The 60948-nt window shown below is 42.8% G+C and overlaps 1 protein-coding gene across 1 annotated transcript; it reads right to left on the bottom strand.

The window, feature by feature from the left end:
• Positions 1 to 4598: 4598 nt before the first annotated feature.
• Positions 4599 to 55804, bottom strand: pax4 (paired box 4). Its single transcript, XM_059988470.1, has 7 exons — positions 55784 to 55804; positions 53848 to 54033; positions 52711 to 52926; positions 51168 to 51258; positions 41682 to 41813; positions 38796 to 38878; positions 4599 to 4721 (listed from the first exon to the last, which is right to left on the bottom strand). The coding sequence occupies exons 1-7, from the start codon at positions 55802 to 55804 to the stop codon at positions 4599 to 4601; spliced, it is 852 nt and encodes a 283-aa protein (XP_059844453.1).
• Between the last annotated feature and the right edge of the window lie 5144 nt (positions 55805 to 60948).

The raw sequence follows: 60948 nt of genomic DNA, 5'->3' as shown, positions 1-60948 counted from the left end.
AGAGAAATGGGGGTCATCTAAAAGTGAAGTTTTGAGGGTACAGGATCTTTATGTTCCTGTTAGGTTGAAAGGAAAGGTTAAAAGTTTGAGAGAGCCATGGTTTTCAAGGGATATTGGAAACTTAGTTAGGAAAAAGAGAGAGATCTACAATAAATATAGGCAGCATGGAGTAAATGAGGTGCTCAAGGAATATAAAGAATGTAAGAAGAATCTAAGAAAGAAATTAGTAAAGCTAAAAGAAGATACGAGGTTGCTTTGGCAAGTAAGGTGAAAATAAATCCGAAGGGTTTCTACAGTTATATTCATAGAAAAAAGATAGTGAGGGATAATATTGGTCCCTTAGAGAATCAGAGTGGACAGCTATGTGTGGAGCCAAAAGAGATGGGGGAGATTTTGAACAATTTCTTTTCTTCGGTATTCATTGAGGAGAAGGAAATTGAATTGTGTAAGGTAAGGGAAATGAGTAGGGAAGTCATGGAAACTATGACAATTAAAGAGAAGAAAGTACTGGCGCTTTTAAGGAACATAAAAGTGGATAAAACTCCGGATCCTGACAGGATATTTCCTAGGACATTGAGGGAAGTTGGTGTAGAAATAGCAGGGGCTCTGACAGAAATATTTCAAATGTCATTAGAAATGGAGATGGTGCTGGAGGATTGGCATATTGCTCATGTGGTTCCATTGTTTAAAAAAGGTTCTAAGAGTAAACCTAGCAATTATAGGCCTGTCAGCTTGACGTCAGTGGTGGGTAAATTAATGGAAAGTATTCTTAGAGATGTATATATAATTATCTGGATAGACAGGGTCTGATTAGGAACAGTTAACATGGATTTGTATGTAGAAGATCACGTTTGACAAATCTTATTGAATTTTTTGAAGAAGTTACGAGGAAAGTTGACGAGGGTAAAACAGTGGATGTTGTCTATATGGACTTCAGTAAGGCCTTTGGCAAGGTTCCACATGGAAGGTTAGTTAGGAAGGTTCAATCGTTAGGTATTAATATTGAAGTAGTAAAATGGATTCAACAGTGGCTGAATGGGAAATACCAGAGAGTAGTGGTGGATAACTGTTTGTCAGGTTGGAGGCTGGTGACTAGTGGTGTGCCTCAGGGATCTGTACTGGGTCCAATGTTGTTTGTCATATACATTAATGATCTGGATGATGGGGTGATAAATTGGATTAGTAAGTATGCAGATGATACTAAGGTAGGTGGCGTAGTGGATAATGAAGTAGGTTTTCAAAGCTTGCAGAGAGATTTAGGCCAGTTAGAAGAGTGGACTGAATGATGGCAGATGGAGTTTAATGCTGATAGGTGTGAGGTGCTACATTTTGGTAGGGATAATCCAAATAGGACATACATGGTAAATGGTAGGGCTTTGAAGAATGCAGTAGAACAGAGTGATCTAGGAATAATGCAGCATAGTTCCCTGAAGGTGGAATCTCATGTGGATAGGGTGGTGAAGAAATCTTTTGGTATGCTGGCCTTTATAAATCAGAGCATTGAGTATAGGAGTGGGGATGTAATGTTAAAATTGTACAAGGTATTGGTAAGGCCGAATTTGGAGTATTGTGTACAGTTCTGGTCACCAAATTATAGGAAAGATATCAATAAAATAGAGAGAGTACAGAGAAGATTTACTAGAATGTTACCTAGGTTTCAGCACCTAAGTTACAGGGAAAGGCTGAACAAGTTAGGTCTTTATTCTTTGGAGAATAGAAGGTTGAGGGGGGACTTGATAGAGGTATTTAAAATTATGAGGGGGATAGATAGAGTTGACGTAGATAGGCTTTTTCCATTGAGAGGAGGGGAGATTCAAACAAGAGGACATGAGTTGAGACTTAGGGGGCAAAAGTTTAAGGGTAACATGAGGGGGAATTTCTTTACTCAGAGAGTGGTAGCTCTGTGGAATGAGCTTCCAGTAGAAGTGGTAGAAGCAGGTTCGGTATTGTCATTTAAAGTAAAATTGGATAGGTATATGGACAGGAAAGGAATGGAGGGTTATGGGCCGAGTGCAAGTCAGTGGGACTAGGTGAGAGTAAGCATCAGCACGGACTAGAAGGGCCGAGATGGCCTGTTCCCATGCTGTAATTGTTATATGGCTATACATGGTTAAACTAATTAACCAATTAAATTAATCAGGGGAGAAAACATACTCTTGTCTAATGCCTCTCCTGATTTTTGTAAAATGACTCACTTCCCCATCTATTCTTACAGCAGCAGTTTGTTCCCAGTACAGATTTCTGATTAGGCGGAGGTCTTTCAAATCTAGATCTAGAGTTTCCTGTAATATTTCAAATAACTTACTGTGCTTCACTTTATCAAATGCTTTTGTATAGTCGATAAAACAAACAAATCTTTTTGCACTTGAATACCTCATTCTAATAGTATCCTTAACATCAGTATCGCATTTCTTGTACCTTTGTCTTTCACAAAAAAAGCGTTGTTCTTTACCAATTTCAGCTTGTATCTTACTTTTAGCTCTTGTCATCAAAATTCTTAGAAGCATCTTGGTGAGATGACTCATTAAGCTTACGGTCCTATGTAATTCACATTCTATTGCTCCAGGTTTCTTAGGATATTGATTTTTTTCATCTCTTCTGTTATTATTCCAGTCTCATAAATGTAATTGATTAAATCAGTAAGTTTTTCAATTCCATAATCTTCAAAGGTGATAATTGGTTCTATTACTAATTCATCAGGACCTGCTGCCTTTCCTTTCTTCATCTTATTTATTTATTGCATTACGAAAAGGGGAGACTCCACTTTCCCCAAAGCTCTGTAAGTCCCCAGTCAGAGCCTCCTCACCGGTTGCAGTTTAGAGTCATACCCAGGACCCCAGATAACAACACTGAGCTGGATTGAAGATGCCTGGATTCTTTCCATTTTGTGTTTCTCAGGGATTTTTTGGTTGCTGTTTATGTGATTCTTTTTTACGCATCAGGGGGTTGATGTTTTCCTTTGAACGGGTTCCATGGTGTTTCTTTGTTTCGTGGCTGTCTATGGGAAGAAGAATCTCATAGTTGCATACTGCCTACATACTTTGATAATAAATGTACTTTCAATCTTGAAGCAATAGGTATTGAGAACATGAGATGAGGAGTTCTTGAAAGTGAGTCCGTAAGTTATGGTAACAGTTCAGTGATGGGGCAAGTGAAGTTATCCCTTCTGACTCAAGAGCCTGATGGATGAGGGGTAATAACTGTTCCTGAACCTGGTGGTGCTTGTCCTGAGGCTCCCGTACCTCCTTCCTGATGACAACAGCAAGAAGAGAGTATGGGCTGGATGCTAGGGGTCCTTGATGATGGATGCTGCTTTCTGCGACAGCATTCCTTGTAGATGTGCTCAAAGGAGGAGAGGACATTGTCCGTGATAGACTGGGCTGTACTCACTATATTTCGTTGGCCTCTCCATTCAGGGGTTTTGCTGTTTCCGTACCAGGCTGTGATGCAACCAATTAGGATACACTCCACCACACATCTGTAGACGTTTGTCAACGTTTTAGATGACATGCCGAACCTTTGCAAACTTTAAAGGAAGTCGAGGCACTGCTGTGCTTTGCAGTTCTGTTCTGGGCTGAGGACGGGTCCACTGAAACAATAACAATGAGGAATTTAAAGTTGCTGACTCTCTCCACCTCTGATCCGTGATCTGGGCAGCAGTGAAGCAATTTTGAAGCAGTCGTCGCCATGGAGATACACTTCAGAAGAGAGCTGAGACTCCAGGTACAACCTCTGCTTTTCTGTGAAATAATGCAATGACATATTTTGTATCTACTAGCTAGAGCAGAAGGTCCAAAATAAGTATTTTTCATTCTGGGGCTGGGAGTGTCAGTCTGCATTGCTGGAGTCGGGGCTGGAAATATACCCACTGAAAATCCAGTTTTGATTTTTGACGAGCAGCTTTGATCAAATAGTTTTCTACAGTGGTACAGATTTAAAGAAAATAAGTATGAATTACCTCGAAACGATTAGAAAGAATATATATTCTTTATAATCTTACTGACTTCAAAAGAATACTTTATTCATGATTAAAAAAATACAAAGGAAGAAACAATGCAAAAAAAACTTGTAAAAAATCACCAATTCCCATAGCTATCTTGATTATACCTGTTCCCACACTGTCTCCTGTAAAAATGCTATTCCTTCACTGAGTACACGTCCTTCCTGCAGAACCTGATGCACAAGCCGTAGATCAGAGAGTACTGTACCTTGGTGTGCAGCCGCTGGGGGTGAACCGAGACATGGACACTTGCATCTGTCTCCACGTCCTCCTCTCTGCAAAGAGGTGGATGACTGTACAGACCCACCACAGCCATTCTGAACACGTACACTGGGGTGATAGGTCGTCTGTCATGGAAAGCTCTGACCCTAAGGATACATTTCACTGCCAGCCAAGAGATGTCTTCGTGCTAGTTAGTCAGACCTGGCGATGAGGCGATCAGCTATATGGTTTAGATAATTTGTTCACAGACTCCATAGTATCTCTGTTCCACAAAGCAGACCTGTGGTCTGAAGATGATCTTGGTAGATCCAGAGGCACAGAGCACAGCTTGCCAGCTCTTCTCCTCTCAGAGTTCCTCTCTTGCATCTACACCCCTTCACTGCAGAAGGAGAACTTGCTGCAAGTCCGTCTGGAATTGATGCAATTCCCCATGACTCTCTTTGGATTTCTGAACCCCTTTGAAGATGAAGAACTTCCTGATACTTGTCTTCATTGCTTCCTACAAGTATACCAAAGAGTCAAAGAGAGATTTCACAGTTTCCTTTCATTCTGCCTTTAGTAATCTCTCTTTGGGGTCCTTGATATTCTCTGGAGTCGGCAGTGTTACGTAACTGTGGGCATCTTGTATTTGTCACATGACAGTGGTGTTGAAGCTATACTGGACTTAAGGTAGTTGTCTTGTGATGGTGGAGTGACGTCATCTTCCCGCCAGTAGAAGTCATGTGACAGGTTTTTTTACAGGGTATAAAAGGAGGACCCCTCCCTGTGAGGAGGGGCAGTTCGTGGCTGGATTTGCCATTTTGACTCCATGCTACTGCGTGGTCCAATGTTATGATGCAGTTTGGTTGAAAGGTGGAGTTTTATTTAATGTCTAAAGTTTAAAAGGTCATGGCCGGCAGTTTCTTTATAATACTGCCGGTTAAAAATCGGTGGAGAGTGAAGATCGGAGTTCGGGAGTTAAAAGATCGAGGAAATTCGATTTCGACGGTGAAGCAGGTTTGACCTTGTTTGATCTTCATTCGGAAGGAATTCATTGGCTATGCCCGTGGTAACCCCTGCAAATAATAGCAGAAAGGGTTGGGTACAGTTTTGTCAAGGAAAGGTCTGTGCCTTTAAGCTATTTCATTATCATCTTCGTAAATTCTCCGGGAAAAGTATAGCTGGACTGGGAACCGCAACAACACAACATGAAAGAGAATTTAAATCGTCTAAAAAGTCTCTCCTTTAATGGACTGTAAGCATTTTGAACTTTTGCAGTACTACTTTGAAGAACTGCTTTCACAACATCGCTTTAAGAACTGTTTTCGCTTTATTCCTTTAAGTACTGTTTAAGCTGCCGCACAGCAGCTGATTTCCGGTTGCGTTAGTTGTTTGTTTACTTTTGGGGGTTTGTTTTTCATTGTTTAATAAATGTTTTATTTGTTATAAAAAACCCTGCCTCACTTATATATTTATTATTGCTGAATCCGTAACATAAATATGGGGGCTGTATCCGGGATGAACCATTTTTGCATTGAAATGCTTGTTAAATTTTGAATCGGTGTTTTGGAAAAGGGGAATACTCGATTATTTTGTTTGATTGGCTTGTGAGTGGCATTCAGCAACAATGAATATTGATGAGTTTCTGGCTTCGCCAGATGCAGAGTTGTTAGCGAAGGTGAAAAATAACTGAGGTGCCTGAGATAGCTAGTAGATTGGAACTTAAAGGTATTTTGAAGTCTACATCAAAGGCTGTAATACCGAGAAAAATCATGTCACACTATGTAGATTCGGGTGATTTTGATGAATCGATTTTAGAGTCATTTCCAATAAGTAATCTAGGGATGCAGTTGCAAATCGAACAAATGAAGTTGGAACAAAGTAAAGCAGATTTGGAGCGTTGTAGGTTAGAAGCTGATAATAAAAAGAGGGAATTTGAATATGCGATGGCGGAATTAACGTCTGAGAATCAGTCTTCTGGTTCTAGGAAACCGTTTGTTGCTAGTCAAGAAATTAAATTGGTCCCTCCATTTAGTGAATCAGAAGTAGAAAGATATTTCCAACATTTTGAAACGATTGCCCAGATTTCAGAGTGGCTGAAAGTTAAATGGTCAGTGTTGTTACAGAGTGTAATTAAAGGCAAAGCACAAGTTTATACAGCTTTAACTGCTGCGCAAGCACTAGTTTATGATATTGTGAAACAGCAGATTTTGAAACCATACGAATTGGTCCCAGAAGCGTATAGAGAAAGATATAGAAGTTTGAAGAAGTCTGTGGAAAAAACTTATGTGGAATTTGCCTATGATAAAGCTGTGTGTTTTGAGAGATGGGTTTCTTCTAAAAATGTAAATACGACTATAATACATTGAAAGAGCTGATTTTAATGGAGGAATTTAAAAGAAGCATCCCTGATGAAGTAAGGACCTACTTAAATGAGGGGGATACTGATAGATTGCAGGACTCTGCTAAATTAGCTGATGAGTATGCTTTAATCCATAAGAATAAATTTCCTCAGGGCAGAATTTTTAAGAGGAAAAATAACACAGAGACTCAAGGTAAATCAGAAGTTAATGAGAAAGGTAAGGAGGAAGGAAAACCTGTGAAGGAAAGACAGTTTGGTCCTATTTGTAACTATTGTAAGAAACCTGGCCATGTAATAGCTAACTGTTTCCGAATGAAAAAGAAAAAGAAGGAAGCAGTCCCAGATGCTTGTGTGCAACAGACTGAAACACCTGTAAAATTACAGGGTTTGATAAACACAAATGAAGTTTTGTTAGAGTCTGACCAAGTTAAAAAGGGATATGATCATTTTATAACTGAAGGGTTTGTATCCTTGAAAGAAGGATCTACTCTGGTGCCAATAAAAATCCTTAGGGATACTGAAGCTTCTCAATCACTGATGTTAGGCAGTGTATTGAAGTTTAATGAAGAGTCTAATACTGGTGAGATAAATTATATACCAGGTGTTGGGAGTGCCTTTATGCCTGTACATTTGCATAAAGTAAATTTAAAGTCAGGGTTAGTTACAGGATTTGTTAAAGTAGGATTACAGCATAGCTTACCTGTGAAGGATATTTCTTTATTGTTAGGTAATGACTTAGCAGGTGGACAAGTTTTTCTTGAAGTGCATTTGACAATGGAGTCAGAGGAACCACAGATGAATTCTAACACAGATTCTTCCTGTGTTGTGACTAGAGCTATGGCTAAAAAGACTGATGCGCAGAATGAGGTTGTTACTCATGACTGTTCAACTCAGATTTGAGTTTTGAGGATGTGTCAGAGACTTTTTAACCTCATTGTTTGAACAAGATTCTTGGAGTAAGTCTGGCTATGAAGATTTATCTCTGTCTCGGAAGGAGATGATAGCAGAGCAGAATAAAGACCCTGAGATTATAAAATTAGAAGAACAAGCTCAACCAAATAGTGAAATTGAGAAGGTGCCAGTAGGATGTTACTTTGAAAAAGGAGTGTTGATGAGGAAGTGGAGATCACCTACAATTCCTGCAAGTGATGAACGGAATGTTGTTTACCAGGTAGTTGTCCCTAAAGTTTATCGAAATAAGATTTTGACTTTAGCTTAGGTGGACATCAAGGGGTAAGGAAAACTGTGGACAAGATTTTAAAACATTTTTACTGACCTGGTCTAAGAAAAGATGTGGCGATATTTTGTAAAACGTGCCATACTTGTCAAATTGTGGGTAAACCAAATCAAGTTACACCAGTGGCTCCATTACAACCTATTCCAGCATTTGGTGAACCATTTTCTAAAGTTATTATAGATTGTGTCGGTCCATTACCAAAAACAAAAACTGGTTATCAGTACTTGTTGACTATCATGTGTACTTCATCTAGATTTCCAGAGGAGGTACCACTTAGGAATATAACAGATAAAACTGTGACAAAGGCTTTTATAAAATTACCTAAGGATTACCTAAGGAAATACATACTGATCAAGGCAGTAATTTTATGTCTGGATTGTTTCAACAGATAGTTTATAAATTGGGAGCTAAGCAAATCACTTCATCTGCATACCATCCGGAATCGCAAGGTGCCTTGGAGAGGTTTCATTCTACCCTCAAGAATATGATTAGGACGCATTGGGTGGAAAATAAAAGTGATTGGGTTGAGGGTATAAACTTACTTTTATTTGCAGTAAGGGAATCGGTACAGGAATCTTTAGGTTTCAGTCCATTTAAGCTTGTATTTGGGCATAGAGTTAGAGGACCTTTAGCTTTATTAAAAGAACAGTGAATTAGTAAGGAAGTACACACTAATTTGTTGGACTATGTTTTGAAATTTAAGGACAGGTTACATAAAGCTTGTAGCTTAGCCAAGGAAAATTTAAAATTGGCTCAGGAGAAAATGAAAACTTGGTACAATAAAGAAGCTAGGATGAGGATATTTAAGCCTGGAGATAAGGTGCTGGTTCTTTTCCCAGTGCAAACGAATCCTTTACAAAGTAGATTTCATGGTCCTTATGAAATTGTGTCCAAAATCAATGATGTGGATTACGTGATAAAAACTCCAGATCGTAGAAGGTCAACACAACTTTGCCATATAAATATGATAAAACCATATTATGAGAAACAGTCTGATACTGTGACTGTTGTGGTTAACGATAATGAATCTGATCTAACTAGGAACATCTGAATTTCATTCTAAATCCAACATTGTTTCTGTCAGGTTACCAAACTCAACCATTCTGGAAAATATTGATGAGAAACTAGCACATTTACAGCCAGAGCAGAAACAGCAGATGAAGCAATTAATTTTTAAATATAAGGATTTGTTTCCAGCTGTTCCGAGAAGGACTACTATAGCTTCACATGATGTAGATGTTGGAGATGCCAAACCCATTAAACAACACCCATATAGGATGAACATAGAAAAATGTGAACTTGCTGAGAAAGAAATTAAATATATGTTAGAGAATAATATTATTAGACTTTCTAACTCAAATTGGAGTTCATCCTGTGTTATGGTGCCAAAGCCAGACGGTAGTATTAGGTTTTGTACGGACTATAGGAAAGTGAATGCTGTAACGAAAATAGATGTATATCCAATTCCTAGAGTAGATGACTGTGTAGATAAAGTTGGAAAAGCTAAGTTCCTGACAAAGATTGATTTATTGAAAGGGTATTGGTGTGTTTCACTAACGGACAGAGGTAGAGAGATTTCTGCATTTGTAACTCCATCTGGGTTATATGAGTATAATGTTCTTCCATTTAGGGTGAAGAATGCCCCAGGTACTTTCCAGAGGATGATTAACTCTGTGGTTCAGGGATTGAAAGATACAGATGCTTATATTGATGATTTAGTGACCGGAAATTATACTTGGGAAGCACACATTATTGCGGTGGAGAAATTGTTTGAAAGGCTTTCAAAAGCTAACTTAACTATTAATTTAGCTAAGAGTGAATTTGGACATGCCACTGTGACTTACCTTGGTTATGTTGTGGGTCAAGGTAAGGTAGCTCCTGTTCAGGCAAAAGGTCGGCCAATTTTAGAGATTCCCACTCCAACGGGGAAAATAACTCTCAGGAGATTATTGAGAATTGTAGGATATTATCAAAAATTTTTGTAAGAATTTCGCAAATATTGCCCTTCCATTAACTAACCTCTTGAAGAAGAATGAGAAGTTTGTGTGGACAGTGTCTTGTCAAGAAGCATTTGAGAAATTGAAAACTATGATATGTCAACAACCTGTGCTCAAGGCACCTAACTTTGAAAAACCTTTTTCATTGGCTGTGGATGCTAGTGATGAGGCTGCAGGAGCAGTATTAATGCAAAGGAATGAGGGTGATGAGGTTGATCATCCAGTAGCTTACTTTTCTAAGAAATTTAATAAGCATCAAAGAAACTATTCAACAATAGAGAAGGAATTGTTATCTCTTGTTTTAGTTTTAGAACATTTTGATGTATATGTTAGTACAAATCAAAAACCACTTATCGTTTACACTGATCGTAATCCGTTAGTGTTTCTGAGTAAGATGAAAAACAAAAACAGAAGTTTATTAAATTGGAGTTTGATGTTACAAGAGTACAATATTGTGATAACTCATATTAAAGGTAAAGATAACGTGGTTGCTGATTGTCTGTCTCGATGTTGAATGTACAATGTAATTTTTTTATGGAGTGATTTTTTTTTAACAATTGTAACACTCCTACTGTATTGTAAGTTGTAAGATGTTATATGATAATATTATGAATACTGTGTGTGTTATAAAATTTATATATGTTTTTTCCCTTGTAAATAATTGTTAAAATTTTGCTCTTGACAGACCAAAAATTTTTTTTGGAGGGAGGTGTTACGTACCCATGGGTATCTTGTACTTGTCACATGACAGTGACGTCATTTTCCCGCCAGTAGAAGTCATGTGACAGGTTTTTTTACAGGGTATAAAAGGAGGACCCCTCCCTGTGAGGAGGGGCAGTTTGTGGCTGGATTTGCCATTTTGACTCCATGCTACTGCGTGGTCCAATGTTATGATGCAGTTTGGTTGAAAGGTGGAGTTTTATTTAATGTCTAAAGTTTAAAAGGTCATGGCCAGCAGTTTCTTTATAATACTGCCGGTTAAAAATCGGTGGAGAGTGAAGATCGGAGTTCGGGAGTTAAAAGATCGAGGAAATTCGATTTCGACGGTGAAGCAGGTTTGACCTTGTTTGATCTTCATTCGGAAGGAATTTGTTGGCTATGCCCGTGGTAACCCCTGCAAATAATAGCAGAAAGGGTTGGGTACAGTTTTGTAAAGGAAAGGTCTGTGCCTTTAAGCCATTTCATTCTCATCTTCGTAAATTCTCTGGGAAAAGTATAGTTCGACTGGGAACTGCAACAACACGACATGAAAGAGAATTTAAATTGTCTAAAAAGTCTCTCCTTTAATGGACTGTAAGCATTTTGAACTTTTGCAGTACTACTTTGAAGAACTGTTTTTGCAACATCACTTTAAGAACTGTTTTCGCTTTATTCCTTTTAGAACTGTTTAAGCTGCCGCACAGCAGCTGATTTCCGGTTGCATTAGTCATTTGTTTACTTTTTGGGGGGTTGTTTTTCAGTGTTTAATAAATGTTTTATTTGTTATAAGAAACCCTGCCTCACTTATATATTTATTGTTGCTGAATCTGTAACAGCAGCCTGACATTCTACATCCCTGACCTACCTAATAGGATACAGGAGGGCCAGAACTCATGATTGGAGTTTCATTCACCCAGTTATTTATTGTCTGTTTCTTTGTATTTACACAGTTTGTCTTCTTTTGCACATTAGTTGTTTCTCAGTCTTTGTGTGTGGTCTTCCATTGATTCTCACTGTTTTACTGTGAATTCCTGCAAGGAAATGGATCTCAGGGTAGTATATGGTGACACATACACACTTTGATAACCAAATTACTTTACTTTGAACTTTAAAGGCAGCAGTGGCTAGTGAAGACATTGGTGGATCTTCAATGTGAAGAGCAACTGTACTGAGCTATCCGTTAGGTCCACGTGTGTTGTATTATTGGTCCACTTGCAGGGATGCTAAAGGCATCGCACTGCTTTGGACGTTTAACCACTTGCATTGGGAGACTGGAACTGCTGGCCAGTGTCCTGTTCCTGCTGCCGGATTGCCCAGCTGATGCAGTTGAAGTCTCTGGCCGGAATGACTGGAAGAGACATTGCCAGCAAAGGCAGGAACGGCTGGAGGATAGCACAATACTCACTCTGCATGGGCACATTGATCACCCGGAGTAGAGTGTTACAGTACTTTACATTGGCCACAAGGAGCTGCCCCCACCACCTCCCTGACCTTAGTGATAGAGAATACCACAGCAGAATACCAAGCCAGACGCACCTACATCATCCCGTCAAACACAGGCAGATGGCGTTGAACACCCTCTCACCTTCCACTCTTATCCTCATTGATTTCAGTCTTGCTTTGAAGCTTTAATCAGTGAGATCATCAAGTAATGCAGTCAATCACGGGCTCACTTCCACCATTCCGCCATGTACTTTGTTCTCAATCTTGCTGAATTCCCTCAGAGACAGCAAAAGATCACTCAGTCGGCCCAAAAGCACATAATCAAAATGTACATTATGGGCTTCAATTGCACACAGATTACATTTAAAAAAAGAAGTAATGTTGAGAACTGTCTGCAGGGCACCACCATTAGTCACGTTGGTCACTGGCACCATCTTGCTAGATGGAAGACGGTGTCCCTTTCATTTTGATAATTTTTCTGCCTGCATCGTCGGTTTTCTGTATTTGTTTCAACCTCCAATGAGGAGAGGTTGCCGACGTTTGTCTGAGGCATTTCCCTTGTCTTCTTATTACTTTCACTCTCAGCAGTCCATTGCCTCTTGGGTGGTGTCTTTTGGGACTTCTTCCTTTTCACCAGCTGCTAGCCCCGTTCTTCGTACTCTGGTGTCCGTTCTTCCATTAATGACTCCTCTTGGAAGCCACCTGGGGTTTGTTGTTGGGGTTTGGGAGATGACCCTGGTTAGGGGTGTGTCAGTGTGTGTCACCTGGGGTTTGTCGTCGGGGTTTGGGAGATGTCTCGAGTCGGTATTGTGTCAATGTGTATCTCCTGAGGGTTTGGCCAATGGCTCTGGTAGGGGTTGTGTCAGTGTTCTTTAATATCACAAGACATAGGAGCAGAACAAAGCCATTGGGCCCATTTAGTCCACTCCACCATTTGATTATGATTCATTTATTTTCCCTCTCAATCCCATTCTCTTGCCTTCTTCCCGTAACTTTTAACACAATTACTAATCAAGAATATATCAATCTCCACTTTGAATATACCCAATGTATTGGCCTCCACAGCCATCTCTGCAATGAATTCCACATGGTCACCACCCTCTGGCAAAAGAAACTCCTTCTCATCTCTGTTCTAAAGACATGTCCTTCTGTTCTGAAGCTGTGAACCCTGGTCCGAGGCTCTCCCACAATACCCTCCACACTTCCACTCTCTATATCTGGTAGGTTTCATTGAGATCCCCCTCACCTTTCTAAGCTCCAGAGTCATCAAAAGCATCTCATATCTTAACCCTTTCATCCCCAGGACCTCTGGACCTTCTCCAATTTCAGAATCAGAATCAGGTTTATCGTTGTTAGGTTGACAGTGGAAATATCCTATTAATATTTGCTTGTACCTCCTTTTTAAGTAAACTGACTGGATTGATCTGAAGAATGCAATGAGATTTTACTGACCCCATGGGGAGATCTGTAGATAAATTTGTAAACCATGGTTTATAAGGTATCACCGAGATTTTTCAAAGCAAGAATGTAGATGTGTTTTAGATACTTGCTGATGAAGGCGATTTAATGTACAAGAAGGATCAAGAGCCAGACATATATCATTCCTCTTGCATTTACCGTCTTTAAACTCCCTTCTCCAAATATTTAATTGTGGTATGTTGCAAAGAATTCTATGTTCAAATTTCTGTATATATAATATTTTGAGTATCTTTGATTTGCGCCTTTTCACCTTGCCAACTGATAAAACAGTTTGTTAATCTTTCATCTGTGGAGCCCTCATTGACTATCTCTAGGGCTAAATGAAGAGTTCACTCTGAGGCTAAAGAATCATCCATTTCTCATCCTCCACCTGGGTACTTTGCTGCCAACTGTGGTGCAGCAGAAGCAAAGAGGATTCGTCCAGTTGACATATTGCAAAGAAGGATTCTATCCCTCTTAACCAAGGCAAGTTTCTGGCTCACACCACATTATCAGGCAAGTTGTGAAAGTCCCCTTGCTACAAACTCCACTAACTCCACCCTGCTCCGGGCTACTCCTCTGGCTATGTAATGTAGAGAATGTGTGGTTGGTAGTTTAGCTTGGACTTGCATCAGATACTGATGCTTTGAACAAGCCAGGTGGCGTTGAGTGTTATCTAAGAGAGCCAAACTCCTGGCATCACACAGTCATGCCATCTTAACCTCTTCTGTCCTAATAATGCCTTTCTTGTCATGTAAAACATGCTAATTAGCTGTATTCGACTTTGTATGTTAAGGGGACATGAAGAGGTTCAGAGGAACGTTGGGACTAAAAGTGCCATTCTGCAAATTGCCCCATTCAGTAATGTAGAAGAAGGTTTACCCTGTTTCACAGATATACTGTTCAGTGTAAAACTTTTTCTCCAAAGTTGTTTTTCATGGTTGTAGCAGAGGAAAAGTTGTTGGTGAGTCAAGAGGTTCTAAGATAAATGCTAATTCCAACCTAAGACTATCAGATTGATCCCCCTTTCTGTGTGATTCTGTGTGACTGTTAGTGTGATTCACTCACTCTGTTGGACATTGGGATCACCATCATTTTCAGAATATGTTGTCCTAGGAATGTTGACTGCCTAGCTTCTTTGACCATTTCAGACCACAGTGAAGGGTTGATTATGTGGTGCAACATAGAAGTCAGAGCAAATTTTCTCCCTATATGACACGCAGACCCATTGGGCTTCTGCAATAATCAGGCTCACTTGAATGGAATCCAGGCCTTTTACATATTTTAATGGGTTTCTGATTCTCAAAACTAGCAGGCTTTGAATTAATATTTGCCAGATTATTAGTAATAACCTTAACAAAACTGCACTGCTGTTGATGAATGTACTATGTTGTGCAGATAGAAGAGCTGCTGACTCCCAGATCCAGTCCTGACCTCCCAGTGAGATTTATATGTTCTCCCTGTGAAAAGAGGATGCTGTCCAAGTTGCATGCCATCTTGGACAATGTCTCCCATCCACTCCATAATGTACCGGTTAGGCACAGGAGTACATTCAGCCAGAGTCTCATTCCACCGAGATGTAACACTGAGCATCATAGGAAGTCATTTCTGCCTGTGGCCATCAAACTTTACAACTCCTCCCTCGGAGTGTCAGACACCCTGAGCCAATAGGCTAGTCCTGGACTTATTTCCACTTGACATGATTAACTTATTATTTATAGTTTTATATTGCTGTATTTCTTCACTATTCTTGATTGGTGTGGCGGTAACAAAACCCAATTTCCCTCGGGAGCAATAAAGTATGTCTGTCTGGCTGTTTCCGCTGAGAGCTCCAATTTCCTTCCAACTCAAGGACATCAAAGTTCAAAGTAAAATTTATTATCAAATGGATAGAATAGTACCTATAACAGGATCAATGAAAGATCAACCAGAGAGCAGAAGACAAAAAACTGTGTAAATTCAAATGTAAATAAATAGGAACAAATAACAAGAACATGAGATAATGAGATAAAGAGTCTTTAAAGTGAGATCATTGGTTGTGGCAACATCTCAATGAATGGGCAAGTGAGTGTGGTTATCCCCTTTGTTCAGGAGCCTGATGTTTGAGGGATAGTAACTGTTCTTGAAGCTGGTGGTGCGAGTCCTGAGGCTCTTTTGCCTTCTACCTGGTGGCAGCAGTGAGAAAAGAGCATGGTCTGGGTGGTGGGGATCTCTGATGATGGATGCTGCTTTCCTACAACAGCATTTCATATTACCCCGTGTGCATAGGTGGTTCCAAGAATCTGGGGGCATTAATGGCATGTAAGTGAGAGGAGGCTGCAAGGTAGTGGGGTTGATGGCATTGCCCTGAAAGCCAACATAGACTCAATGGGCAGAATAGCCTCTTGCATGCGATGGAAGTGTAATTATGACGGCTTGGTGTGTGAGGATTTACAAGAGTGAACAAGGAAGTATCCAAATCCATCCAGTAAAGAAAATAATGTGCAGGATCTGAGAAGCTCCAGTCCAGGGGCAGAGAGTGTCCTTATGCGGCAATTTCAGAAGCTGCTCTTTGAATGCGGGATGTCAAGGATCTCATGCTAGGTTTTGGAGATGTGTTCCCCCAGTGACCAAGCCAACCAACAATTCAAAAATCTACCATAATATCCATTTGTCTGATTGTGATGAGTATTCATTTTCAAAGGACTGTGGACATTATTTCATGACAGTTCACTGTAATGCCATAGCCGCTGAGAACACGGTGTGGTGACGCTGAGGGAGTGAATGTTTAAGGTGTGAGTTTGGGTCTCAATCCTGGTAAACATATGAAACCAAAGTCTTTGTAACAATGAGAATTCCCATCTAATAATGAGAACATGCCAGTGCACAGTGACAACAGAGTCATCAAGGGCTACAGTGTCCCATTATGGTTCCGTAACTTAAACCAGTGCTCCAGAGACCTTGGTTTATTAACCACAGGTGAGTTTATTATTCTATTCACTTACAAATATTGTCAGGTGGCATAGTTCATCATTCACAAGGAGGTTTGAACAGTCGTTACACAGGGCCCAGGGCCTCAGTGCCCAGCTCCTTACTGTGGCCTATCCCCACTGAGCCTTTGCCTCAGTGCCCAGCTCTCAGCAGATACTCCTGAACCTTGACACGGTTGTGACATTTAGTTGTGGACTAAAGCTACAGGCAGATCAAAGTGCTTCTTTTGCCAAGCTGATTTTTCTCTTAACGTGCCCCTGGGAACAGAGTTCAGTGTGATGGAGACAGGTGGGATGAAACTCAACAAACTCTGCTGAAGACTTTCCTGGTCTGCCTACTGAGGAAAAGGAACATCAGGTTCTACTGTTGGTCATCAAACTGCAGGAAGAGCCACTCTGGACTGCCTGCAATTCCCTGGCCTCCTCGTGCAGAGTTCCTCTGCATGGCCTGCGGCAGACCAGCACACTCACGGGCTGGACTGTGCAATTAAATGTGGAGTAGTTACTGCTAAAGGACTAAAATCTGTGTAAACACTTCTGACATGTCACTCGTGGAATGTATTAGGAAGGAATATGCTAATCAGGTGTCAATCTGGTAAGCAAATGGAAGTGTTGTGAACGGTGATATTCTCTCTGTACGACATTATATATTTATGAATATATTCCAGTAGCTTGGGAAAACCCAACATATCGATGAGGATACAAAGAAGGAACGACAGCCGCTGTATTTCACCAGGAGTCTGAGGAGATTTGGTATTTCATCAAAAGCACTCACAAATTTCTATAGATATACGGTGGAGAGCATTCTAACTGGCTGCATCACTGTCTGGTATTGCGGGAGGGTTGGGGGGCACTACTGCACAGGATTGAAGCAAGTTGCAGAGGGTTGTAAACTTAACCGTTTCCAACATGGACACTAGCCTTCGTAGTATCCAGGATACCTTCAAGGAGCAGTGCCTCAGAAAGGCAGCGTCCATTATTAAGGACCTCCAGCACCCAGGTCATGCCCTTTTCTCACTGTTACCATCAGGTAGGAGGTACAGAAGCCTGAAGACACACACTCAGCGATTCAGGAACAGCTTCTTCCCTTCTGCTGTCGGATTTCTGAATGGATGTTGAACCCATGAACACTACTTCACTACTTCTTAATTTCTATTTTTGCACTACTTATTTAAGTTAATTATTTAATATACGCATGTATACTTAGTGTAATTCAATTTTTTTCTCATTGCTTAGTGCAATGTACTGCTGCCACAAAGTTAACAAATCTCACAACATATGCAGATGATATTAAACATGATTCTGATTCTGAACACCCCTTGTTCTGAATGATTCTCAGCTTCTTGAAGAGTTCTTAGTGTTAGTTACCCATGAAAGTGGGGATTACTGTCTCAAGGTGGTGTTGCCAGCGTTGGAGAGATGGGAAGTGAATAGAGTGCCTTTTTGAAGCTGCAGCTGAATAGTCTGAGGAACAGTTACAGCATCGCCCCAGAGTTCGTGAAGAGCTTTTGCAGGACTGACTGGCTGGATGTGTGTGCTTTTTTTCTCTTCTGGAGAGTGCCTCAGGTTGTGCTTTGTAACTGTGATATTATATAACACTGAGGCGTATGGCACCACCTTAGCGGGCAGAGAGAACCAACGGCAAATTTGGTGTGGGTCTTGGGTCAGGTAGAGCTCAGATGAGCAAGGATAACAGATATGTCTTCCTGGAGGATATTAGTGGACAGAGTGATGTACTACAGTGAATTAACAGAAACAGGCCCCAAGTGATACTGCTCAGTTGCTCAGTAGGTAAGAGTACTGCTCGAACCATGTAGGCCGGAGAGAGTTGATGTTTGGTCTGTGCTCAGTTGGGGAATCTTCATTCTCGTTGCACATTGGTAATTGTTATTGGATCCCCTTTGGTATGGGGAGTTGGTGATTGGTGACCATTGCATATTGGTAATCATTATTGGGTCCCCTGTGGTCTGGGGAGTTGGTGACTGGTGATCATTATTGGGTCCCCTGTGGTCTGGGGAGTTAGTAATTGGTGATCATTATTGGGTCCCCTGTGGTCTGGGGAGTTGGTGACTGGTGATCATTGCACATTGGTAATCGTTATGGGGTCCCCTGTGGTCTGGGGAGTTAGTGATTGGTGACCATTGCATATTGGTGATCATTATTGGGTCCCCTGTGGTCTGGGGAGTTAGTAATTGGTGATCATTATTGGGTCCCCTGTGGTCTGGGGAGTTAGTAATTGGTGATCATTATTGGGTCCCCTGTGGTCTGGGGAGTTAGTAATTGGTGATCATTATTGGGTCCCCTGTGGTCTGGGGAGTTAGTAATTGGTGATCATTATTGGGTCCCCTGTGGTCTGGGGAGTTTTTGACTGGTGATCATTGCACATTGGTAATCGTTATGGGGTCCCCTGTGGTCTGGGGAGTTGGTGACTGGTGATCATTGCACATTGGTAATCGTTATGGGGTCCCCTGTGGTCTGGGGAGTAGGTGATTGGTGATCATTGCACATTGGTAATCGTTATGGGGTCCCCTGTGGTCTGGGGAGTAGGTGATTGGTGATCATTGCACATTGGTAATCGTTATGGGGTCCCCTGTGGTCTGGGGAGTTGGTGACTGGTGATCATTGCACATTGGTAATCGTTAATGAGTTCCCTTTAGTATGGGGAGTGGCCCAGAGTTCTTGCTCCAGTTACAGCAAACTGTTAAAGAACAAAAGCACCACAGGGTGCCCCAATGATTCCTGCTTTGAAACACTGGTCACTTGTAACTCCCGTAAGTTTAGATCATAGGTCAGCACTGATTGTCATTGGACTTTTGCAAAAGTCCTTCTGTTTGTTGCCAGTTTCTCCATCAGCCAACCAGCAACTGGAAACATCTCACCGGACATTGTAAGTGTTGGATGAAGATCTGTGCTCTGCATTTGGTATCAGTCTCTTGAACACATTTGGGTTTTGTTTCATATCTGAACTCTACCTTTAACTTTAAATGCTACTCCTCGTCTTGTGACGTTTGGGATACCACTGTTTATACGCACAGTATTACACCTAGTGTTCCTCACATAAGTCACTGGCTGCGATTATGAGAATGCAATACGCACAAATTGCTGGAGGAACACAGCAAGTTAGGCAGGATCTGACTTGCCAACTTCTTCCAAGTTAGTCAGAGACAATGTTGACCATTTGTCCCTCTCCACAGATGCGGCCTGATTTGCTGGGTTCCTCCAGCATTTTGTGTGTTGGTTAAGATTTCCACCATCTGTCGAATCTCTTGTGTTAATGAGGATATGATTCTTGGGCAATCATTTTTAGGCCACAATTGATTTCAAAAGCACAGGAGTATAACACCGCACAGTTTTCAAATTTGAAGTCTTCCTTTAGCTTTTAAAACAATGTAAACAAAAATATTTGAATGGCGAATGAAGACTCTTGTCATTTTGGGCTGTCAAGGGAAAGGACAAATATAATGGACAGACAAATGTTGCTGTTATCTTCAGAGCCTTGTCATATAATAACAACAAAAAGGAAAATAGAGACTGATTTGCCTTTGAAGAACTAAAAATGGTCTATCTGTGGCAAGCTCAGCATCAGCAAGTGCTGCTGCCAAGTTGCCAGTCTGGGAGAAGAAGAATTGCTACTATAAAGAATTGTAATTCAAGGTATTAAAACAGCTTGCATTAGTAACAGGATATGATGCTGTAATATTGTCCATGATGGCATTGGAAGCACATGACCCTACTGGAACAGAAAAGGAAGTAAATTCTCTAGCAGGAAGAGGAAGTAATGTCTTATCTGCCCCAGAAACTAGTAGTGGTGTCATGTTGCCAGAAGGAACCAGTGATGTATGATCCAGAAGAGGAAGTGGAATCCCACTGTGAGTCTGTCCTGAAAAAAACATTAAAAAAGATCATTTTGAAAACTGCATCTGATTGCACTTGTAAACATAATACAACAAACTTGTATAATATCTAGCCTATGAGAATTTTAATAAATTCTTTTATTGACATGGTGTTTACACTTGTATGGGATCAGATCTGCAGCAAGGACTTAGTCAACTCTACATTTCCCAATATCTTAACAAAGGAAAAGTAAGTGCACATTAAATACTATTTTCCGTGACCTGTAACATCACAGCAATCAGGCATCCAGTCTCTTCCCTCCCTGCCTCGGGCATCTTTTAAACAGCCTGCTTGCCTTTGTCCCCTTCTTGTTGAGGCAATATAAGGAAAGACAAGGTGTCAACTTCATCTGCAGAGTTGTTGCTACACCTGTGAGACCTGATTATCTCCTGTAAACAGTGCTTGTTTGAGTACTACCATCCAATTTTCAGTATGCATCAAATCTAAACAATAACAAAAATCAAATATCGCTAAGTAATTTGGGAAAGTATTAGTGAAGAGTTTCTAAATGAGTCCAAATAACTTTCTAGAATAATACCTTTCTGGTACAACAAGGAAGGTGGTATTGCTGAATCTGGTTCTAGGTAAAAGGGTGTGTTTTGATGGTGATCAAAATGATTTATGTACTGATTTGATTTTGTGCTTTGATAGCAATAGGAGATGGGGCCATTGTATAATGAAACTTAGGTTAGTTACAGAAAAGGAGCAATCGAGAGGACAAATAGTTAGTTGGAGGCTGGTCAATATGAATGTGATGATGTTGGTCTGCCCCAGGCTTGAGGCAGAGCGAGACAACAGGACCAGGAACTTACTGAGGATTGTTCAGTATAAAAATATAATCCAAGCACTTGCAAACTCAAGGAAATCTGCAGATGCTGGAAATTCAAACAACACACACAAAATGCTGGTGGAACACAGCAGGCCAGGCAGCATCTATAGGGAGAAGCACTGTTGACGTTTCAGGCCGAGACCCTGACGAAGGGTCTCAGCCCGAAACATCGACTGTACTTCTTCCTATAGATGCTGCCTGGCCTGCTGCGTACCATCAAAGCACTTGCAGTGACAATTGGGTTAATTTAATCTCAAATATAAACTGGAAAAATGGTCAAGACGAAACTGACCAGAACTACTATTAGCAGCTCAACAGCAAAACCAAAGTTCAAAGTACATTTATTACCAAGCTATGTATACTAAATTCAACCTTCAGCTTCGTCTCCTTACCAGCAGCCAACAGAATGCATTTAAAAAAAGACTGTCAAATACCCAATGTACAGAAAAAATACAAATCATCACAAACAATAAAAATAAGCAAGTAACATTCAGGCAACACACACAAAATGCTGGTGGATTTTGTGTGTGTTGCTTAAATTTCCAGCATCTGCAGATTTCCTCATGTTTGCGTTTTTAAATAACATTCAGAACTGAAATTCACAGAAGTGAGTCCACAGCCATCACTGCAGCCGGACCAGGGGCTCCTTAGTTGTCGGCCATGACCTCAGTGATACACTATCAATTACTCCAAAAGACTGGAAGTAGAGTAAATACTGAAAGGCTTTTATTAGCAGTAAAACGGAGCACATCCATGCTGTATGACTGTGGGAGGAGCAGAGACACAATCATCTTTATCCAGGGGTCTGTGGGAGGAGCCAGCAGAGGGGCACGTCCAGACAGATATACATGGTTTACCACACTCACTTCAGTGCAGAGACGAGTAAACCTTCTGGAACAGCAAGCTGACCTGGCTAGACCCTCGCCTCCAGCCCTGACACCCAGACTCTTAAATCTGGCCTGGCGCTTAAAATGTTGCATCATTGCTCGCTCTCAGAGTCAGTGCCTGCCGCATCAATACCCAACCTGTCTAATCCAGCCCAGCACTTAAATCGAGCAAACCTTGGTCTTTAGGACCAGGCTCAGGCCCTCAACTCTGCATTGCCTAGGCTCTCCTCGCCTCAGTTCTGCCACATCAGATCACCGCCAAGTTCTCCTGAGGAAAGGCCAGACATTGTCTCATTCCCTGCTCTCAGGCCTGAGCCCTGCCGCCTCTACCCTACGTTGCCATGGCTCACCTCACCTCAGATCTGCCGCTTCGAACCGGCTATAAGCCCTCTCCAGCAATGGCCACACATTGGATCATTCCCCATTGTTGGGCCCGAGCCCCTCTGCCTCAATTTGCCCGTACACCCTCCTGCACCTTCAAGATTTCAGTTCACAGTGCAGAAGTGCCAGGCCGCACAGGTGTTTCAACAGCTCAACTCTAAAATGGAGGTTTCAGACTGTTGATTAAAGTGATCACATCTGAGGAAAAGTCGATTAATACAGTCATTCATAGTTTTGGTTGCTACCAGCAAGCCATTGGTGTGTTTAATCAATGCTGTCTTAAATTGTTGACATTTATATCAACACTTCATGTTAGCATGAAATATTAACAATTAAAAATTAAAGGACTTCCTGTTTTTCAGAATGACAAACAGTTTGCTGGAGGAACTCAGCAGGCCAAGCAGCATCTATGGAAATGAATAAACAGTCAACGTTTCGAGTCAAGATCCTTCATCAGGACTGGAGGAACTCAGCAGGTCAGAAAGCAACTGGGGGGTAAATTATTGACATTAAGGGTTAAAATCCTGCACCTGTTGAGTCCAGATGCTGCCTAGCCACTGAGTTCTTCCAGCAGATTGTTTGGGGTTCCAGAGCTGAAGACACCAGTGTCGCCATTCTGCATTTCAGAACGGCGCTTTTGTCCATTATATTCAACACTGCCCCCTAGTGCCCCCAATTCAACGAGCATCATCTGCACACAACAAACACTCTATCCACAGCTGAGCCAGTTCCATGGACTAACAATAGATGAAGCTCCATAGTGCAATGTCCAAATAGACATTTGAGTGTTGCGCTGGGGGAGGACGTGACATTTGAATTAAACATTAAGCTAAAGTCGTGTTTGTCCATTCAGGTGAATGTAAAAGATCATGCACCGCTGTTGAAACAATATTGGTGTTATTCCCGAGCCAATATCTGTATCTCCTCCAAAACCACAAAGCAGTACAACTGCTTGTTAGTTCATTACTAGATACAGGCATGTGCTGTGTTGGTCGCTGCTTCAAAGGGATTGCAGGATGTTAAATGGTCTGGATTCCAGATTCAAGATTGTTTAAAGCACTTCCAGTGCACAAGGGTAAAGATGAACAAAAGCATTGTTACTCCAGATCCACAGCAGCACAAAAAAAACATCATAAGATAAAGAACACAAATAGAAATACCTTAAGTAGCTTATATAAATTGATTGATCGTGAAGTGATGCTCGGTACAGGAGGGTCTGTACATAAGGTGACTCTGACAGGTGATGATAAAGTAGTGGTGCTGGTGGGTGGAGGTGTTATCAGCCTTACTGCTGGGGGGAAGTAACCGTTTTTGAGTCTGGTTGTACTGGTGTGGATGCTATGCAGCCTCCCTCCCGATGGGTAGATTGAGAAGACACTAGAAATGAAGAACTGTTTCCATTTATTCCCTTTTCCCTTTGGTTATAAACCTCTGTGGTTATAACCTTGCTCTCATGACTATTGTTCATAACACCCGAGAGCAAAAGGTAGAACACAATTGAAGCCATGTGACCTTGCAAACCTGCAGCACAATTCAGTGAAGTCATTGCAGATCCTGGATCTAAATGATCTGATTATCCCTGATTCACAGAGACATCTCCTGAATACAACAGAGCATCCAGTGCAAATATTCTTTGATCTGCAGTTCTCTCAATGAAGGATATTCTCACCTCAGTCGTAAATAACTGACACCATTTCCTGTGACCATGGTCCTATATTCACCCTCCTAAGTCTACTGGGAATTGCCATCAAAAATTGCTTTTGAAACTGCACCATAATCCGGTGAAAATTTGTTGAACTGCCTGTGGGGTAGGTGCACAGAGACCAAAGCTATGCACAGCTCACAGACGTGATTTCATCAATGTCCTTTGCAACTGCAGCAAGACTACCTTCCTCTTGTGTCCAGTCTTCTGGCAAGTAAAGATTTCCCTGCTGCATCTAAATTCTAAGCCTTCAAGTTTTGTTTGGTACAAGAGTGCTCAAATTTCCATGGATACTATCATTTAACTATTAAAATCATCAGTTTAAAAATACAGTATTCTGCTTTTCTACTCTACCTAACATTTGTCAAGATTATATTCCATCCTCAATGCACTTAAAGCCAGTTTCTATTCCTGTCATAGACTCTCTGACAGCTTTATATGACATTCTTTCCCTCTGTTAAAGAACAACTTCACGTGCCCCTCAGATCTATTTTCCTCGAAAACAGTGTGAAGTCAAATGAGGATTCAAAAGCTGATTAACAATCCACAACATGGCAATAACTTGAGTGTAGTACATGTGGTCGATGCAATACCTAATACAGATTACAAATATCTGAGCCTTCAGCACTGTCTTTTCTGTCACTGGTCACCCACCTCCTGCCAGCCTGTGGAAGAGATTTTAGATTTTTCAGTTTTCTAGTTTCTACCTCTTTAACATTTTATTTGTCAAATGCTCATTCATCTAGCTTGCTATTTGTTTTAGCAATCTTATTTGTGGCCTTTTTAAATCCAGTGCTTGACAACAAGATGGATTGTTTTACCTGCAGAGTTTTATTTTCACAGTGGATTATTTACTGTGAATTTTGAGCTACTTTAAATGTTTACCATTGCCAAATATTGGAATAAGCCCTTTTTCTCTTTAAATGGTGCCTTGGGATTGATTTTGTTATGTTCACTGGGAGGAAAAATGTTTGTTCCAAAAGATAAGACACCGTTCCGTCACCCTAGACTGGAATGGCTGTCCAGAACAAGTCTTAAGTATCCTCAGTCTGCCTTCAGCTGCTTCACTTTGTCACAAAGGAAACACAGTCTTGATTGCAAAATGGTGACTTTCATTTGCAGTCCAGGCCAGTACATAGTGACCTAGATGACAGTCAGACATTGACTGGTAACTGGCAGTTACTGTTCATCTGCATGAATGCCAGGATTTGACCCGTCATCAGCTGGGTATCCCTGATAAGTGACACCACTAAACCCTTCTAACATTTGCATTTCACAAGTCAGGAGCACAGTGGAGTTCTCTTTATTCACTGGGATGTGTGCAGCATCAACAATGCTGCTGAATGTCCAAGAAGAGTTTTTGGATATGGATGGTCAAGTCCAGGATAGAGTACGTAGAGTGGCAGCCAGTACATTGCCCAAATATTCATTCCCTTCACACCAGAACATCACTGTTGACAAAATGTACTGCACTTGTACACCAAGGTTTTCCCAAGCCCAGTGGAACATACATGAGAGTATGAGAACCTACAGCTTTCCCCCGCAATTTACGTAGCACCGTGGCTTGGAAAAACATCACCATTATTTCATTGTGACTGGTCTGAGACTCCTAACTCACTACTCAACAACATTGTGTGGAAATATGTTCACATGAGGAACTGCCTGCAGTTGAAAGTGCTAGTCTACCATCACCTCTTCAAGGGCGGTTAGGAATTAGACAGCTGGTCCCACCACAATTCCCTTGCCTTGCAAATGGAAAGTAAAGAGTACGTGTCCAAGCCCCAGGATTGGGATTTGAGCTTGTTACTACCTCCCAGAGGCAAGACTGATACCCACCGAGCTGTACAGTATTGATTGGTTAATTATCCCTTTTCAGTACATGTGAAGGTGGCCTTGCCCCAGAATCTTGTGCAGAACTTCATGCATTGTCTCATAATGTACCTCTTCATCTAGGCTTATTTGAAAGCTGCAGTAACAGATAATAGTTTTGGCATGTTACAAACCCATTGTAGCTGTAACTGTGCTTACCGTTGAAAACATCTGGGACATATGTCGATGCAGAAGCCAGGCGCGGTGATGATTCCAGTGCCCTGTACAGATCAAAACAGTGTACCTTCCATACCTCTGCCGTGGTGCTTGGGTGGAGTCGTGATTCTACTTGTGCTTCAGTAACCAGAAAAGGGTGAGTGGTTTGAGGCTGGTAAGGCTGCAAGAGATTAGTAATTAGTTCTGTTTATTTACTTGTTTTTTAATTTAGAGATACAGCAGGGTATCAGGCCCTTCCAGCCCAATGAGACTGCACCTTCCAATGACCCGTACGTGGGAGGAAACTTGGAGGAAGGGGGAGAACACAAACACTCCTTACTGGCAGCGACTGGAATCAAACCCAGGTCGCTGGCACTGTAAAGCGTTGTGCTGACCGCTGCACCACTGTGCCAACCCATTGTACCACCCTGCGGTGTATCGTTAGGAATCCAATCTCAGAGTGAAGAACATTCAGGGGAGCGCTGATTTCAACTGTTTAAGGATCCCAGTCGAATGAAAACGGAAAAACTATTTCTTCAGGCAGGGCTATCAAAACCAAGAGTACATAATCGTAAAATTAGTGTTAGGCTGATCAGAAACTACATCAAGAAGATGATTTAAATCTGGTATTATTCTTCTAACCTAACTGCACCCCCAATATCAACCAACATAGGAACACCACGCCTGCCCCTACATAATCATGTCTGGATGAAACCTGGAAGACTGTTAGAGTATGGAATAAGCTAGGGGAATGGCGTTGATGTCCAAGATTCAACCACATGGTGGAACTGAATGCCTAGTTCACTGCTGTTCTTCATTGAGTGGTGTCTCACTCTGGCTCTAAAGCAAACGTGACAGGTGCGCTGAAGAGGACGAAGCCTTTCGCTTCCCTATGGAACTTGAGGCCAAGTAAAAGGGTGCTGTAGACAGAGGAAATGAAGTTGTGACTACCTGGTGAGGCAGGCCGTCTGTCATTGACGCTGGGTGAAAAGCTGGAAAACCAGGAGGCAGGGCTTCTAATGGGCTGAGCTCCAAGCTGCTGGAGGTACCTACGCAAGACACGAAGAACATTCTTATTAAACCCAAAGCAAAGGAAGAATGGACAATGAGCAGAGGGAAGAGTTGTAACTTGCAGGTCCTATTTTCAGTGAAACATCCAGTTTATTAAAAAATTTCGCTTGCCCCTCAGATCTGCTGAAGAACATAATTTTCTGCACAGTTTTAGTTCAAAAATAGTGCAGTCGGAGGGCGATTCCCAGGCAGGTTATCAGTCCACAACAAGGTAATAAAACTCTTAAGCTACGTTAAACGTAACCTGGGAATGGTCGGTGGAACAGGATGGAGCGATTAGCATTTGGTACATCCTCTGTGCTGTACCTGCCTTCAGCAACTTTATCATTTTCAGTGGGGTGGAACCATTCTATTGTCTGTTCCATACCTCCCCTCCGAGTGCTTCATGTCGATGTTCTGAGGGTTTTACCAAGGGACCATCCCTCTCCTCCCCTCCGAGTGCTTCATGTCGATGTTCTGAGAGTCTTACCAAGGGACCATCCCTCTCCTCCCCTCCGAGTGTTTCATGTCGATGTTCTGAGAGTCTTACCAAGGGACCATCCCTCTCCTCCCCTCCGAGTGTTTCATGTCGGTTCTGAGGGTCTTACCAAGGGACCATCCCTCTCCTCCCCTCCGAGTGTTTCATGTCGATGTTCTGAGGGTTTTACCAAGGGACCATCCCTCTCCTCCCCTCCGAGTGTTTCATGTCGATGTTCTGAGAGTCTTACCAAGGGACCATCCCTCTCCTCCCCTCCGAGTGTTTCATGTCGATGTTCTGAGGGTTTTACCAAGGGACCATCCCTCTCCTCCCCTCCGAGTGTTTCATGTCGGTTCTGAGGGTCTTACCAAGGGACCATCCCTCTCCTCCCCTCCGAGTGTTTCATGTTGATGTTCTGCGGGTTTTACCAAGGGACCATCCCTCTCCTCCCCTCCGAGTGTTTCATGTCGATGTTCTGAGAGTCTTACCAAGGGACCATACCTCTCCTCCCCTCCGAGTGCTTCATGTTGATGTTCTGCGGGTTTTACCAAGGGACCATCCCTCTCCTCCCTCCGAGTGTTTCATGTCGATACTCTGAGGGTTTTACCAAGGGACCATCCCTCTCCTCCCCTCCGAGTGCTTCATGTCGATGTTCTGAGAGTCTTACCAAGGGACCATCCCTCTCCTCCCCTCCGAGTGTTTCATGTCGATGTTCTGAGAGTCTTACCAAGGGACCATACCTCTCCTCCCCTCCGAGTGTTTCATGTCGATGTTCTGAGGGTTTTACCAAGGGACCATCCCTCTCCTCCCCTCCGAGTGTTTCATGTCGATGTTCTGAGGGTTTTACCAAGGGACCATCCCTCTCCTCCCCTCCGAGTGTTTCATGTCGATGTTCTGAGGGTCTTACCAAGGGACCATCCCTCTCCTCCCCTCCGAGTGTTTCATGTCGATGTTCTGAGGGTCTTACCAAGGGACCATCCCTCTCCTCCCCTCCGAGTGTTTCATGTCGATGTTCTGAGGGTCTTACCAAGGGACCATCCCTCTCCTCCCCTCCGAGTGTTTCATGTCGATGTTCTGCGGGTTTTACCAAGGGACCATCCCTCTCCTCCCCTCCGAGTGTTTCATGTCGATGTTCTGAGGGTTTTACCAAGGGACCATCCCTCTCCTCCCCTCCGAGTGTTTCATGTCGATGTTCTGAGGGTTTTACCAAGGGACCATCCCTCTCCTCCCCTCCGAGTGTTTCATGTCGATGTTCTGAGGGTCTTACCAAGGGACCATCCCTCTCCTCCCCTCCGAGTGTTTCATGTCGATGTTCTGAGGGTCTTACCAAGGGACCATCCCTCTCCTCCCCTCCGAGTGTTTCATGTCGATGTTCTGAGAGTCTTACCAAGGGACCATCCCTCTCCTCCCCTCCGAGTGTTTCATGTCGATGTTCTGAGGGTTTTACCAAGGGACCATCCCTCTCCTCCCCTCCGAGTGTTTCATGTCGATGTTCTGAGGGATTTACCAAGGGACCATCCCTCTTCTCCCCTCCGAGTGTTTCATGTCGATGTTCTGAGGGTCTTACCAAGGGACCATCCCTCTCCTCCCCTCCGAGTGTTTCATGTCGATGTTCTGAGGGTTTTACCAAGGGACCATCCCTCTCCTCCCCTCCGAGTGTTTCATGTCGATGTTCTGAGGGTTTTACCAAGGGACCATCCCTCTCCTCCCCTCCGAGTGTTTCATGTCGATGTTCTGAGGGTTTTACCAAGGGACCATCCCTCTCCTCCCCTCCGAGTGTTTCATGTCGATGTTCTGAGGGTTTTACCAAGGGACCATCCCTCTCCTCCCCTCCAAGTGTTTCATGTCGATGTTCTGAGGGCCTTACCAAGGGACCATCCCTCTCCTCCCCTCCGAGTGTTTCATGTCGATGTTCTGAGGGCCTTACCAAGGGACCATCCCTCTCCTCCCCTCCGAATGTTTCATGTCGATGTTCTGAGGGTTTTACCAAGGGATCATCCCTCTCCTCCCCTCCGAGTGTTTCATGTCAGTGCTTTGAGGGTTTTACAAAGGGACCATCCCTCTCCTCCCCTCCGAGTGTTTCATGTCGATGTTCTGAGGGTCTTACCAAGGGATCATCCCTCTCCTCCCCTCCGAGTGTTTCATGTCAGTGCTTTGAGGGTTTTACAAAGGGATCATCCCTCTCCTCCCCTCCGAGTGTTTCATGTCAGTGCTTTGTGGGTTTTACAAAGGGACCATCCCTCTCCTCACTGAATAAACAAACACACAGATGTTTCCACTGTGGACTTGCTTCAGCAAAAGAAAACCTCACAAGTGAAGAATGGTAACTTTAGCAGTTTGGGGAAGAATATTTAAAACAGAATAAAGAGGTTGCTAATACTTATGGTGATATTAAAAAAGTTGCAGTTCAGGCTTGCCCAACTTACTATTTAGAAACCCAGGTCTGAATTTAACCTTCTCCTCTCGTCTCCATTTTGCACGTCGGTTAGAGAACCAGACCTAAGAGAAGAGAGAAGTTAACCAGGAACTGAATCACCTCAGCTTCACTCAACCCACTGCCTGTCATTTTCATGTCACGTCAACTGGGCGGTAATGTAAAGTGAGCAAGTTCAAAAGGGACAGCACGTTGCATTCGAGATTGAAAACCAGAAGAGGCACATGATGGGTTAGTGGTTAAGTATCGTAGCTTTAGCCTTTTAAAGATGATATAACCTTCCCTACCCCTACAAAGCTGGATAATTATCTAGTGAGCACAACAGGTGCTTAACTCAGTAATGAACACTAAAGCTGTCAGTGCATGGAATATACGAAGTGAACACCAAACCAGTCCGTGTGCTCACTACAGTTGTTCTCGGAGTTTAGCCAGCCAGAGTTATGTTGGCCCTTGTAATATACCACACTCTGAACTTCCTTCAGTGCCTCCAGAACTTTGCACAGACAGGTTTTGATACAGGCGATGCTCTTTGTCAAGGGTAGATTACCAAACTACTGAACCTTAATGAAACAATTTGTCACTGTGTCGATTTCTATCAAAGAGCATCAGGACCTTAACGTTTTATGCATTTATTTTGAGAAACAGGCCCGTCCAGCTCAACAAGCCACACCACTCAACAACTCACCAATTTAACCCTCGCCTAATCACAGGACAATTTACAATGACTAATTAACCTACTAATCAGTATGTCTTTCGACTGTGGGAGGAAACCAGAGCACCCGGAGGAAACACACACGGTCATGGGAGAATGTACAAAGAACACCAAAACTGAACTCCGAATTCTGACACCCTGAGCTGTAATAGCATTGCACTAACACCCACATTACCATGGCAACCCATGCATCATAACATGGCACCTGAACACAGATGCTGTATGGTTCTGTGTCTATCGGTCTCTTACCAAAGCACTGCCCGCTTTCTATAAAACCTTCGAAACAGTGCTCCCCGTCTGATGGCTTGTATTCAGATTTGCACAACACTTACCTTAACACTAGTCACATCGATTCCTGTCACCTACTCTTACAAGGTGCTTGTTTGGGGGCTGTCATCTGCCTTTACGTCTGTAGCTGGCAAGTGATGGAATTCTATGATGTTGTTGCCATTTCCATTGAAGATGTTCACTGTTCCAAGTACATTAATTATCAAAGTATGTATACTATATACAATCTTGAAAGTCATGTCCCTCCAGACAGCCACGGAACAAAGAAACCCAACAGAACCCACTAAAAATAGACCATCAAAGCCTCCCAGTGTGTAGGAAGAAACAAGTCATGGAAACAAAGGTAAGCAAGTAACATTCAGAACTGAAATTCACAGAAGTGAGACCACAGCCACGACCGTCATCACTGTGGCCAGTCCAGTCCTGGAGCCCGGTAACTGCAGGCCACAGCCTCAGTTCAGCACAGAGATGAGTAAACCTCACAGAGCAGTGAGCTGAACACCGGTCTGTCCCCTGCTTCCGGCCCCGATATGCTGACCTTTCCAATCTCACCTGGCACTTTGATTGGCCAGACAACAGGTCGATCCTCGCTTTCAGACCAGGCCCTGCCACCTCGATACGCTCTCGGGCCTGGGACCCGCCACTTCGATTTGGCCCTACCCGACCTTTCCAACTCAGCCCAGTGCTTAAATCAGTCAAACTCCGCTTGTTCCTCGTCATCAGGGTGGGGCCCCCCTCGACTCTGCCTCACTTCAGCTCTGCTGCTTTGAACTGCCTCCAAGTCTGCTCCAGCAGCCAAACATTGGTTCGGTCCCCACTCTTGGGCCCAGGCCTCACCACCTCGATTTGATCTGTACATGCCACGCTGCAACCAGCAGCCTTTGAGATTTCAGTTCACGCTGCAAAAATGCCGGTTTGTACAGGTGGTTCAAAAGGTCAACTCCAAAGGGGAAGTTACAGACTTGATTGCAGTGATTGGTTCTGAGAAATAGTGTGATGAATTAAGTAATTAATAGTAATTTTTGCTGCCAGCAAGTCGTTGCTGTGCTTCACAGTGCCATCTTAATCCAGAAGATGTCTGCTGTAATCCTGTCTGTCACAACAAACGTGAGATTCTGGGGATCTAACAGCTTAAATTGGAACATTTCATCACACAAACCACACATAGACCACTTACTCGGCTATTATAAAGCTCTCCACAACTTAAAATACCTTCTCAAACCTCCAGTGCATCAAATTAATCACTGTTTGTCCCATTTCAGTGGTTTCACTTGGTTCACAAGTGTCAGATTTGCATGTATCATCCTATTCCAGCTTCTGTATGATCTCTTTACAGGGGATACTTCTAACCCTCTGCAGTATTGTTCTGTTGGTGTGCCGTGGTTCTGACTGTGAGTAAAATTTCTGTCACTCACACTCTGTAGAATTCAGTGCCTGTAAGTCCTCAGCCAGCTCTTTCACCTCGTGGATGCTGTCGGATGTGGATGGACACACTATCCATTCTTTCCATGGAAGCTTTGAATATTCATAACCCTGTCAGCACATGAGCTACCATGTTTTCCCTCAGCTTCTGTTTAACAGCAATGTGGTGCTCAAGCTCCGAATGGTAACAAGGAAATGTTTGCCATGTTTATTTCTGCTTTAAGATTTAAGACTTTCAGGTGCTGCTCTCTCTCCTTCACCAACTTTTTGGGGATCACCAACTTACAGGGATCAAGGTAACTGTTTTCCAATTACTTATTCCTTGAAGAACACTAAATGCTCTTCAAACACCAAGAGTCTTCATAGTTAGGCCATTTCTTCTTCATGTCCACAACCTTTTTCTACGTGCTATGATCTTGTGGTGGCAGCATCAGCACAATGTTTTATGGTACCAGTGACCCGGGTTCGATTCCCATTGCACGGTAGTGTAGTGGTCAGCATAACGTTTTACAGTACCAGTGACCCGGGTTCGATTCCCATTGCACGGTAGTGTAGTGGTCAGCACAACGTTTTACAGTACCAGTGACCCGGGTTCAATTCCCATCACACGATAGTGTAGTGATTAGCACAACGTTTTACAGTACCAGTGACCCGGGTTCAATTCCCATCGCACAGTAGTGTAGTGATTAGCACAACGTTTTACAGTACCAGTGACCCGGGTTCAATTCCCATCGCACAGTAGTGTAGTGATTAGCACAACGTTTTACAGTACCAGTGACCCAGGTTCAATTCCCATCGCACGGTAGTGTAGTGATTACCACAACGTTTTACAGTACCAGTGAACCGGGTTCAATTCCCATCGCACGGTAGTGTAGTGATTACCACAACGTTTTACAATACCAGTGACCCGGGTTCAATACCCATCGCACGCTAGTGTAGTAATTAGCACAATGCTTTACAGTACCAGTGAACCGGGTTCAATTCCCATCGCACGGTAGTGTAGTGATTAGCACAACGTTTTACAGTACCAGTGACCCGGGTTCAATTCCCATCGCACGGTAGTGTAGTGATTAGCACAACGTTTTACAATACCAGTGACCCAGGTTCCATTCCCATCACACGGTAGTGTAGTGATTAGCACAATGCTTTACAGTACCAGTGACCCGGGTTCAATTCCCATCACACGGTAGTGTAGTGATTAGCACAACGTTTTACAGTACCAGTGACCCAGGTTCAATTCCCATCGCACGGTAGTGTAGTGGTTAGCACAATGTTTACAGTACCAGTGATCCGGGTTCAATTCCCATCACACGGTAGTGTAGTGATCAGCACAACGTTTTACAGTACCAGTGACCCAGGTTCAATTCCCATCACACGGTAGTGTAGTGATTAGCATAACGTTTTACAGTACCAGTGACCCGGGTTCGATTCCCATCGCACGGTGGTGTAGTGGTTAGCACAACGTTTTACAGTACCAGTGACCCGGGTTCAATTCCCATCACATGGTAGTGTAGTTATTAACACAACGTTTTACAGTACCAGTGACCCGGATTCAATTCCCATCACATGGTAGTGTAGTTATTAACACAACGTTTTACAGTACCAGTGAACCGGGTTCGATTCCCATCACACGGTAGTGTAGTGATTAGCACAACGTTTTACAGTACCAGTGAACCGGGTTCGATTCCCATCACACGGTAGTGTAGTGATTACCACAACGTTTTACAGTACCAGTGACCCGGGTTCAATTCCCATCACACGGTAGTGTAGTGGTCAGCACAACGTTTTACAGCACCAGAGACCCGGGTTCGATTCCCATCGCACGGTAGTGTAGTGATTAGCACAACGCTTTACAGTACCAGTGACCCGGGTTCAATTCCCATTGCACGGTAGTGTAGTGATTAGCACAACGTTTTACAGTACCAGTGACCCGGGTTCAATTCCCATCGCATGGTAGTGTAGTGATTAGCACAACGTTTTACAGTACCAGTGACCCAGGTTCAATTCCCATCGCACGGTAGTGTAGTGATTAGCACAACGTTTTACAATACCAGTGACCCGGGTTCCATTCCCATCACACGGTAGTGTAGTGATTAGCACAATGCTTTACAGTACCAGTGACCCGGGTTCAATTCCCATCACACAGTAGTGTAGTGATTAGCACAACATTTTACAGTACCAGTGACCCGGGTTCAATTCCCATCACACGGTAGTGTAGTGGTCAGCATAACCTTTTACAGTACCAGTGACCCGGGTTCAATTCCCATCACACGGTAGTGTAGTGGTCAGCATAATGTTTTACAGTACCAGTGACCCGGGTTCAATTCCCATCACACGGTAGTGTAGTGATTAGCACAACATTTTACAGTACCAGTGACCCAGGTTCAATTCCCATCGCACGGTAGTGTAGTGGTTAGCACAATGTTTACAGTACCAGTGATCCGGGTTCAATTCCCATCACACGGTAGTGTAGTGATCAGCACAACGTTTTACAGTACCAGTGACCCAGGTTCAATTCCCATCACACGGTAGTGTAGTGATTAGCATAACGTTTTACAGTACCAGTGACCCGGGTTCGATTCCCATCGCACGGTGGTGTAGTGGTTAGCACAACGTTTTACAGTACCAGTGACCCGGGTTCAATTCCCATCACATGGTAGTGTAGTTATTAACACAACGTTTTACAGTACCAGTGACCCGGATTCAATTCCCATCACATGGTAGTGTAGTTATTAACACAACGTTTTACAGTACCAGTGAACCGGGTTCGATTCCCATCACACGGTAGTGTAGTGATTAGCACAACGTTTTACAGTACCAGTGAACCGGGTTCGATTCCCATCACACGGTAGTGTAGTGATTACCACAACGTTTTACAGTACCAGTGACCCGGGTTCAATTCCCATCACACGGTAGTGTAGTGGTCAGCACAACGTTTTACAGCACCAGAGACCCGGGTTCGATTCCCATCGCACGGTAGTGTAGTGATTAGCACAACGCTTTACAGTACCAGTGACCCGGGTTCAATTCCCATTGCACGGTAGTGTAGTGATTAGCACAACGTTTTACAGTACCAGTGACCCGGGTTCAATTCCCATCGCATGGTAGTGTAGTGATTAGCACAACGTTTTACAGTACCAGTGACCCGGGTTCAATTCCCATCACACAGTAGTGTAGTGATTAGCACAACATTTTACAGTACCAGTGACCCGGGTTCAATTCCCATCACACGGTAGTGTAGTGGTCAGCATAACCTTTTACAGTACCAGTGACCCGGGTTCAATTCCCATCACACGGTAGTGTAGTGGTCAGCATAATGTTTTACAGTACCAGTGACCCGGGTTCGATTCCCATTACACGGTAGTGTAGTGATTAGCACAACGTTTTACAGTGCCAGTGACCCGGGTTCAATTCCCATCACATGGTAGTGTAGTGATTAGCACAACGTTTTACGGTACCAGTGACCCGGGTTCAATTCCCATCACATGGTAGTGTAGTGATTAGCACAACGTTTTTCAGTACCAGTGACCCGGGTTCAATTCCCATCACACGGTAGTGTAGTGGTTATCACAACGGTTTACAGTACCAGTGACCCGGGTTCAATTCCCATCACACGGTAGTGTAGTGATTAGCACAACGTTTTACAGTACCAGTGACCCGGGTTCAACTCCCATCACACGGTAGTGTAGTGATTAGCACAACGTTTTACAGTACCAGTGACCCGGGTTCAATTCCCATCACACGGTAGTGTAGTGATTAGCACAACGTTTTACAGTACCAGTGACCCGGGTTCAATTCCCATCACACGGTAGTGTAGTGGTCAGCATAACCTTTTACAGTACCAGTGACCCGGGTTCAATTCCCATCACACGGTAGTGTAGTGGTCAGCATAATGTTTTACAGTACCAGTGACCCGGGTTCGATTCCCATTACACGGTAGTGTAGTGATTAGCACAACGTTTTACAGTGCCAGTGACCCGGGTTCAATTCCCATCACACGGTAGTGTAGTGATTAGCACAACGTTTTACGGTACCAGTGACCCGGGTTCAATTCCCATCACATGGTAGTGTAGTGATTAGCACAACGTTTTACAGTACCAGTGACCCGGGTTCAACTCCCATCACACGGTAGTGTAGTGATTAGCACAACGTTTTACAGTGCCAGTGACCCGGATTCAATTCCCATCACATGGTAGTGTAGTGATTAGCACAACGTTTTACAGTACCAGTGACCCGGGTTCAACTCCCATCACACGGTAGTGTAGTGATTAGCACAACGTTTTACAGTACCAGTGACCCGGGTTCAATTCCCATCACACGGTAGTGTAGTGATTAGCACAACGTTTTACAGTACCAGTGACCCGGGTTCAACTCCCATCACACAGTAGTGTAGTGATTAGCACAACGTTTTACAGTACCAGTGACCCGGGTTCAATTCCCATCACACGGTAGTGTAGTGATTAGCACAACGTTTTACAGTACCAGTGACCCGGGTTCAATTCCCATCACACGGTAGTGTAGTGGTTATCACAACGGTTTACAGTACCAGTGACCCGGGTTCAATTCCCATCACACGGTAGTGTAGTGATTAGCACAACGTTTTACAGTACCAGTGACCCGGGTTCAACTCCCATCACACGGTAGTGTAGTGATTAGCACAACGTTTTACAGTACCAGTGACCCGGGTTCAATTCCCATCACACGGTAGTGTAGTGGTTATCACAACGGTTTACAGTACCAGTGACCCGGGTTCAATTCCCATCACATGGTAGTGTAGTGGTCAGCATAACGTTTTACAGTACCAGTGACTCGGGTTCGATTCCCATCACACGGTAGTGTAGTGGTTAGCACAACGGTTTACAGTACCAGTGACCCGGATTCGATTCCCACTGTTTCCTGCAAGGAGCTTCTACATTCTTCGCATGACCACGTGTGTTTCCTCCGGGTGCTCTGGTTTCCTCCCACTGTCCAAAGACGTACCAGTTAGTAAGTTAGTTGGTCATTGTAAGTTTTCCTGTGATTAGGTTGGGATTAAATCAGGGGATTATTGGGCAATGTGGTTCAAAGTCCAGAAACACCTGTTCCATACTGTATCACAATAAATAAATAAATCGTGTATATCCGTTATTAGTTTGGATGATCGATCTGAATGCCATATTCTAGAATCACCCCTCATTATAAGTCAGCACAGTTTGTTCCGACTTTTCATATAAAAATCATCACAGCCTGATCTGTTTATTTATAAACCCTCCCCACTAATAGTCTTTCCTTTTCTCAGACTTTGCCTGTCAAGTTCTTTACAAGTTTTGTTTCCAGTATCTATTTATCTTAGATTACCATAGCTTTTGCAAGTTAAAAGCTATCTGCTGTGTACAGATAAATTTCAATTCCCCCTGGAATCAACTTTGTTTCTCATGCATTACCTGCCCACGTATCCCTGTAACATTGCCTGTAACAATTCTGTGGAAAAACAATCTCATTCTGCAGCCACTGATCTTTGTTTCCCAATTATCACCTCTTCCTTTACCTGCAGGACCCAGCCCAACAGGAGTTTGAACACTCAGAAGGAAACATGTCTGAGTGAGTCATGAGGGTCTATATACTCCTGTGGAGTTTGTGTCCCATTACCCCTACTAACCTCAAAGGGAACAATGACTTAGAGCCAGGATCTTGAGTTTTTTGTCAATGGAAATTTCTCTAGAATTAACCGAGATTTTAGGTTTAAAGTTTTGGACTTCTCCAATCATTATTTACCCAGAGGAGAGCACCAGAAATCAGCTATTCTGAACGTAAGCTTGCCAGGAGCAAGGCCATCCATCCAGGCCTGGCTGGATAATTTCTGAAGAGATGGATACGAGACACTAATGAAATCAAGATGATGCAAGTACAATTTCAACTGGATATCCTTAGCTACAACCATCCATCCAGACCTGGCTGGATTATTTTTGAATAGATGGATATGAGATACTAATGAAATCAATACAATTTCAATTGGTATCCTTAGCTACAACCAGGTAATTAAGACAGGAAGAGAAGTAGAAGCTCAATAAGGTCCACTTTTTTCATTTTTCTTGTGGATCTAGACTGGTGCAGGATCTCAATTCTGAACCCCTTTGTCAGGTTGCACAAGATCCCACCACTTCCTCCCATTAATGAAGACAGCTAGTTGTGCTGGGGTGCATTTCTGGATGTTCCAGGACAAGATATTCCACCTTCAACAAGGGAGTTTGTCATCAGCACCAAGATCCTACGGATGGAAATGTTATGGGAGAAGCTAATTGATACAGTTTGGAATATAGTTCATTGGATTGGAGATGAAATCCTTACCCGGATTGTAGCCTCAGGAAGAGATATTTTTGATGCCAATTTCTCTCGCACAAATACATCCGGATATTGTGTTTTTCTGAATTCTGAAACCGCAACAGAAATTCAACATTAGTAATAACTGCATCATCGGTGAGCTAGGGGAGAATGAACTGCAATGCTCAGGATTTAGAATTCTACTGCATTACCTCCTTCCATATTGTTTCATTATTAACATTATCGGTACTTAAATTGTCCATTCTCCAGCTTTTTCTGTCAACGTGAAGATAAATCTCATAATGCTGCGTTCAATTTCGTGAGCAGATCTTTATTTTAAACTTGTTGATTACATGAAAAGGATCTATGCTTTCCTGGTGTGTGTGATGAATAAATTCTTCTGGGTCTTCCAGCTCAGGTACAGGTATTGAATATAACCTTATCATCAATATCCGTACCTGGCTGGAAACCCAAAAAGAGATTATTTGTTGATAATATTGTATTCAGTTCCCTTTTGGTTGACAGCTAGCTTGCTTCCAAACTTACTTGAACTTTCTAATTTAAGTTTTACTTCACCTCCCTGTTGTGCTTTGTATCATTATAATCGTAAGGTACAGGAGCCTCAGGACCCACAACACTAGGTTCAGGAACAGTTATTACCCCTCAACCATCAGGCTCCTGAACCAGAGGCAATAACTTCACTCAGCCTCACTTGCCCCATCACTGAACTGTTCCCACAACCTATGGGCTTACTTTCAAGGACTTTTCCTCTCATGTTCTTGATATTTATTGCATATTTATTTATTACTTATTGTTTTAATATTTTTTCTCAGCCCGTAATCATCAGAGGATCAGAGGTGGAGAGGGTCAGTAACTTTAAATTCCAGGGTGTCAGCATCTCAAAGGATATGTTCTGGACCCATCATATGAATATAATTGTGAAGAAAGCACGACAGGGCCTCTGTTTCCTCAGGAGTCTGCGGAGGTTCAGCATGTCATTGAAAACCTTGGCAAAATGTGCTGACAGGCTGCATCACAGCCTGGTGCAGGAACACCAAAGCCTTTAAGCAGAAAATCCTGCAAAAGGTAGAGGATTAAGGCCCAATACATCACAAATACAACCCTCCCAATCACTGAACGCATCTACAATAGACAATAGACAGTAGGTGCAGGAGTAGGCCATTCAGCCCTTCTAGCCAGCACCACCATTCACTGTGATCATGGCTGATCATACACAATCAGTACCCCGTTCCTGCCCTCTCCCCATATCCTTTGACCCCGCTATCTATAAGAGCTCTATCTAACTCTCTCTTGAATGCATCCAGAGACTTGGCCTCCACTGCCTTCTGGGACAGAGCATTCCACATATCCACCACTCTCTGGGTGAAAAAGTTTTTCCGCATCTCTCTTCTAAATGGCCTACCACTTATTCTTGAACTGTGGCCTCTAGTTCTGGACTCACCCATCAGCAGGAACATGCTTCCTGCCTCCAGTGTGTCCAATCCCTTAATAATCTTATATGTTTCAATCAGAATTTCTACATGAAATGTTACCATAGAAAAGCAGCATCAATTATCAGAGATCCTCACCACCCAGGCCGTGCTCTTTTCTCACTGCTGCCATCAGGTCGAAGGCACAAGAGCCTCAGGACTCGCACCACCAGGTTCAAGAACAGTTACTACTCCTCAGGCTCTTGAGCAAAAGGAGAGAACTACACTCATTTAAGAACTCTTTTATCTTCTTATTTCATGCTTGGTATTTATGGCTATCTAGTTATTTTCTGTACTTACACAGCACAGTTTGCTTACAGTTTACTGATCCTGTTTACAGTTACTGTTCTATAGATTTATTAAGTATGCCCTCAGAAAAAGAATCTCAGGGTTGTAAGTGGAGACAGGTATGTACTCTGAAATAAATTTTGCTTTGAACTTTTTTATTGGATTTATTGAGTACACCCACAAGAAAATGAATCTCAGGGTCGCATTTGGTGACATATATGAACTTTGATAAGATATTTACTTTGAACTTGGAACTTTGATCTTAATTCATTGGTATATCATATGAGGTGAATATTTCAGAAAGTCAGAAACAGGAGCAGGACTCAGCCGTCATCGAGCCGGCTCCACCATTCAATAAGATCACGGCAGACCTGGCTGTGTACTCAACACTGACCTGCCTTTTCTCATAACCCTAATTCCCCTGCGACTCAAAAATCTATCTAACTACATCTTAAATGTATTTAATGAGGTAGCCTCTACGGCTTCCCTGGGCAGAGAATTCCACAGATTTACTACCATTTGGGAAAAGCAGTTTCTTCTGATCTCCATTGAAATCTACTCCCCCAGAGTTGGATGCCATATCTCCCAGTTCCAGACTCACTTGCCAGTTGAAATAACTTTGCTGCCTCTACCTTAACTATCCCTTTCATAATGTTATATGTTTCTACAAGATTCCCTTTCATTCTTCTGATCACCTCTCTTTTGTAGCAACCTTCTCCCCTTTAACCACATAATGGAGATAAAGCTGGTGTAAAGTGAGATAAAAGATGTGGGATTATGTTTCAGCCATTGTTCAGCCCCTCACTCAGCGCTGTCAAAATTACCACTTGCAGAGAGTGACATTGAACCAGAAATGCTCTCAATAACTCACACATTTCTCCCTTTTCTTGTTAAACAATGAGTTATGAAGCTTTCTGTCTTTTCTTCAACCAATAACATCAAAGCAAAATATTTATTTGCTTATCCAGTAATTGTTTTTCTATGCATTGCCTTTCACACTTTAATTTTTAACACCCGTGAAGATGCTCCGAGGATGTAAAGAGTGCTGTGTAAGTTCAGATCCTGTTATTTATCATCTACGGGCCTTTGACCAGTAGCTTACTGTTGGCCTGTCTGATCTATCAGGAACCCATACCTTTCTCCAGCACTTCGGTTTGTTCTTGTGTGAAGACAGTTCGATTCTTTTGTGGACAGTTTGGCTGAGCATCCTTGGCAAGGTCAGGTACCAAGATGTTTGGATCTTGAGTCACTTCACGCTCTGCATAATCTGAGACAAAGGAATACAAAATGAGCCAGCTCTCCGATAAAAGCAATGATGCATCTGGTATCCAGCGAAGTCAAAGATCAAATCATCCTTGGTTGATACAAGGCAAAGTTCTCTCTACGCTTTTTATTTATTTAGAGATACCATAAGACATAGGAGCAGAATTAGGCCATTCAGCCATTCCATCATGGCTGATCCCGGATCTCATCAACTCCATATACCTGCTTTCTCGCCATACCCTTTGATGCCCTGACCAATCAGACAACTATCAACTTCCCCTTTAAATATATGCACAGACTTGGCCTCCACCAGGGTCAGATTCATTACTCTCTGGCTAAAAAAAAATCCTCCTTACCTCTTTTCTAAAGGGTCGCCCCTCAATTTTGAGGCTGTGTCCTCAAGTTCTGAACACCCTCACCATAGAAAACATCCTCTCCTCATCCACTCCATCTAGTCCTTTCAACATTTGGTAGGTTTCGATTAGATACCCCACCCCCCGCATTCTTCTAAATTCCAGAGAGTACAGGCCCAAAGCTTCCAAACACTCCTCATATGTTAACCCCTTCATTCTCAGAATCATCCCTGTGAACATCCTCTGGACTCTCTGCAACAACAACACAACCTTTCTGAAATATGGGGTCCAAAACTGTTGACAGTACTCCAAGTGAGCCTGACTAGTGTCTTATAAAGCCTCAGCATTATCTCCTTGCTTTTATATTCTATTCCCCTTGAAATAAATGGCAACATTGCATTTGCCTTCTTTACTACAGACTCAACCTGTAAATTGACCTTCTGGGAGTCTTGCACAAGGACTCCTAAGTCCCTCTGCACCTCTGATGTTTGAATCTTCTCCCCATTTGGATAATAGTCCGCACTGTTGTTAATTTTACCAAAATGCATTATCATACATTTCCATCTGCCATTTTTGCCCATTTTTCTAAGTTGTTAAGTCCTGCATTGCTTCCTCAGCTTACCTACCCCTCCATCCATCTTCATATCATCTGAAAACTTTGTCACAAAACCATCAATTCCATTATCCAAATCATTCACAAACAATGTGAAAAGTAGAGGTCCCAATACTAATCTCTGAGGAACATCACTAGTCACTGGCAGCCAACCAGAAAAAGACCCTTTTATTCCCACTCACTGCCTCTTGCCTGTCAGCCATTCCTCTATCCTGTATCTTTCCTGTAATGGCATAGGATTTACTCTTAATCAGTGCTAGTCTCTTGCATAGAACATAGAACATTACAGCACAGAAACAGGCCTTTTGGCCCTTCTTGACTGTGCCGAACCATTTTTCTGCCTAGTCCCACTGACCTGCACCTAGACCATATCCCTCCATACCCCTCTCATCCATGTACCTCTCCAAGTTTTTCTTAAATCTTAAAAGTGAGCCCGCATTCACCACTTCATCTGGAAGCTCATTCCACACTCCCACCACTCTCTGTGTGAAGAAGCTCCCCCTAATGTTCCCTTTAAACTTTTCCCCCTTCACCCTTAACCCATGTCCTCTGGTTTTTTTCTCCGCTAGCCTGAGTGGAAAAAGTCTGACTTGCATTCACTCTATCTATACCCATTATAATTTTATACACCTCTAGCAAATCTCCCCCCATTCTTCTACGCTCCAGGAAATAAAGTCCTAACCTATTCAACCTTTCTCTGTAACTGTTTCTCAAGTCCCAGGAACATCCTTGTAAACCTCTGCACTCTTTCAACCTTATTAATATCCTTCCTGTAATTAGGTGATCAAAACTGTACACAATATTCCACAGCAAAGACAGATGCCCCATTAAGTTCATCTGCCATTTCTTTGACCCCATTGCTACATCACCAGCATCATTTTCCAGTGGTCCAATATCAACTCTCACTTCTCTTTTACTCTTTATATAACTGAAAAAATTGGTATTCTGTTTTATATTATTGACTAGTCTGCCCCATATTTCATCTTTTCCCTTCTTATAGCTTTTTAGTTGCTTTTTGTTGGATTTTAAAAGCTTTTTAATCATCCGATTTCCCATTCACTTTTGCTACATTATATGCCCTTTCTTGGTTTTTACACAGTCTTTTTTACCTTCTTTTATCAATTATAGTTGACTACCCCTGCCATTTGAGAACTTCTGTGGAACATATCTTGTGAACTATTCCCAGAAACTTCAGCCATCTCTGCTCTGCCATCATCCCCGCCAGTATCCCCCTCCAATCCACCTGGGCAAGCACCTCTCTCCTGCCTCTGTAATTCCCTTTATTCCATTACAAAACAAATACACATGACTTATGCTTATTACCATATAACCATATAACAATCACAACACAGAAACAGGCCATCTCGGCCCTCCTAGTCCGTGCCGAACCCTTAATCTCACCTAGTCCCACCTACCCGCACTCAGCCCATAACCCTCCACTCCTTTCCTGTCCATATACCTATCCATTTTTAACTTAAATGACACAACTGAACTGGCCTCTACTACTTCTACAGGAAGCTCATTCCACACAGCTATCACTCTCTGAGTAAAGAAATACCCCCTCGTGTTTCCCTTAAACTTCTGCCCCCTAACTCTCAAATCATGTCCTCTCATTTGAATCTCCCCTACTCTCAATGGAAACAGCCTATTCACATCAACTCCATCTATCCCTCTCAAAATTTTAAATACCTCGATCAAATCCCCCCTCAACCTTCTACGCTCCAATGAATAGAGACCTAACTTGTTCAACCTTTCTCTGTAACTTAAGTGCTGAAACCCAGGTAACATCCTAGGAAATCATCTCTGCACTCTCTCTAATTTATTGATATCTTTCCTATAATTCGGTGACCAGAACTGTACACAATATTCCAAATTTGGCCTTACCAATGCCTTGTACAATTTTAACATTACATCCCAACTTCTGTACTCAATGCTCTGATTTATAAAGGCCAGCGTTCCAAAAGCCTTCTTCACCACCCTATCTACATAAGACTCCACCTTCAGGGAACTATGCACTGTTATTCCTAGATCTCTCTGTTCCTCTGCATTCCTCAATGCCCTACCATTTACACTGTATGTTCTATTTGGATTATTCCTGCCAAAATGTAGAACCTCACACTTCTCAGCATTAAGCTCCATCTGCCAACGTTCAGCCCATTCTTATAACCGGCATAAATCTCCCTGCAAGCTTTGAAAACCCACCTCATTATCCACAACACCTCCTACCTTCTTCTTCTCAAATTGCAACATGAATTCAATCTAATCATGATCACTGCCTCCTAAGGGTTCCTTTATGTTAAGCTCCCTAATATGATCTGGGTTATTACACAACACCCAATCTAAGATAGCCTTTCCCCGAGTAGGCTCAAGCACAAACCGCTCTAAGAAGCCACCTTGTAGGCAGATGCAAACTCAATGGCTCTTCACATGGCTTTGGACCACCTGGACAACACAGACACCTATGTCAGGATGCTGTTCATCAACTATAGCTGAGCATTTAATACCATCATTCCCACAATCCTGATTGAGAAGTTACAGAACCTGGGCCTCTGTACTCCCCTCTGCATTTGGATCCTCGACTTCCTAACCAGAAGACCACAATCTGTGCGGATTGGTGATAACATCTCCTCCTCGCTGATGATCAACACTGGTACACCTCAGGGGTGAGTGCTTAGCCCACTGCTCTACTCTCTATATACCCTTGACTGTGTGGCTAGGCATAGCTCAAGTACCATCTATAAATTTGCTGGTGATACAACCATTGTTGGTAGAATCTCAGGTGGTGATGAGAGGGCGTACAGGAGTGAGATATGCCGACTAGTGGAGTGGTGCTGCAGCAACAACCTGACACTCAACGTCAGTAAGATGAAAGAGCTGATTGTGGACTTCAGGAAGGATAAGACGAAGGAACACATACCAATCCTCATAGAGGGATCAGAAGTGGAGAGAGTGAGTAGCTTCAAGTTGTTGGGTGTCAAGATCTCTGAGGATCTAACCTGGTCCCAACATATCGATGTCGTCATAAAGAAGGCAAGACAGTGGCTATACTTTATTAGGAGTTTGAAGAGATTCAGCATGTCAAAAAATACACTCAAAAACTTCCATAGTTGTACTGTGGAGAGCATTCTGACAGGCTGCATCACTGTCTGGTATGGAGGGGCTACTGCACAGGACCGAAAGAAGCTGCAGAAGGTTGTAAATCTAATTGGCTCCATCTTGGGTACTAGTCTACAAAATACCCAGGGAGTACAGAAGCGGTGCCTCAGAAAGGCAGTGTCCATTATGAAGGACCTCCAGCACCCAGGACATGCCCTTTTCTCACTGTTACCATCAGGTAGGAGGTACAGAAGCCTGAAGGCACACACTCAGCGATTCAGGAACAGCTTCTTCCCCTCTGCCATCCGATTCCTAAATGGACATTGAACCCTTGGACACTGCCTGACTTTTTTTTAGCATACACTATTTCTGATTTTTGCACATTTTAAAAAATCTATTCAATATACGTCTACTGTAATTGATTTACTCGTTTAGTTATTATTATTTTTTCTAGATTATGTATTGGATTGAAATGCTGCTGCTAAGTTAACAAATTTCACAACACATGCCGGTGATAATAAACTTGATTCTGATTCTGATTCAATAAATTCCCTCTCTTGCAATCTGACACCAACCTGATTTTCCCAATTCCCTTGCATATTGAAGTCTGCCATTACAATTATGACATTACCCTTAGTACATGCCCTTTCCAGCTCCCTTTGCAATCTCAACCCCACATCTTGGCTACTATTTGGAGGCCTATACAGTATATGTTTCCCAAATGGGTTTTCACCCTTGCAGTTTCTTAACTCTACCCACAAGATTCATCATTCTCTGACCCTATGTCACCTCTTTCTAACGATGTAATTCCATCTCTTACCAACAGAGCCACACCACTGCCTATGCCTTCCTGCCTGTCCTTTCAATACAAAGTCTATCCTTTGATGTTAAACTCCCAACGACGGCCTTCTTCCAGCCACGACTCAGTGATGCTCACAACGTCATACTGACCAATCCCTAATTGCGCCATGAGTTTGTCCACCTTATTCCGAATGCCATGTGTATTTAAATAGAGTACAACACCTTCAGTCCTGTGTTCTTCACCCTTCTGAATTTTGCCTCTGTGGTACAATTTCACTCCTTGCTCTGTCTGCAATTGTACCCAATCACCGGTTGTTAAGGCACTTGTCTAGTGATCTGAAGGTCGCTAGTCGAGCCTTGGCTGAGACTGCGTGTGTGTCCTTGAGCAAGGCACTTGACCACACTTTGCTCTGTGATGACACCGGTGCCAAGCTGTATGGGTCCTAATGCCCTTCCCTTGGACAACATCGGTGGCATGGAGAGGGGAGACTTGCAGCTTGGGCAACTGCCGGTCTTCCATTAAAAAAAACCTTGCCCAGGCTTGCACCCTGGAAACTTTCCAAGGCGCAAATCCATGGTCTATCGAGACTAACAGAGGCCCACTACTGTTTTCCTTCTTATAATCATTTTACAAACATCAACTCCTTGCAAACCTGCCAGCTCATCCTCAGCTCTATCATACTGGTTCCCGTCCCCCTGCCGTATCAGTTTAAACCATTCCCAACAGTTCTGGTAAATCTGCCAGCAAGAATATTGGTCCCCTTGGATTCAAGAGCAACCCGTCCTTTTTGTACAGGTCACACCTGCCCCAGAAGAGGTCCCAATGATCCAGAAATCTGAATCCCTGCCCCTGCTTCAATTCTTCAGCCATGCATTTATCTGTCACCTTATTCTATTCCCATCCTCACTGTTCTGTAGCACAGGCAGCAAACCCAAGATTACTGCCCTTGAGGTCCTGCTAGTCAGCTTCCTTCGGAACTCCCTGCATCCCTTTTTTAGGACCTTCTCCCCATGTCGTTGGTACCAATATGTACCATGTCTTCTGGCTGTTCACCCTCCCTTTTCAGGATATTGTGAATGCATTCAGAAACATCCCGGACCCTGGCACCTGGGAGGCAAACTACCATCCTTGTTTCTTTTTCGCGCCCACAAAATCACCTATCTGTCTCCCAAACTATAGAGTCCTCTATTACTGCTGGCATCCTCTTCCATTCCCTGCCCTTCTGAGCCACAGGGCCAGAGAGCGCTGTTGCTTCCCCCAGTAGGCCCCCCCACCCCAAACAGTACTCAAAATGAAGTACTTATTGTTGAGGGGACGGCGACAGGGGGCTCTCCACTGTCTGACATACCGCATGGTAATAGGCTCTTCCAGTCCAACAGGTAAGTGCCACCCAATTGCAATTTTGTGACCAATTAACGTACTAGCCCACAGTCTTTGGAATATGACACCAATCACCTTCAAGCATCAATTCTCATATGTGTCATACAAGCCATCTTTAGGGTGAGTAGATAGCTTTGGGCTCAGATCCCACCACAGGTGTACATGCAGAGGAGGTTCACCAAATTGATTCTAGAGATGAAGGGGTTAACCTACGAGGAGAGATTGAGTGGCCTGGGACTATACTCCCTGAAGTTCAGAAGAATGAGAGGGGATTTTATAGAAACATACAAAATTTTGAAAGGGATAGATAAGATAGAAGTAGGAAAGTTGTTTCCATTGGTAGGTGAGACTAGAACTAGGGGACACTGCCTCAAGATTCAGGGAAGAAGATTTAGGACAGAAATGAGGAGGAACTGTTTTTCCCAGAGAATGGTGAATCTGTGGAATTCTCTGCCCAGGGAAGCAGTTGAGGCTTCTTCACTAAATATATTTAAGAAACAGTTAGGTAGGTTTTTACATAGTAAGGAAATTAAGGGTTATGGGGAAAAGGCAGGTAGATGGAGCTGAGTTAACGGACAGATCAGCCATGATCTTATTGAATGGTGGGACAGGCTCGATGGGCCAGATGGCCTACTCCTGCTCCTATTTCTTATGTTCCTATATTTCTTATATAATCTACTTGATATTTTGTGCATACTTGAGGTGATATTCTTTTTCAGGAAGGCTCTTTTTTGAAAAGATGCTAAGCTGGAACCACAACTGCTTTTCTCAGGTTGATCGAAAACTCTTTGAATTGTCTTGTTAGGAGATGCATTGAATAATGTTTTCACTTGTGGGGGAGTGTCAAAACTATAAGCAACACTTATAATCATAAGGTAGGTACAGTTTACACAGGTATGTACAAATGAGCTATTTTATCCACTGAGAAGTCAATAATAATAGGTCAAAATCTTAAGCATAGGAGAGACATTGGGAAGCACTCTATAGGGACCATGCACCTGTTTTCTCTCTGCTTTGTATTCTGTGTTATGCCTTTATTATGGTAGCTAGTCACGTGGATGGAGCATGGTAAAAGCAAAGGGAATAAGTTTTGTATTCATGTTCTCTTCTGGTTAGTTTAGAACTGGGGACCCTCAGGTCTCATATTTTGTGTTGACCACTTAAATCCACTAAAGAACATTCAATATCACTAATTTTAGTTTCATAAGTTTCATTGCTTCAAGATTGTATGTTTTGTTAGTTGCTAATAAAGGATTGGATACATTTTTGAACCTTGTTATCAGATTTGGTCAGAGGGTGTTTCATATGAGGATGGCCTACTCCTGCACCTATTTTCTATGTTTCTATGTCTCATATGAGGATAACTCCCAGTGTGGTTGCCAGCAATGGTATTGGTCTGAGTTGCCACTGTTTAACAGAAAGGCTTTGGGAATCTGGACTCTAGACATCAAATCGCTGTGGAAGCTGCGACACTAGCAGTTTTCAAAATGCTTTCAGAATGGGGGCCAAGGTGACGATATGAAAAGGTATAGAAGGCATGTTTTAACTGAGCAGCAGGGACCACCAGGTACGATATGATGTATTTGAATCTATATGGGGAACTTGGCCAATCTGGTAAAATCTCTGTTTAGTGACTGTCTCTAGCTGCCCTGAGATGGAGCTGCTGGGTTACTCATTTAAGGTAGTGTCCTGATCATTAGGTGATTAATTTGACATCTCCCTGATTCAACGAGTGGTGGAAATACGAACTGAAGACTTACTGGAAGAGACAACAAATGACAACTGCCCTTTAAAGCAGCAAATGATGAACAAGATAGATCATGGAGAAACAAGGTCAGCCACTCCTCTGCCTTAGCTTCTCAATTTCTTACATTATAATCAGTCGTACGTTAGTGACCGGCTCTGTGCAGCCTGTAGTTCAGGGTCACCTGGAGAGGAATGGTAGATGGAGTTGAATATGCCAAGCATGAGATGTGTTTACTCTTCAGGAGCTCAAACGTAAAGGGACAATACACTATTGATGTCAAGACCCTTCACAGCGTCGACGTGCAGGGTGCATAACTGATGGAAAGTGACTGCACAGGTGGGTCAGGTGGTAAAGGAGGTGTGCACCATGCCTACCTTTATTAGGAAAGGCAACATGTTCAACAACTCTGGTTTGGTCACGTTTTGAGTGCAGGTCTGCATTCAGTACTCGTCACCTCATAACAGGAAGGATGTTGAGATTTTGGAGAGAGTGCAGAAGTTTAGCAAGGTGCTGCCTGGAAGGTTATAAGGAGAAATTGGACAAATTTGGGCTGTATCCTCTGCAGAGACAATGGCTGAGGGGAGACCTAAATACAGTCAATAAAATTAGGAGAGGCATAGATAGAATGGGTAGTATCTTTTCCCCAGATGTTGAACTGCCTAATTCTAGAGGTTATACAGTTAAAGTGAGAGGGGCTAAATTCAGAGGGGATGTGCGGGTCAAGTTTTTTACGCAGAGATCAGTGAGTGGCTGGAAAGTGCTGCTGGGGTGGCAGTGGAGGCAAATACAGAGAGATGTTTAACGTGAATATGCAGAGAGTGGAGGGCCACGAACATCAGATGGGCAGTTACTTACTCGGGTACTTTGGTGAGCACAAATATGGTGGACGAAGGACTTATTCCTGTTTTTCTAGTGCCGATAACTTCCATGTAGCCAGCACCTTTAATGCAGCAGAAATGTATCAATGTGCCTCAGAGGGAGATTAGCATGAAGACTTGCCAAACTGTATTAGGATTAGGACAGGTTGACAAAAGCTTTGCCAAAGAGGGAAGTTTGAAGCAAGAAGCAGAGAGGAAAGGGGACAGGGGATGAAGTACATAGTTTAGGGCACTGGTAGCTGAAGGCTGCCATCAGTGATGGATCAACAAGGTGCCAGAATTCAGATGTTTTGGAGATTAAGGGACTGGGGGAAATTACAGGCACACAGGAAAAGATAAAACACAGGGGGTGTTTGAAATCTTAATTTAGAATTGCAGTAAGGCACCACACTCAGGACTTGAGTGAACTAGACCCAAATATTCATGCTTGACCTTGGTTACTGTTAACTTTTCTGTCTTACTAAGTGTTTCCTGGTGTATCAGTCCCACCTTCTGAACTTTTCCTGCTTCTTGAGCTCTCAGGTGCAGAGAACTGCAGGTCAGAATGCAGATTGCGCAGAACTCGATTAATTGATGAAACCTAGAAAAGGTGCAAAGAAAATTTATTACTGTCTGCACATATATCCATGTGAACTCTTTGGGGAGCCTATTGTCAGCAGGGCTTTCAAAACAGTGGATGCAAAGATATACAAATGTATTGTTTTGCAGGCTTTCATTCAAAACTTGCTCTTGTAATAAAAACAATGACCTGCATTTACTTAGCACCTTTAACACAGAAAACGAGGTCCAGAGTGCTGTGCAAGGCTTACTGAGGGACTGGCCTGACTCCATCCCGCTAACGAATGTAGTTCTGATCACCACAGAGAAGACGCGGGCAGATTCACCAGAACAATATCAGAGTTAGAAGCTTTATAGTAAAAATACGTTTGTGTCAGCCTGACATGTTTTATCTTGAGTTTAGAAAGTTGAGAGGTGAGCCCATTGAGATCTTTGAAATGATAAAGGAATTTGATGGAGGAGCCATTCCCGATGGTAGGGAATTAATGTTCTATCTATGTCACTTGGGGGTGAAATCAAGAAATAGAGTATGAACTCCCTCTACAAAAGGCCATTATCAATTGAGAAGTTTGAGACCAATGTTTTGTTGTGTGGAGATTTCAAGGAGCAAGGAATAATAACAGAGCTATGCTGTGAAACACGGAACAGACATGATCATATAATAACGTAAAATCCCTGCTCTGTTGCTGTGATCCTAATGCAACTTTCCTGTTAACAATAAATGTGAAAAGATCATGTTAAAGAACTGATACCTACACACCTGAAAGAGGTGCTGTCAGTCCAGCATCAAGGTTCAGACACCTCCAGAGCTGAGCACTGTTCGGTTTGCTCAGCTCTAACAGCTCAGTTATGCTTCAACCCCACAGACAACCTTCCGCGACACATTGCAGGTCAGCTTACACAACCTGAGAAAGGTGGTTTTCCGAATGTTTGTATCCAATCAGAAGCACATTCATCCTGTGATCCAGGGCTTTAGTTTTAGACTGAAGCTGCCTATCACTTTGGGACTTTACACCTGACAGGTACAGTACAGGAGACATTTACCCTATCACGGTGTGCTACTCACTTGCCCATCCATTGAGACGTTAGCATAACCCAATGATCTCACTTTAAGTACTCGTTATCTTGTTATCTCAAGTTCTTATTAATTATTGCTATTTATTTATACTTGCACTTGCATAGTTTGTCGTTCTCTGCACTCTGGTTGATCTTTCATTGATCCTGTTATAGTTACCATTCTTTAGATTTGCTGAATATCCCCACAGCAAAATAAATCCTAGGGATATTGTGGTGACATATATGTGCTCTGTTAATAAAATTTACTTTGAACATTGAACTTCATGTTTCTCCATTAGATTCCACAGTTCTATGATTCTGAGATGCAATAGTGCTCTTCTCACCATTTTCCAGTCAGAGGTCCTAATCTGAAGGCAGAATTTCACTGTTAGGCAATAGAATTAAATTGCAAACTCACACTAGGAATTTTATCCTTGGTGCAGATTCCCTCTGACAGCAGCTTCCCACGGATTTCCCAGGCAAACATTGACGGATTGTCCCACTTAAGCTGAGCAATCCTTGCCACAACCTCTGGGGTTGACAGGCGCGGTTTACTCCCACCAATGGCCTTTGGGCCCACAGAGCCCGTCTGGTAAAATCGGCCCAGGATCTTACTCACACAACCATTGGAGACCTGCAATGGAGAGCAGATCACAAACAAGTCCTGATGAAGGGTCTTGGCCTGAAACATCATATGTTTGTTTTTTCCCACAGAGGCTGCCTGGCCTGCTGAGTCCCTCCAGCACTTTGTGTGTATTGGAATGAAGAGGAGATGTTAAATTCAGTAGGGAACATAAGATGGTGTAATTACCAGATGATGCCCTGCAGGCAGAGATAGGGGAGAGAACTAGCAGAAACCATGTTCGAACAGTCACGTTCTGAGGAGGCTTTCAGATGTGACTAAGAGGGAATGGGAAGGGAGAGCCAGTAAATAGGGCTGAGATGTTGGAGCAACGGAGGAAAGGCAAGTCAGGGGGTTAGAGCATTAAGACCAGAAACATAAGGCTGGAGAGCGTTATGGAGGTAGATTTAGCTGAGTCAGTGAAACAAATTGGGATCCAGATTGAAGAATTTATATTTAGCAGGGTCAGCAAGAGAGCCATGTTCACTGAACTCGGTGTTAGAAAGGGAATGGTCACAGTTCTGGACAAGTTGGAGTTTGTGTTGTGTGATTTTTCTACATGTTGACTGTGAGGGCATTGATAGATTCTAGGGAAAGTAATCAAAGCAGAAATGGGGTTTCAGTAGAAATGAAAAGATGAGTGAGGAGATAGAAGTAATCTTAGAAGAGCAAGAGATTAGAGTCTGAAGAATGTTACCAAGTTAGCAGAAACCAGGAGGCAGTGAGTTCTGGCTTGTCTATGCCTTAGGTGAATCTAGGATGATACTATTCTTCATCTTGAACTGTGAGCTGAAGCTGATTCAACTAGCAATATAGTTAAGCTTCATCTGGTTCATTTGACCTCAGAATTGAAAGCCAGTGAACTCCATGGGTGGATTTTTTTCCCAGGTTCTATACCCTGATAAACGTAAGTGAAATGCAAAGCTGGTTCACCTGTAAAATCCTGGAGATGTCACAGGCCTTGATGCCGTTTGTTGCCATTTCTATGATCCTCTCCCGCTTGCATGTGGGCAAAGGACGTCCATTGACAAAGAAGCCTCCCAGTTGATTTACACAGCCTACGCCTGCAAGTGGAGAGGTAGTGTCATATAAACGAGCATGAAGGGGCAATTCCTCAACCTAATCTGTGAACAGCAGAGTCCGACCTCTGTAAGAAACTTCCTACTAACAGACTTCATGTTGTAAGTCCAAGCTTTCGCAGCCAAGAAATATCAAATGTCAGGGACAGGTGAATTCCCCACACAAGCAGCACAGACTTCGAGTTTGGCTTTAGCAAGGGTTAGATACAGCTGGCAACCTGCAGACAACAGGGAACGCAAGATGCTGTCATCATCCACAATTCTCACAGGCTTTACAGGAAGAGAGTTTAGATAGTAGTCAGGAATACAAGAGATTCTGCAGATGTTAGAGATCTTGAGCAACACAGAAACACAAATTGTTGGAGGTACCCAGCAGTTCAGGCATCTATGTAAGGAAATAAACAGTTGATGTTTCTAATCTTGATGATAGGTCTTGGCCTGAAATGTCATCTGTTTGTTCCCCTCTATAGATACTACCTTATCAGCTGAGTCTTTCCAACATTTTGTGTGGATAGTAGTGATGCTTGGAAACCCTGTTGTCATCTTTAGTATAAAGATGCTGAGGTTAATTATACTGCTCCAGGTAAGACTCACTGGGTAAGTGTCGGCCAGATGTCAAACCAGGACAAAAGTTAGAACTGCACCATATGGTGCATTCTCCTACTGAGTGTTAAGGAGATCGAATGATGTGGCCATGGAGAATATTTGCAAAATGGAAGAACATATCAGAAATTCCAACACACGGCGCATCAATAAACAGTCTGACAACATATTAAATCAATCAACAAGGAATGGTTGCATCTGTAGCAGTAACACAGGCATAATCACACTTTGTTCTTCATGCACGTTATTCAGGGATATTGTTCCTTGGGCATGTTGAAATTGTGGTTTGTAGATTACAACATGCGTACGTTAACAGGAATAGTGATACTAGTTCAGTGCCTGTGCATTCATTTTTGCAGTCAATATCCAAACAAAAACCACCTTAGTTATTTATATACTTTCTATTTATTTATCTGCCAGGATAATCAAGGGTAAGTCCCACCCTGCCAACACACTTTTTGTCCCTCTTCCCTCTGGGAGAAGGTTCAGGAGCATGAAGATTCATACGGCCAGATTTGGGAACAGCTTCTTTCCAACTGTGATAAGACTGCTGAACAGATTCTGACCCGGATCTGGGCCGTACCTTCCAAATATCCGGACCTGACTTGCACTACCTTACTTTTCCTTTTCTATTTTCTAATTATGATTTATAATTTAAATTTTTTATTATATTTACTTCAATTTGTACTTCAGGGAGTGTGAAGCACAGAATTAAATATCACTGTGATGATTGTATGCTCTAGTATCAATTGTTTGGTGACAATAAAGTATTTTTATTTAGAGATACAGTGCAGGATACCCCTTCCCCAATGAGCTGCAATGCCCAGCAATTCACCCTTCGGACTCTAATCACAGGACAATTTACAATCAACCTACTAACCGGTACATCTTTGAGCTGTGGGTGAAAACCAGAGCAGATAAAGGAAACACACATTCTCAAGGGAAAAACGTAGAAACTCCTTACAGACGGTGCTGATTTGAACTCTGAACTCCAATGCCCCAAGCTGTAACAGCATTGTGCTAACCGCCACACTACCAGCCCACAGCTGAAATTTTAAACCATCTTCTCTTCCAGACCTGTATTTTCACTTTTGGGCTAACTGCTGAAAAAAAGGCCAATTTTGGGGTGAAATAATTTGGAATTGTAGTAATTTCTCCACCGCTTTTGAAAATAAAAATTTAAATACCTTTCTGTGGCATTGCTTCATGTTCACAGACTTCAGTTTTGCTCATTTGTTACTATTTATTCAAGTTCTGCAAGAAAGATAAAAGTTATAACATGTGTAAATACTTTAACTTTCAAATGAGTAATGTGACTATTGGATGAAGGAAAGATCTCCAACTGCATTGGCTAAAAAATTTTAAAGCAGTATTCTAGGCTCAATGTTCACTCATGACTATTTTAGTAAAGGGGAAAAATCACATAGTGTATGTTACACTATTTTAAGTCATTGATGAGGCCATTCTAGAATTGTTTTGGTCATCCTGTTATTGTCAAGCTGGGCAGAGTACAGAAGAGATTTACGAGGATGCTGTCTGGACAACAGGGTCTGAGTTCTAGGGAGAAGTTAATCATGATGGATCTTCATTGCTTGGAGCCCAGGAGAATGAGGGGTGACCTCAGAGGAGTTTATAAAATCATGAGGGATGTGGATATGCAGACGGTCTAAGTCATCTCCCCAGGACTGGAGAGTCCAAACTAGTGGGCACAGGGACAAGATAGGAGAGTACAGATTTAAAAGGGAGCTGAGAAATAACTTCCTTACACGGAGGGTACCTGGGATGAGCTGCCAGAGGAAAAAGGTCGCGCTGGGCACAACTTCAACATTCAAGAGGCATTTGGATAGGTAGATGGAGGGGGAGGGCTTGGAGGGCTATGGGCTGACTGTAGGGAGGATGCTCTGGATGGGCTGAAAGGACTTTCCATGCTCTATGACCCTGACTCTGTAACCTTATGGGCTAGATAGCCGATCCATTGCTGTATTGTTCTATGTTCTAAGTATTATGCCTTTTTGAAATGTGAAATTCATTCTGCAAAGCACTGGAAAAGAAAACTCTGAAAACATTTACTGAGAAGGAATTTCATTGGTTGGATTTAGGAAGTTTCAGTGATGTCTTTGACGAGCCCCCCCCCCCTGCCCCCCAACAGGCAGGAGGTACTGAAGCTTTGGGACAAGAACTGTTCAGATGGGAAATAGCTTCTATCCCCCAGGCCATGTGACAGCTGAACTTCCTGCTACAACCCAGGTCTCATCACATATGAAGTGCCAGCAGCATTATACTGTTTACCTTTTAACTTTTGTTGCTATTACCTGTTAATTTACTAGTGGTAATATTACTTGATGTGATTTGTGTGAGTTATGTGTACTGTGTTGTGAACCTTGGTCTGGAAGGACATTGTTTCATTTGGCAGTATACATGTGTACGGCTGAATGATAATAAACTTGAACTTGAACTTGAATCCTCCTCAAAACAGTGAATCTTCTTATCATTCAGACCCATACCATGGAAATCTGTGAATGTTTTGTAACCAGAGCACCGCAAATGTTGGCCTGAATTGTGTGTGAATCTTGATGATGCATGTAAACTAGATCACATGTTATCATCAGAGGATCTTATTCCAGTACAGAAATGGGATCTATGAGTCCACCTCTTCTGTGCCTATCTACACCTCCTCTGCCTAAGTACATCTGGTGACATTGTAATTGTATCTGCCTCCTCCAGCTCATTCTAGATAATCATCACCGTTCTATGTGAAAAAGTTACTGCTCAGATCTCCTTTAAAAGTCTCTCCACTCTCCTCCACTCATCTCTCTCATTTCATTCAAGACTCCCTTGCCTTAGGAAAAATAATCGATCTACATTCTTCATAATTTTACTAACCTTTCTCAGCCTCTAGCGTTTCAATGAGAATAGGCCACAGTTTCCTCTAAGTTGTACAGCCGCACAGTAACTGCAATGCTCGCACACACGTAGCCTTTGTTTCCATGCAGCTGAATAAGGACAGAGAAGAAAAAGTTTACAAAACATGAAAGATTTTCTTTGTTGCATTGTGTTTCACTATACCCTTCAATTAATAGATAAAATCAAATGTACGTGATTTTTAAATTTTTGTTCTAAATTTTCATAGTACCACATTAAAGTACCACAAAGTTTTCAGGCCATGTGATAATTTCCTGTTCCAAGCAATGGTTGGTCTATGCAGTTGTAAAAAAAAAGACAGAGGGAACGTTGGAATAAACCCATCTTATCCAATCTCTCCTTGTGACAGCAGCCCTCCATTTTAGGCGATACCTGGAGAATCACTACTGCACTTTGCCACCATATCTTTCCTATAGTATGGTAGCTGAAAAAGTGTTGCATTATCCTTCAACACAGCTTCCAAGAGTGTGAAGTATCTGTGAATTCATATGCACAAGATCTGAATAACAAGTACCTGCATTATGTTCTGGAGGACAACTATATCATGAGTATCAGAGATATATTGAAGGTCCCACCCAACCTGCTTATGGACTATTTGTCCCACTCCCATCAGGGAAGAGCATCTACACCAGGATTCCCCAAGCTGTCAGGTTGACTTGCACCTCTACCCATTAACCACCTCACTGGCATCATCACTACACACACATCATCGAGCATCACTTTATATGCATGCAATCAATGGATGTAACAATTACCTGTACATTGTATTTTATAGTACTGCTTTTATTTATTGTGTTTTTATGCTGCATCAGATCCAGAATACTGATCATTTTGTTCTCCTTTTTGTACAACAGGATGACAATAAACAATCTTGAAACTTGAGTATGCAACTGAGGAAGCCTTGCCTCATTAATGCCACACCTCAGGTTACCTTCCTGTGTTAATGGTCTAGTAGAAGATTCCATTAAAAAGTTTCCCATAACATTCTAATTCTATACATGTAAAATGGGCTTCAGCACCTGTTTGCCTTTCTGGATTTGTTATTGGTCATTAGTGTTTCAGTTCTCTGTTCCTCTCGTCCATTTGGGTTCTTATTTTTCAAGTAATATGTGATCGCCCCTCTCTGACCAAAGTTTCAATGTTGAACTTAGTTTCCAACTCAGTGTCAAATCTGTATATATATAAATTATCTTCCCATGTGATATGTGGACATATCACAGTACATTTACACTGTGTTGTCTCAGCCGAATGTTAGATAATAAGAAGCAGGAAGTAGGAAGGGCTTATAATCAATATAGGGTAGCCAGGGAGGAGCTAAAGAAAGGACTTAGGAGAGCTAGAAGGGAGCATGAGAAGGCCTTGGCATGTAGAATTAAGGAGAAGCCCAAGGCGTTCTATGCATATGTGAAGAATAGGAGGATGATGAGAACGAAGGTGGGACTGCTAAAGGATAAAGAGGGCAACATGTGCATAGAGGCGGAGGAGGTTGGGGAGGTCCTAAATGAATACTTTGCTTCAGTATTCACATGCAAAAAGGATCTTGATCAGGAGGAAGTCGAAGTAGAGTGGGTCTGTGTGCTGGACAATGTGGAGATTAAGGAAGAAGAAGTGCTGGATCTTCATTAAGATTGATAAATCCCCAGGGCCAGATATGATACATCCCAGGTTGTTGTGGGAATTGAGAGAAGAGATCACTGGAGCATTAGCCATGATCTTTGAATCCTCTTTAGCTGCAGGGGAAGTGCCGGAGGACTGGAGAATAGCAAATGTAGTTCCCTTGTTTAAAAAAGGTAATAGGGAGAAACCTGGGAACTATAGAACGGTGAGTCTTACATCAGTGGTATGCAAACTACTGGTAAGGATTCTTAAGGATAGGATCTACGAGCATTTGGAGAAGTACAGTCCACTCAGGGATAGTCAACATGGCTTTGTGAAGGGAAAATCGTACCTCATGAGCCTGATTGAGGTTTTTTGAAGAGGTAACAAAAGAAATTGATGAGGGCAGGGCTGTGGATGTGGTCTACATGGACTTTAGCAAAGCATTTGACAATGTCCCTCATGAGAGACTCATCCAGAAAGTCATGAAGGATGGGATAAGTGGAACCTTGGCTGTTTGGATAAAAAATTGGCTTAAAGGAAGAAAGCAGAGGGTAGTTGTGGAAGGAAAGTATTCTGCCTGGAGGTCAGTGACTAGTGGAGTGCCGCAGGGATCTGTCCTGGGACCCCTGCTATTTGTGATTTTCATAAATGACCTGGATGTAGAGGGGGAAGAATGGGTGAGTAAGTTTGCGGATGACATGAAGATTGGAGGAGTTGTGGATGGAGCTGTAGGTTGTCAAAGGTTACAAGAGGATATAGACAGGCTGCAGAGCTGGGCAGAAAAATGGCAGATGGAGTTCAATCCGGACAAGAGTGAGGTGAGGCATTTTGGAAGGTCAAACCAGAGGACTGAGTACAGGATTAATGGTCAGTTACTTAAGAGTGTGGATGAACAAAGGGACCTTGAGGTTCAAATCCATACATCCCTCAAGGTCGCTGCACAGGTTGATAGGGTAGTTAAGAAGGCCTATGGGATGCTGGGCTTCATTAACAGGGGGATTGAGTTCAAGAGTAGAGAGGTCATGTTGCAACACTACAAATCTCTGGTGAGACCACACTTAAAGTATTGCGTTCAATTCTGGTCACCTCATTATAGGAAGGGTGTGGAAGCTATGGAGAGGGTGCAGAGGAGATTTACCAGGATGTTGCCTGGTTTGGAGAACAAGTCATATGAAGCAAGGTTAGCAGAGCTGGGACTTTTCTCTTTGGAGCGTAGAAGAATGAGAAGAGACTTGATAGAGATCTACAAGATTATGAGAGGCTTAGATAGGGTGGATAGTCAGTACCTGTTTCCCAGGGCACCAAGAGCAAACACCAGAGGGCATATGTACAAAATTATGAGAGGGAAGGTTAGGGGAGACATTAGGGGTAAGTTTTTTACACAGAGGGTCGTGAGTGCTTGGAATGACTTGCCAGGGATGGTAGTGGAGGCTAAAACATCAGGGGTATTTAAGAGCCTCTTGGACAAGCACATGGATGAAAGAAAAATGGAGGGTTATGGGATAGTGTGGGTTTAGTACTTTTTTTAAAGGATTATATGGGTCGGCACAACATGGAGGGCTGAAGGGCCTGTATTGCGCCTTAGTGTTCTACGGTCTTAAGGTTCTATGATGTTGAATCACCTAAAGGCTTTAAAGATAATGTTTAAAAAAGATCAGCTACATACAGTAAAATGCATTGTTTGCATCAAGGACCAAAGAAGTGCTGGAAGCAGCCGGCAAGTGTACCATGCTTCCTAGGCCAACAATGCATGTCCACAACTTACTGTCTTCTTGGGAAACCAGAGCACCGGGAGGAAATCCATGTGGTCACAGGGAGAACGTACAAACTG

The sequence above is a fragment of the Hypanus sabinus genome, chromosome 13, assembly GCF_030144855.1.
Source record: "Hypanus sabinus isolate sHypSab1 chromosome 13, sHypSab1.hap1, whole genome shotgun sequence".
Lineage (NCBI taxonomy): Eukaryota > Metazoa > Chordata > Chondrichthyes > Myliobatiformes > Dasyatidae > Hypanus > Hypanus sabinus.
The sequence above is the reverse complement of the archived record's forward strand: the minus strand, read 5'-3'. Positions and strand labels throughout refer to the sequence as shown.

Bases quoted from the DNA above. Each gene is read 5' to 3' on its own strand.
- pax4 (XM_059988470.1), bottom strand. From the start codon at position 55,804: ATGAAGCAATGCCACAGAAAG. The intron at 38,879-41,681 runs GTATGGGTTCCT...TTGCGGTTTCAG, and splicing joins AACCGAAGTGCTGGAGAAAG to AATTCAGAAAAACACAATAT. The intron at 4,722-38,795 runs GTAAGGATTTCA...GTATACTTGTAG, and splicing joins TTCCTGAGGCTACAATCCGG to GAAGCAATGAAGACAAGTAT.